The 72,089-nt window shown below is 32.9% G+C and overlaps 3 protein-coding genes across 4 annotated transcripts in view; 2 read left to right on the top strand and 1 right to left on the bottom strand.

Moving 5' to 3' along the window:
• The window catches only part of LOC132732461 (zinc finger and BTB domain-containing protein 24-like), a 14,691-nt gene extending 3,288 nt beyond the window's left edge, over positions 1-11,403 (bottom strand). Inside the window, exons 1-9 of the mRNA XM_060718878.1 lie at positions 11,318-11,403; positions 7,584-7,736; positions 5,559-6,164; positions 4,781-4,893; positions 3,893-4,226; positions 3,205-3,295; positions 2,465-2,603; positions 1,430-1,575; positions 705-890 (exon numbers count right to left, since the gene is read on the bottom strand). Coding sequence (XP_060574861.1) covers positions 705-890; positions 1,430-1,575; positions 2,465-2,603; positions 3,205-3,295; positions 3,893-4,226; positions 4,781-4,893; positions 5,559-6,164; positions 7,584-7,734 — 1,766 coding nt within the window. The 5' untranslated portion in view covers positions 7,735-7,736; positions 11,318-11,403. The remainder of the gene's footprint in view (positions 1-704; positions 891-1,429; positions 1,576-2,464; positions 2,604-3,204; positions 3,296-3,892; positions 4,227-4,780; positions 4,894-5,558; positions 6,165-7,583; positions 7,737-11,317) is intronic.
• A 2,345-nt stretch (positions 11,404-13,748) lies between these two features.
• Positions 13,749-23,479, top strand: LOC132732462 (heat shock 70 kDa protein 12B-like). Of its 2 annotated transcripts, none has more exons than XM_060718879.1 (5): positions 13,749-13,897; positions 14,635-14,940; positions 15,748-15,969; positions 16,211-16,367; positions 20,660-23,479. In XM_060718879.1, exons 1-5 carry the CDS (start codon positions 13,895-13,897, stop codon positions 21,709-21,711), a joined length of 1,740 nt encoding a protein of 579 aa, XP_060574862.1. In that variant the 5' UTR covers positions 13,749-13,894; the 3' UTR covers positions 21,712-23,479. The 2 variants fall into 2 exon arrangements, with proteins under 2 accessions (XP_060574862.1, XP_060574863.1); XM_060718880.1 differs by lacking the exon at positions 13,749-13,897 and adding an exon at positions 13,944-14,161.
• A 36,243-nt stretch (positions 23,480-59,722) lies between these two features.
• LOC132732459 (heat shock 70 kDa protein 12B-like) lies at positions 59,723-66,407 on the top strand. The gene is made up of 5 exons (XM_060718875.1): positions 59,723-60,022; positions 60,240-60,461; positions 60,818-60,974; positions 65,367-65,954; positions 66,169-66,407. The coding sequence occupies exons 1-5, from the start codon at positions 59,723-59,725 to the stop codon at positions 66,405-66,407; spliced, it is 1,506 nt and encodes a 501-aa protein (XP_060574858.1).
• The last annotated feature ends 5,682 nt before the right edge of the window (positions 66,408-72,089 follow it).

Below are 72,089 nucleotides of genomic sequence, written 5' to 3'. Positions count from 1 at the left end.
AAATATCTCAAGCAATAATTGAGATATTTGACTTTACAAAAAACTTTAACCAAAATTTCTAAGTTAAAAAGGGGCATAATTCTGTCAATATTGTAGGCAGAGTTATCCAACTTGTCAATCTGATGTACCTTGTTACTATAAATAAGTATTGTAAGTTTCAATTGAATATCTCAAGTAATGATTGAGATATTTGACTTTACAAAAAACTTTAACCAACGCAGACGCCGACGCGGACGCCGACGCCGGGGCGACTACAATAGCTCTCATATTCTTCGAATAGTCGAGCTAAAAATGCTCATAAATCAAAGCAAGGTAAATACTGGAATGATCATTATCATTCGTGATACTGGAGCACAAATTTACGTGGTTTTCGTGGGTAGGTCAATCCGCAAATTTAAGATCTGATGAAATTTAAAGTACAAAAAGCGTGGCTATTAATTGTAAGAATACTTTAAATTAAGTAACTTTTTTTTTAACAAGAAAATGAAAATTTACAAATTTAAGAACACAGGAAAATGCCTGTTTTGATAAAACCATGAAATTTCATGCCCATAAATATAAGTGAATTCACAGTATGTTACAAAAACTCAAGTTAACACTAATTCAGATTATAGGAACACTCATTCAGTAATCTTACCCAATACTGAAATAAAATACCATATATAAAACTGGCAATAAAACCAAACACATCATAAGATACATACTTGAATGGTTTATGCCCTGTGTGTATTCTAAGATGAAGAACTAACATGGCTTTCCTTGAACACTCATAACTACAGTAAGTACACTTGAAGTCTTTTTTCCCACCATGCACCACTTCCTTGTGTTTCTTCATACACTTTACGTTGACAAATCTTCGACCACAAATATTACACGTCTTTGGTGTATACCTGCAAATAAAGGCAAATAAAACTCAAGTACTTATGGCTGGTTATTGCTAACAATAGTGAATACATTGAATAGTATGGCAAACTGTCAAAAAAAGTGAAATGTCCCCCTGTAACAAATGTATCAATTAGCATTTTACTTAATACTGTCAGACTCTTTTCTTCTCATTTTTTTGTTAGCTTTCTTGTTACATAAACAATGTAAATGTCAGACAACAAGTGTGCAGCTTTTGTGATGACATTTTAGCTTAATGAAGGAAGACCTTCTTTGCTACTTTATGTGTTTATTTAGATATAAGCTGATATCTTAACAGGACCACTAACCTTCTATAAGCTAGCTGTAAAACATCCTAATACAGAATAATCCAAAGTTCCTGGTTTCAAACAAACAGAGCAGAGACGCAAGTGATGTAAGGTAAGCATCTCAAACCTCTTAGCCATGATGGCCGCCACTTCATCACATTTAACACTGGCATTGGGGAAATAAGCCTTAATTGAAGAAATATATCATGAATTGTGAAATATGACATTTTTATACAAACCATCTGTCTGACATTGACTTAGAGTTGACTATATCTTGTGGAAGATGACATGTTTCATGGTTCTTCATCTGAGCGAATTGTTTAAAAGTTTTACCACATACTGGACATGCATAGGCACGCTCGCTGCCATGTGTCTCTAGATGTATCTGAAATAAATCAAATTATATGTGTACATAACAAATCTATTAATTAATTTATGAGGCAAAATGTACAGAGCAAATGACAATTTATATGCTATAGATATGTATCTATGAATTTAACATTCACTGGCTGGGTAAGGAGCCCGCAAGCGCAGATTCTGGTGATTACAGGGCATTTCTATTAATGTTTAAGATCATTTTTTTTTCTTGTCAGATTATTTATAACAATCTTGGATGAAGATAATTTAATGTCAGAAAAGTAACAATAGATCAAATGTAGGTAAAAACCCATGTTTCAAATTATATTATACATGTTCTGATAATATTTTATTTTACCAATTACTCTGGTGGCAACTATTTAACTTTTACAAGGCTAAATATTTAAAATGGACCTGTTCACCTTTCAATATAGACTAAACCATAAATAAGGAAAAAAATCAAAATATATATTAACTGAATAGCAAACAGTGCAGGCCATATCAGTTCTTGGTCTGCACTGTTTGCATGGGTAAAATCTGTTGTCACCAGAAGGCTATGACAAACTCTGTGAAAATATTTTATACAGAACTATCAGAGTGCATTCATATACAGTCTAACTTGTGCTAATAGTCACTTCCGAGTAGCTGTAACTTGCCAACACTGGTCATGTTGATCCCTCCTCCCACGATGAAAATCCCTATATAAATGTATTGTATTGAATTTTTGTCTTATAGATCTACTTATATTTTAAAAACATAAGTAAACATGATAAAACAATACATGTTTATAGGGGAGTTAAAATAATTTTTTATCAAACATAATGATATTATCCCTCAAACAAAGACCAATTTTACATCTTCCCCTTGGTGACCTTTGTTGACAAGTATGACTGTACATGTACAAGAGTATGTCTTACCTTTAATTTAGATGGTGTATCAGTTTTATAGATTGGACAATGAGGACAGTTGAGGAGATCTATGGAGATCTTGTGCTCCTTCCACAGGTGATGTCTCACCAATCTCCATGTATCAAACTTTTCTTCACATGCTGTACATCTGTTAGATCATTTATTTAGTTGTGTTCAGAAAAATTGTTAATGCAAATTGTGAATAATTGATGGAAGACAGTGTTTCATGGAAAATGTGATCAAACTTGAAACATGCTTTATTTATAAAATGACATTCCCTTTAATTAATTTAGATGGTATATGTCACTCGAAAAGATTATTTTCCTTTAATTAATTCTGATGTATGTCACTTGAAAAGAAACTAATCTTAAAAAGATGCTAACGAATTAAAAACATTTTTCCCATAATAATGGACATTTATTAAAAATTCCATGGGGAAGTATTGTTAAAGTCATATGATGACCTCCGGATTATCATTAAAGTCATATAATGACCTTTAGGGTATGATCAAGGTCATACGATGACCTCATGGTTACAGTAATAGTTATATGACAACATCAAGGTAACAGTAATCATGGTCATATGATGATCTAAAGGTTATGTCATTGAGGCAAATTACAAATGAAGCAAGAGCTTTTTTCAGGCATGAGTTATCTTGTGAAAAGAAACAAACAATCATCTTTAAGCTAGTGGAATTAAGCTCATGAATAATCTATATGAACTAAATGAAATGTTTAATGATATTTTACCGGAATTGCGGCCCAGTTAAGTCTGCATCTTCAATGTGACACTGAACGTGTTGTCTCATGGTGTCCTCATCTTTAAATCCTAACCCACAACCTGTAACATATTAGTTGTCTCCATAGTTATATATCATTTATGAAACGAAAAGATAATATGACCTATTATGACTATTATCAAGAAGGACACATACACTCATCAGATGACATAGCACTCATAAGTCAATGTAATTCCATTGAAATGTTAACATTGACAATAACTTGACTATTCTACTAGTATAAATCTAGGCCAGCCTGCACATCCATGCTGTCACATTAGGCTCTATATAATGTCACAGCTCAACTTTGATATTGAAATCCTTTACAAATTCAAAGCTGCTGCTTTAAGCAGGACGAGTCAACTACACCAATTTAAAAGTGTAAGTGTTAAGCAGGTGAACTTTTATGTATTAAGATTGGTGAATAACTTGAAATTGCACACTTATTTTTTATCAAGTTTAAAAACATCATATGGCATCTACAATACATTCAATACAATACAATGATTATACAGCTAAGCCCTATTAGGTCTCTGCCAGATGGCATAGGTAAAAGCTATAATTCTAGAACTGGGACACTCTAGCTTATAGTACAATTTATTTACATGATTCAAATAATAATCTTTTTAACTAAGAAACAACACAAAAAGCAACATTACCAGGCTTTTCACATCTAACATTCTGTTCTTTTGGTTCCCTCTTTTTTTGTTCTTTTCTCTTGGTACGCCCAAGATAGTAATCATCCTTCAAGGCCTGTGGAGGTCTTCTTTTCCGTCTGCTGCGTGTTGAATATGACATCAACTGTTCGGCCCAATCTTCGTCAGATTCTGACATCACAATATCTTCCGGTTCTGTCTTCACTTGCTCGATGAGATCCGATTTCTTCTTACGACCCGGTTTCTTCTTCGGTTCCACTTGTGTTCCGGCATCTACTCGACAACTTGTCTGAAAATCTGTCACTTCGTGAATTTTGGTCATGTGATCCTTACAAGCCTAAAATTTAAATAAACATGATTTCTTTAAACTGTGTGTGTGGCATTCTAAATAATGAGTAGTTAAAAAAAACTTTGTAAAGGATGTGAAAAACTTAAATGGCAGGCTATGGCCTACATCACTTGATTAAGTATCAGTAACAAAATACACACAAGCACATACACAAAACATCAATACTTCAAACCCACTCTTAAATACTTGTTCAATATCCTTTTCCCTTACTTTTTTTTGTAAGTGTTTAGATTTTACATTGCATCAATACAGTAGTGGTCAAAAGGCAGCTTTCCAGCATTACTGGTAGAGAAAGACCTAAGATGACCCTCTGTGCATTATTTCAGGCAAAGCAGTATTATTTCAGGCCCTAGTTGGCACCTGAGTAGAACCAACAAAGTTCCTTAAGTTAGCACCACATGAATCAAAAGTCCCTGGTGGGATTGAACCCAGTGAAGATGGATAAGGATTTGAAGTCAATAACCTTAACCACTCATCCACGGAGGCCAAATTCCCTTACTTATAAATCAAGGTAAAGGTCAATGGTTTAAATGAATGCCTACCTGAATGGAAGCAAATCCCTCACTGCAGTTACCACAAAGATACAATTCTTTTGTAACAATGTCGTCCTGGGTGTCTGTTTGTCTTAGTTCTGCCAAGTTGTCTTCTCCTGTATCTGTTGTAGAAAATGTTCATGAAATATATCCAGTGTACATTAGTACATTATATGAAATATCAAATTTTATGTTTTTTATTTTGGAAAGTTTAGAGACCTTTAAAGAAGTATGGTAGACTGCTTAAAGTGTCTCTCCCTGAGTTATTCAGAAACAGGCGTGAACCTAATTAGAACCATTACTGTCCTGTAAGCTAGCTGGATAGCTTCCTCATATCAAAAAATTCACAGTCCCTGAAAGGCTGGCAGGATTTGAGCCCTACAGCAATACAGTGAAATTGGTTTGAGGTCAACATCGTTAACCAATCAACCACTGACACTTTTAAAATTAACTGGAAAAGTAACTTAACTCGCAAAGAAAATAAGGAATAAAAATAAATTGGTAGTTTCCTCTGGAAAAGTAGGGAATCTATTTTTAGTCTCAGTGGCATTTAACCAATTAACCTGAAACCCTCACAAAAACAGCAACTCTAAGCTTCATACAAACTTTGAAAGGATTTTAATAGTTTGTTTATTACAGACTTTATGAATAATTCATGGAAAAGCAAAATGGCACAGTCTGAATAAGTTGTGAACTACAGAAAACTGGCAATATTATTTTGGATCTCAAATCACCTTATAACTGCTAAAAATATGTAAAAACGGTCAGTAAAATATAATTTTCTTACTCAGTGTGTCAACATCTGTCTCTAGACTGGAAGGTTCGTTTAAACTTCCTGCCACCATATAACTTTCCTCATTATTTTCTGTCAAAGCATCCGTGGTGAGCGAAGGTTCGGCACCAGAATCTTGCACCAGAACATGCACCATCCCATTGGTACCAATCTGGACATTTTCCGAGTTTTGTAATATATATTGTCCGTCGGAATTCTGACAAATGAACTGGTAATCATTAGTCTGTTGTTCTGAACTGCTAACTTCTGGTACGATATTTGACTGAGTTTGTTCTAGTACTGTTTGCTGGTTATTATTCGATAAAGTTATAATCATATTTTTGTGTGTCGACAAGTTGCTAGTAGAAATAGGCAAACTGACTGGTGACAAATTAGTATATAAACTCTGCGAGGATTCACTTGTAGAATTTATATCAATACCATTGTTGTCATAGTTGACTTCTGAAGCTATCGACTCTAGGGCGTCTGTGCGTCTGTATGAAACATCAAGCTTTGATATTGTAGGATTACCACTTTGTAGTATAAGGTTATCTGATGGTTTGGCGTTGTTATCCATCGGCAGACTGGTCGGTGTAGCACTCGTTACAGGGGAGACAATTTCTACAATGTATTGATCAAACAATCAAAATCTGTTTCAACCATTGAAAAATACATGTTATTCTTACAAAATTCATATCAACTTATTTATCCTCCTTAAAATTGACTAAAATATACCGTATATAATAAAAAGAAAAGTTAAAATTATGATGTTATGCTATGATAGCATAACATCATAATTTTAACTTTTCTTTTTATTACAGTAACACCTAAGCCAATATGTAAAGTATGTCTCCTTAAAGCAAAATGCAACAGTTGACGCTTATGCCAATAAAGTAAATGAAAAAAGAAAGTCTTATTATACAATTTGTGGAAAGTAATGGTGTATCTTAAACAAGAGCGATCAGTGATCACATGTGTCGCCTCATGATGGCCAATTTCATGTTGGGACAAGTTTTGTGACAGACGGACAGTGCACAACTAGACTTGGTACAGATCATTCCTGTAAAGTTTGGATAAAATTGCACCAGTAGTTTATGAGGAGTAGTCCGGACAAGCTCTTGTGTATCTGGCAACACACAGGAAAAAACACCTTTTTATCAAAGAGCCATAACTCGGCCAAAAATCATTCAACCGGAAAAACCTATGCAATATGCGCAAGGACTTAAGCTACAGATCAATCCTGTAAAGTTTCATTGAAATTGCATTAGTGGTATAAGAGAAGTAGTCCGGACAAACTTTAAAAATAAATATTATTAAAGGGCCATAACTCTGACAAAAGTCATTGAACCGGAAAATGCTGACAATATGCACAACTAGACTTGGTACTGATCATTCCTGTAAAGTTTCGATGAAATTGCACCAGTAGTTTATGAGGAGTAGTCCAGACAAGCTTTTGTGTATCTGGCAACACACAGAAAAAAACACCTTTTTATCAAAGGGCCATAACTCGGCCAAAAATCATTCAACCGGAAAACCTGTGCAATATGCACAAGGACTTGAGCTACAGATCAATCCTGTAAAGTTTCATTGAAATTGAATTAGTGGTATAAGAGAAGTAGTCCGGACAAACTTTAAAAATAAAAATTATTAAAGGGCCATAACTCTAATAAAAATCATTGAACCGGAAAATGCTGACAATATGCACAACTAGACTTGGTACTGTTCATTCCTGTAAAGTTTGGATGAAATTGCACCAGTAGTTTATGAGGAGTAGTCCGGACAAGTTTTGTGACGGATGGACAGACGGACGGACAGATGACGGAGAAGTGATCCCTATATGTCGCCACTACTCTGTAGAGGCCACATAAAAATGAAATTAATAATTTATAAGAATTTTTTTTTTAAGTATTTGTTTTGAACAAAATTTTGAATAGTTATACCAATACCAGGACGACTAGCAAAGCCAAACTTTACTTGATTTAGTTATATATATATTAATGCTAAAAATGTTAAACTGTCTATATTACACAAATATTTTACCTGTAAATGTTGATTTCTTGATGTGTGTATGTTTAACATGCAGCGCCATCTCTCGAGGACTGGTTGCTGTAAAGATGCAGAATTTACACCTGTACATAGTGACCACCTCCATAAACTGATCAAGGTCATCTTCATCGCCTTCAACCTCCATAACTACAAAACAATTACATTTGTTTATACATGCATCATCACATTTTGACAATTATTTACAGGGAGTTTTGCAGAGGTTGGTACTAAATTTAAGCGACAAAATACAGTGTTTTGTAGAGCAGGAAGAACAAACTTAAGAATAGGAAGTCAAAGGGCTTTGGCTTGCCCGGCTATAGACTGCACGAGTATATTTAAAAGGAAATCAATTAAAAATTAATTAAAAAGTTAATATATAGATTTTTATACCTATCATCGAAATTTTCTGTATCATTTTTATATGGGCAGTGCATAAAATACCGAATGACACCTTTAAATTGAAAATATAAAATAACAAATGAACAGATTTTTTATCTGACTTCCCCGTTCATATAGGCTTTGCCTACTTTTATATAATAGGGTCAGTTCTTAGTGTTCGTGCAAAAAAATAGCATGATCTGTCTGCTCAACAACAGACTTCAAACTGTATTATATAGCATAAAATCGGCTATTTTTCCCTCTTTTGCCCATGTTATAACGGGGCCAAAACCATGCATTAACCCATTACTTCATGAGCATTTTGTGAAAAATGGCTGTTTTCATTGAAAAGTCTCCCGTTACAAGTTCAAATTGCTATAATACTATAAAAACTGCTTCAACACTAATCAAACTTGGCACAAATGTTGACTGGACCATTGCCCTTGCAACAACATGCTCAGGCTTAAATTTTCTGTTACCATGGCAACGAGGGGACATCTCAAAATTGCCAAAAATCACTATTTTGCGTTGATTTTTTCCATCAAAATTGATTTCAAAGTGCTGCAACTTCTCAATGGATTGAGATAGAGTCAAATGCTTTTCAGGGTTGGTTACACGTTACCTTATGATCAATCTGGGGTCATTTACAGCCTCTCACAAGTCTAAAATTTTCTTGGCGATGAGGGGGACTCTGCCCCCCTTCGAACCCCCAAACAGAAGGGGGCACATCCCCCTTCTGGCAACCCCCTGATGTATCTTTTGGTTGGGGGGCCGCGCCGAAAAAGAGGTCACTTTTTTTAACAACATTTCTCAAACAAAAACAAGTGTTTGGGGCTTAAATATTGCATATTTTCATCATTTGAGACAAAAAAAAAAGGGGGGGGGTGAAAAAGGCGTGTATATGAAGTAATGGGTTAACATAGTCACGTGCTCTTGTTACAGCCCGGTTTAACCTATGCACAATACATACAGGGCCAAGTAAACAAACAAAAAATGATGATTTGGCCTGTTTGCCAAAGTGTTATATTGAAATTATTGATTCGAGGGCCTCAATCCCATAACGGCGAGCAGCATTCAAGTAACTATGCCGGAAATACGGCGTATATAGACATCGCCGCTTATCATGGTTGTCCCCCTTTCTAAGAAACGGACAGTTGTAGTGATTATTCTAGACTTGAAAAAGGGGCAGGGAGGCATCAAAAAGGGGCAGGGTGGAACATGTGTCAATACAGATAGTTTATGACCGTTATGATAATCATGGTCAGATAACTCATATCTTATCAGTAGATTAATTACCTCCCTTTATCTCAACACTTTCTGGTTACTTGGTTCAGTGTGGTGTTTATTTTCTATATTAATGGTGATAGTGTCAATAGTGTGCATCAGCTTCTTATGATTCACAGAAATGATAAATACCTAGACATTGAGAGAACTGTTAAAAAGTGGCACAGCTTAAAACCAAGACAGATAAACTAAGAACTGTTTGTGACTGAAATAAAAGCTGCATGTACCTCAAGAAGGTGAATAGTTCTGTATGCCACCCTGGCAAAAAAGTGATTTTCTCATGACTGTCCTCTGTCCTATTTTTATAGATTTAAAGCTCATGGAAATTATATTTGAATGAAAGAATTGCACTGTCTGTATATATTTGTATCAATGACTTTATTGCAGGGCTACATTTACATTGTCACATTTTATGTAAATTTTAAGGTTTCATGTTAAAAACTTTCATAACTTGGAATTTGTTTCATTATTTGAATCTGTACTTTGAGCAGTGATAATTAATTGGTTCGTTACTTTAGGTCACTCTGTAATAATATAGAAAGACTGGTTAATTTTCTAATTAAATTTGGGTTATAAAACAATTTCAAGTTATTGAAATTACTTCAGTCATCTTTTATATTTCACAATAACAGTCACATTTAGCTAAAAAAAATTACCATGTACTGTACTCTGTACAGAGATGTTCAAAGAAAAACCAACGATTTTATCTTTATAAAGTAAATCTAATTTCGAATTGATTGAAATTGATTACAAATTGTCATTATCTTGCAATTTATAATTATATTTCACATATGATTTTACAGGTAACTAATAGATTCTAACTGTAGTTGTTACTGTACTATTTCATAAAAAAAAATCTCCCGACTTTCAACCGCAGAAAAACGGTTAATCTGTAGATTAATAATTCATTCAATTCATTAAAATGTCTTACAGCTAGAGACAAATATTCGCTTACTCATAATTGTCTTTGTTTATTTTCTGTAAAATTACCGTACGATTAGTCTAAATAGTCTATGTAACGAACGGCTTGCAGTACGGCAGTACAGGACCGTACTTTAGTCCAGGGCCGTACTGCTAGTGTAGTGGCTTCGTACACAAATTATTTCATTCACCTCCTTTTATATAAATGTTGAATTGCAAGGGAGAAACACATTTAAAATCGATTCTTGGTTAATGACCACGGATTATCAATCAGTCGGTAATGTTCCTTACAAATCATTTCAAACTGTTGCAAACATAGCTAATTTGATCGAAACCACTTCACACGGGGCCGCTTCACACGGCCCACTTCACATCGGTCAGTCAATTGTTATCGCCGTGGGGCACCAGGTTTGTATATTGGAACGTGACAACATCGTAATCTTATCTTATAGATAAGTGATTGACAGGTTTTTTATGTAGATCTATCTTATACTTATTGATTGGGTACAGGTAAAAGAGGGCAGCGGGGCGCATTTCAGTATACGGGCGGTGTTTTAGAGGCAAAAGGGCGGACCTAAAAAGGGGCAGGGCGGAGCGCCCTGTCATTCCGCGCTAGAATAATCACTACTAATCAGTAAGTTGTCAATGTAAACAATGACATTCCCTATATTCTAATGGTATATGTCCTACCGGGCTTGGGCACCAACCGTTCCTCGGGACTCTGCAGACGTTATAACACAAAAAATGTGTGTTAACCCTATATTTTGTCATTCATAAACTATACATAAAACCTTATGAAAGATTTTGCTTTGTACACACTCAAGGTAAATATTCTTTTTGTTACAATTTCAGTTTAATAGTCATATTATGATTTACAATATAAAATATTAATTTTTACAACATTTCAGATTATTGCAGACAAAAGATAGAATCTATATGTTGCTAGATTTTAAATATTGGTCATCGATGGCCCGTGTCGGGGACGAATTGACCGTTCAGCACCCTCAATACGGGCCTCAATTATCCTCGACGCCGTTTTTCTTGTAAATTTAAAGCAATGATCTTGTACTCAGTTGAGACTACGAGAAATATACTTAAAGCATCTGCTAACGTAGTAATATTATTGCCGATGTAAAAATTATTACCTTTCTTTATGGTAACAATGCAGGATAATTTAAGTTTATGGTCGCTCACTTTTCACCTCGACTTTTGTATAAGAAGGCAACGTCTATGATATTCAATAATATTAGTATTGAAGACCACTAAATTAATATTCGCGCGCTCTGTAAGGTCCAACGATACTAAATATCAAACATGAGAGAAGTGAGTATTCACGTACATTTGTTTCAGAGTAAAAGGAATATGTGTATCTTTTATCTCACAAAGAGCTTACAGCATAGTAAAATATTCAAGTTTAACAAGTAAGGCGCTTCAATTCCTTGATATTTCAACCCACAAGGATCTTTCAAATATAAAGATTGAAAATATCTGGCCCGGCCCGTTTCAACCAGGGATTTTAAGCCCATGCCTCGACTATTCTCCTGCATAAACTATACATAAAACCTTATGACAGATTTTGCTTTGCTTTGTCTATATCTCTTCCTTTTGACCTATCCAACCTCTTCTAACTTTCTATCATTTCTTGTATATTTCTTTTTCTTGACCTAGAACCACCCGTCGCGTTATAATCAGTGTGATTGCGCCGACGTACGATGTAGATGTACATTTTCATAGATTAGATATTCATGGATCAGAAATTTAATATTGGCTGGATAAACATCGTTTTGAAATAATGATTTGACCCATTTAGATCATTATTAAAACAAAATGCGATTTTCAAATTACCACGCGATTGATAGGTACGTAATATTAACTATAAGTATAAGCAGAGACATAGATAACATCTATGTCTCTGGTATAAGAGTGGCAGGAAATCAGAATCACGGCATTCTATTAAAGTTACAAGAATCTACACGATTTTTTACTATCATTTAAGTATCGTGAAGAAGAGCATATCCGCAACTTGGGTCGACTTCATGTCCGAAGTGAAATATGAAATGAGTTAGATTCTGAATAAAACTGTGTTATGTATTTCTCCACCAAATATGTATTTTCTTCTAAAATTATACATTAATAGTAATAGTCTACATCCCGATAACGATTCACTCTGCAATATCTGTTTAATTATTTTTTGTTGTAGGCCTATAAACATACGTAGCTACTTCTTGTCTTTAGGGAGAAGAAATGCACCTTATTTGTCTACTTTACATGTACCACTATCACAATGATTTAAATCTGTCAATTCCTTGTGACTGATAATTATATTATCCCTGCCAAGAAACAATGCATTTCCCCCGTGCTTTTCAGAATTATTAAGATATTTGTAATAACGCCATAAAACGGACAAAAACACGGTTTCGTTTATATTGAAGAAAAGTCTATGTCTACCATGAAATAATGCACACATTATTTGAGAAAATATTTTACCTTAGATCACTGGGATTTCTTTATTCAAGAAGACATATGGATACCTGTTGGGAAATATCTACAAAACAAACAATGCCTGTCTATTACAAAACACGTTGCTGAGACATCGTTCGTTCTTGTAACGGACAGCGGTCGTAATTTATTGACTGGGTACAAAAAAGTAATCTTAATTTGTCTTTGTCTGAAATATAATAAAGACTGGAAATGCTATAATAGATACCAACTAAGATAATAAGCATATTTAGTATAGTTCTAAGAATTTTACCCTTTTCTTTGTGAAAATTTAAAAACAAACTGGTCATACATGGGTAGATGGGAGAAATGTAGAGGTATTTTGATTATTTACTCTTCTGCCAAAATATCTGTTAACAGCATAGAAAATGTTTCTATTCATAAATTTACTTTAATGAAACAAATTCCCAAATGACTGCAGTGAATGTAAGTTATTTTCTAAACACTTTTATATCCAGTTACCTCGTCAGTACTATACGCCCTATACAAATTGAAACGCGTCTGATCCTTTGATGGAATTCCAAGTTGCTGTGGCGTTCTCTCTACAATTTCGGGATGTCGCTTAACAAACGCGTACGTACCACCGATCTTTGCTTTGTCTGTTATCGGTAAAGGGATTTTGCGATCATCATCATCCACTATCTTTTTAACCATGCCCAGCAATTCATTTGTGGTTCGTCCAAAGTCAACACTTTTTGGTTCCTCAGCTGCAGTAAAAATAGTTCTGGATGTTGGAGCTAACGGACTTCTATTGTTTACTTTGTCAAACAAGGCCGACCGTCTGACTTTATATGCTCTTGCTGCTTCCCGAAGTGACATTGAACTTGACTGGACTGCCACATCGCAAACTGAGCGAAGTATCGTTGTGTACGCTGCTAAGGTAGCGTATATTTACCCATGATTAGAAAGACATGAATATTGTAAACTTTATATCACAAGGTTAAATTAAAGTAGCAAAGAACTTTGTTTTGTTTATTACATATTCTCATATTTAATCAGTTTACTATTTACTTAAATCGGCAAATGTTATTATCTACAAATGCTACCTGATATTTGTGACCTTCAAAATCATAAGGTAAACGTACTGGCTGAGCACCAATTATCGATAGAAAAAAACAGTTTTGACGCGTAAATTCATGGAAATCGAATATGACATTTAGCTTCCTGGTTGATTTAAAGTGACTTTGGGAAGAGAAACTGCAAATATAAGAGGGTCATTTGTCATGGTATGTATTTTCTATTTTACAAACTATATCATAATTCTATCTTTGACTTATCAGTTGCTATTTACAAAATGATACATGGTAGTTATAATAACACGTAGATTCTGAAACTGTTTTTAAAAATGGGACTAAGTCGGTAAATCTTACGTACAAATTATACCTGATTGTTGGATTTATTCATGGAAAACGAATTTGACAATTATGTTCCTGGTTGTTTTAAAGTGACTTTGAGAAGAGAAACTGCGAATAAGAAGGTCATTTGACATGGTATGTATTTTATTACGAACTAAACATAATTATAATGTTTGATGAATTTTTGACTTTTTTTCTTATTTCGAATACGAACATTTATATCGGAATTAAACAATAACAATGATGTTCATGTCAGCAAGGTTTTATATTTTCTTGTATGAATTATCGTTTCATTTTCTGTTTATTCGTGATTGGTTTAAACATATTTATTTAAAGTAATTTGCGAAACAAATTTTTGCAACCAACCAGTACTGGTGTCATATGAAGAAACATATGATTGTCACCCGATTAGGGCTCGAACCTATGATCCCAGGGTTGAGAGGCAGACACCTTATCCACTAGGCCATCGCTCCCCTTCTTTGGGTCGGTGATTCTCTCCTATTTAGGTTTTTTTATGATTTCTACGGTATCTCAGCAATAATACATATTTCAACACAATATAATTCTGTTTAAAATCTGCTATGACCATTTCCACTTGTTTTTGTTAGGCTACAAGGGACTTGCTCGTCGGAGCAATAGACTTTGGCACAACTTATTCTGGCTGGGCTTTCTCCTTCCTGCATGATTTTCAGGCGGATCCTACTAAAGCGACTGTCAAGCAATGGTTCTCTAGTGGAACTCTAGTTACAGAAAAAGCACCCACGTGTTTGTTGATAAAGTCAGATGGAAAGACACTGGAAGCGTTTGGATATGATGCTGAAAACCAATACAGGGAGCTTGCAGATAATGAAATGCACGAGAAGTACTACTACTTTAGAAGATTTAAAATGGCACTCAACAAGAAGCTTGGTGAGGTAAGGATTAGCCGTGATTTCTTATAATAAAGGTCGTGCATTTGTCGTATATTTAATCACTCTGAATTACTGCCCTAGTGCATTATAAATCACGATCTACAAAAAATAAACATATCTTATTTATGCACTCAAATTATGTAGACACATTTAAAAACATGACCCTCAACATATACAAGTTGTCAGCATAAGACAAGCATAGCATAGGTTGTCTAGGTAATCTAACAAGTTCTTGTGATCAATTAAATAGTTTTATATAACTATGCAATATGCAATTCCTGAATTCCCCCTTCCATGTTGGTCTTGCAGGAATTATTTTTGTTAGCACTTGCATCTGCGTTATTTGATAAAAAAATACGTTACATACGTCACATCTGGAGCAGCGTAAATTCATAATACTTTTTACCGATGCTATTTTTTGAGATACATACTGGGTTCCATCCCCGTGCTAATGACTTAAGGCAAAGAAAATTCTAAGTAATTAGTACTTAAATTTGAACTAAGTTCAAACTAAATGGTGTACTCTTTACTGAACGATACTATGCTCTTTACAAATCTTTCAGTCACGTTGGTTGTAACTAAGCAATTACGGAGAGTAACTTTTTAAAGCACCTAGTGCCTTGTTTATCTTTATTCTCGTATTTTTCCCTGCATCAAGTATTCTTGAAATAATAACGATAGTTTAATTTATTGGAGATATTCGGGCGTTTGGACCTGTAAATATGTTATAATGTTGCGTGTTATGTTTTAACATGTGATTTTTGGACTAATTGTGGCAAATATAATGAAAGTATGCTTTTTATACACCAGAACCTGGACCGTAATATGACTATAGAAGATGAGATGGGAAAATCGATGAATGCACTAAACGTTTTTGCCATGGCAATAGACTTCTTAGTAGGAGATATGATGAAGAATGTAAAAGATAAACTAACCTCCGCTATTGGCAAGGATGAAGTTCACTGGGTACTGACTGTCCCAGCAATATGGACAGATGCTGCCAAACAATTCATGAGAGAAGCTGCTGTGCAGGTAATGTTTCTCTTCTGTATTGATATTTTTTATCATACTTACATTCTAAATAGCAAGAAAATGAATAATTGTTACGTTTCCTGATGAGTTACACTGTTTGATGTGTGATTATAGCCGATCTGTATTTTGATAAATTAAAATGTAAAGCCATATTTTAAATATACAGCAAGGGTCGAAAGGTTAAGTTGGCATTGTCATTTTCAATATAATTGAAATATCACACCATAAAATATCATTTAAGGCTGGACTTTTAACGAACAAATTGACGATTGCACTGGAGCCAGAAGCAGCATCGATATTCTGCCGCCATTTATCGGTGGACACAGCTATTTCTGGTGGAAATATTTCAATAGCGAAGATGCCTGTTGGTACTAGATACATGGTCCTTGATGCAGGAGGTATGGCACATAAATGTTAATATTGATAGACCCATCGGATCATGTACAATTACACTAAATGCTTTTTGTCCCCCGCCTTTTGAAGACAAGAGGGCCACGATGGCCCTGAAATCGCTCACCTATATATGCCCTTGGGGCGGGGCTAATTTTAACCCAGGGCTTTTTTTCCACCAACTTGGAAGACACCCATTATCATGTTTCATGATAAATATCTAAGCTCTAGCTCTTTGGGGTTATTAAAAGAAGATTTTTATAAGTTTTTACTATAGACATATAAGTAAAAGCAGACCTCCGGGCGGAGCAATTTAACCCGGGGGCTTTTATATGAACAAATTTGGTAGACACTCTCAAGAAGATGTTTCATGCTATATATCTAAGCACTAGCTCTATGGGTTATTTAAAATAAGTTTTTTTTAAAGTTTTTACTTTAGACATATATGGAAAAAAATCAGTACCTCCGGGGTGGGGTCAATTTTGATCCCAGGGCTTTTATTTGAACAAACTTTGTAGACACTCACCAGAAGATGTCTTTGGGTTTTTTAAAAGAAGATTTTTTTAAAGTTTTTTTTAGTTTTTACTATATACATATAAGGAAAAAACAATGGCCCCAGGGTAGGGGCTAATTTTGACCCTAGGGCTTTTATTTGAACAAACTTTATAGTCACTCACTAGAAGATGTTTTTTATGCCAAATATTTAAGCTCTAGCTCTTTCGGTTTTTTAAAAGTAGATTTTTTAAGTTTTTACTATATACATATAAGGAAAATCCCTGGCGGGGCCATTTTTGACCCCAGGGCTTTTATTTAAACAAACTTGATAGACACTCATCAGACAATGTTTCATGCCAAATATTTAAGCTCTAGCTATTTTTTTTTAAAAAAGATTTTTTACTTTTTGCTTTATACATGTAAGGAAAATCAATGACCCCCTGGGGCGGGCCATTTTTGTCTCCAGTGCTTTTATTTGAACAAACTTGATAGATACCCACTAGAAGATGTTTCATGCCAAATATCTAAGCTCTACCTCTTTTGAATTTTTAAAAGAAGATATTTTAAGTTTTTTCTCCCGGTTGCCATTGCAAGCAGAGTTCTGAATGGAATTAAATTCTTTGAACAATTGTTAAAGGTGAGCACAAAAGGACTATTCCTGTGAAGTTTGGATGAAATTGACTTAAAGGTATATGAGGAGATGTCGTTTAAAGTTAAAGTTTACCGACGACGGACGAACGGACGGACGCCGGACGAAATTGATCACAAAAGCTCACCATCTCACTTTGTGACAGGTGAGCTAAAAAGGGGGATATAGAAATGGTCTCCGTCCGTCTGTACATCAATCTGTCTGTTTGTCACAATTTCGTGTCCGGTCCAAGACCAAGTTATTCATAGCGTGGCACAAATGTTTGTTATAATAAGGCAATGTGTCATGCGCAACACCCAGAACCCTATTTCCAAGGTCAGTCACACTTGGTGATTAAAGGTCAACCTTTTCTGCTGGAGGATACTAGTATATGATGTGTCCGGTCCATAACTTTCTTATCCATCAAGGTATTTTGTAAATACTTGGCACTTGATCGATGAAAAAGTTACAGACCGGCGAGGAAACATACCTTGTAACAGACCATACCTTGTATTGATTTTGTCTTTGTCACATTTACATTTTATGGTTAAGAAATGGTGACTACAATTATTCAAATGTATTTCTGTTAACACATACAAATGATTTATTTATTCTATTATTTTAATGATTTTTATTGCATGTGCACATCTAGCATTGATCAAGATTTTGCACTGAAATTCCGGATAGATACCTCAATCTGGTGAAAGAGCCCATTTTGTGCTTCATGTAAAACTTCCCTTAGGTGGGGGGGGGGGCTTTGTTACCTCTGTTTCGAATTCTTGTTATCTTTGATTTTGCACTTAACTTTTATTCAGCATATATTTTTGTGAAATTCACATTGTTGTGGTACAATTATTATATTGTTTATTATAATTGTATTAATAATCATATTTATAATTTCAATCAATATTCTATTATTTTTTTCATGTATTATATAGAGATACAAAGTATTCAAACTTTTGATTTATTCTTTCATTACTGATACCAATTTAAAATACAATTGTATTTTACAAAGAATAATAGAATTGATATTATATTTTTTTGAATATAAATCAAATATTTATAATTGAGAGGCTTGGCATGAAAATATGATTACGATATCATTTCACAAACGGATAAAAACTTGTTAAAGAATATACAAGTTTTACATTATGTTACACCAAATCAATGAAGAAGAATAACTAGCTTACTAGACAAGAGGGGTTATTTGGCGAACAATACACACAATTTCCATAAATCCAAAACGTAAACGTTTTCACAGCGAATACAAAAAAGAAAGATAAAAGTTGAAATTTGACTCTAGGATAGTGGAAAATTTGGTTTTATTTTGAAATCTGTTTCATCAGGGTTGTACAAGCTATGTGTTTTGTAAGTGACCGCGTATTCTTCGTAAATCCTACACTTGCAAAAATGTCCAAGTACGACATTTTTTCATATTTCAAGAGGTTTGGAAAATTAAGCAGCGCGTTCGTGTTAATTCGTTTTTAGCTCGACATTTTTAAAAGAGTAGAGGTATTGTTATAGTCATGTCGGCGTTGCCGTTGACATTGCCGGCGCTTTAAACTCTTGGTGTATTGTTTTCATACTTGGCCACAACAACCATTGGGACAATACCTTTTAGTAGACTATTATTGATCTGCTAAATGACATTGGCCTTCAATGTTCTTATTTAAAGTCTAAAGTTTGCTTGTTTTTTAGGTGTTTTTTTGGTATTACTGGATATGATTTTGTTATTTTTGAATGTATTGTCTTTAAACTTAAACATAATATTTTTTCGGATAGACCTTTTAGATGACCAGACAGACATTGACCTTCACTCATTGATGACCGTGACTTTTAAAGGTCAAATCATTGATTTATTTTTTTGCTGTACTGCAACTGGCTATAACTTTGTTATTATTGAATATTGTAACAGAACGTTCTTTAGGATAAGAACTTAATGTATATCAAACTCACTTTGACTTTTGCTCTTTAATGACATTGACCTTGTAGTTTAAATAATTGATTTTTCACAGATTTTTGCTATAATTCTATTTGGTAATTAATAGATGGATTATCCTTATATTGTGATAAAACATAATTTTGGAAACACCTTCTATAAGATTTAACTGACATTGACCTTGAGCTTTAAATGGTCTTTACCATCAAGGTCAAATTATCAATTTTTTTTGTTAAATTGTCATTATATTGTTATTTATGTACGGATTTGATTTAAACTTCGACAAAGCAAGACTTTCTACCAAACAAACATATTTATTACCTTGACGCTTAATTGACCTTAACTGTCAAGGTCAAATTAATGAATTATTTTTTTGTTATGGATTAACTTCATATGGAGACACAAGATCTTCAAGGTCAGGATCTTCATGTATATCAAACTTAAGTTGACCTTAGATCATGTATGACCTTGACCATGAAGGTCAAATTATTCCATTTTCACTGATTATTGCTATAATTGGTTGTAACTTTGTAAGTTACCAATCGATTTTGTTTCATATTTGTACAAAACAACCTTATGGGCATTTTAATGGTTGAACTGACTTTGATCTAAAGCTCTAAATGACTTTGACTGTCAAGGTCTAAGTATTGAATTTTGGTGAAGTTGTCATTGTTTTGTTATTTATGTATGGATTTATATACAGAATTTATTTTAGTTCGATTGTGTAGGTAGCTATTAGCTTATAAGCACACTTTCGAATCCGTTCCTGGAACCAACCAGTACTGAGTATGGATTTGATTCATATGTTGACAAAACTACACTCTGGACCAAACAGACATATGGAATAATTCAGTTAGACTTTGACCTTAAAATGACCTTGGCCGTAAAATGATCGATTTTTTTTTAAATAGATTGATTATATTTTCTTAACATTGTCGTATATTTATGAAATTTAAAAAAAAACAAGTGTGACTAGACAGACCTATTAAACTTTTAAGAAAGGAAAAACTTTTTTTCTACTTTTTATTTTACAGATTTGTTTCAACCGTTTATTTGTTTGCTTTTAGAAAAAGTAAAAACGTCGAGCGTTGCCCCCGCTCAGCGGTGGTTCTTGTTTTAATTTAGGGCTATGAACTTTGTTTTCCGAGTTGGTAAAGCCATATTTAATAGAGTGTTTGATATTTCCAACAGGAATTACCAGTATTACCTTATTTATTTATCAATGCTCCACTTTTCAGGCGGTACAATAGATATAACGGTACACGAAGTTGTCAGCGAGAACAGCGTTAAAGAGATCCAGTCAGCAAGTGGTGGTGGATGGGGAGGCATGCTCGTTGACAAAGCCTTTGAAAACCTTATCATTGATCTGACTGGGCGAAAGGTTTATGACGTATTTAAACGAACGGAAACAGAGGATTGGCTTGACCTCTGGCGTGATTTTGAAGTAAAAAAAAGAGGTGTTGCACCGGAAAAAACGGCTCGTGTAAATATGAAATTTCCTCTCTCGTTAAGTAACACATTTGAAAAAGTTACTAAAGGAAAACTAATGGATGCCATTGAGGCTTCTAAATATACAAAGGATATTCAGTTTGGTGGAGACAAGATAAAAATTTCCGCCAGTCTCTTCAAGAGTCTTTTTGAACATTCAATAGGAAAAACTATCGGTCACGTTTCAGCCCTTCTCCGAGATGAAAACACAAGGAAGATAAAAAGTATTTTAATGGTAGGTGGTTATTCTGAATCCCCTTTGCTTCAACACGCAATCAAAGAAGCGTTCCCAGACGTAGACGTTGTAATACCAATCGGTGCATCATCTACTATTGTCAGAGGAGCTCTGGTGTATGGACACAGCCCTATATCTATACGTGAAAGAGTCTTGAAATATACATACGGCGTGGGAACTACTCAACCGTTTAAAGAAGGTATTGATCCTGAGCATCTCAAACTTCAAGCTGCAACTGGCTTGAGATGTAAAACGTTCAGTAAGCACGTGGAGAAAGGTCAAGTTGTAAGATGTCATGAACCTCAAGTCGAAAGAGGTTACAGAACAAATCAAACATTTCAACGTCGAATAAAGTTTCCAATTTATGCCACTGAACTGACTAAAGCAAGGTATACAGATGACTGTACATACATTGGGGAAATCAGACTAGATCTAGAAAACCCAGATGAGTTACCAGGAAGACGTGTTGTAGTATCCATGACATTTAGTGGAACAGAAATTGTCGTCAAAGCTGTTGATGAGAAAACCGGGAGGGACACACATGTTTTTGTCAACTTCCTTGGATAAAGAAAACGCACCCTCGTCGTGAGAAACGTGACATCTTTCCTTGGGAACTCAATTAATGCCTTACGTATGTTTTTAAGCACCTAAATTTGGACTTTTATTATAATCATCATATTTACGTTTTATGATATTCTTTTTGATGTATTATAAATCATTGTGATAAATGTTGGACTTTTATCATTGCTGATGTAAACTCACAATCAATTGACATGCGATACTAGTTGATTCTTTAGAATAAACTGTATTATTTACTTATAATTGCTTATCCTGTATGTATACTGTTAAGTCAATTTACATTTGTCGTTTTGTTAATGACTCATAACCAATGTATAAAACGCGTTCCGTCAATACCAATTAGTACTAGGATTGATATAATCCAGAGCTGTATCAGTATTCAACCTATGTCCAATATGATAGATCAACGAACCTGTTATTTGGCCATTTCTGCCTTTAAGACACTTATTTTCGAATAAAAGAAGTTTTTGTCATTTATACATATTTCAAAAAATCAAGAGATTCTTACCAGATATCTATTACATGAACTTAAGAAAATATAACCTTACAAGATTCCTTATAATAATCTTTTATCGTAAAGGAGTAATACAAAATCTCCGTACCTGGAAAAGAATAGTCAAAACGGCAATCAATAGAGTTTGATTGGAAAAACCTTGCACTGTGCGATGAAAGTTTGAATCAACGCCTTCTTGTACATCCTGTTTTTGAACCATGTATTCTTTGGCATTTCAGTCGCAAAAGAAATTACCAATTTAAAACAAATTTCTAGGAAATATGATATGAGCTGCAAAAAATTGTAACATAGTAACAAATGCTATTTATTTCATTGTCGAGACCAGAGTGTTTGTTTCAATTGTCTTCATGCATCGGTAAACAAATACACGCTGTCAGTCTTACTTTGATGTATGAAACACGCTCATTCAAACTCACACATACACAGACTCGTACTTACACAAACAAACACAAACTCTCCCACGCTCGCGCGCACGCACGCACACACGCACGCACGCACACACACACACGCATGCACTGTTGTTCCTAATTATTTCATTTTCATTATTTTTTAATTTTATATACATAGCTCTATGTAATTGTTTAAATTGGGTCATAAATCTTATCCAGTGTTGCAGGTACATGTAGATATTAAATTTGTATAATCCTTCAAGATACTTTTTTCGTTTCGCCCAGAGGATATTGCTGAATACAATATTTCAAAATTTTGTTAGTTTTCATATACAAGTACGTATGGTTTCTATGTTGAATAAATATTAACCTTATCTGTGTTATGCATCCATTCTGTATTTATTTGGTATTTGTTACATTTATATAATTATATTCACATGTTTGTTTGTCAGTCATACATTTATGTACTGTGTGTACTTTTCAAAACTGGAGGAAATAAGAAGTATATATGCATAAAAAATACATTACATGTTTATAGCACATGAACAAGATATATTTTTGCAGAGGACATAGATTTTTTAAAGAGCATAAAAGTACGGTGTGAAAGATATGAATTCATAATAAAACTTGTTTGAAGTTCTGCATAACTGCTTTCTGATTTAATTTGTATAAAAAATAGATATTTAGAAAGATCTCTTATAATTATTTTAGATTCAGACAACACTAAATTAGTAAATTTCTGCCATGTATTATAGTAGCGTCTATGAAATTTTGGCGAAGGTCAGCATATTGTGAACATTTGAACAAAAAGTGAAACTCGTTTTCAATTTGCCTTGAAGAAAAATAAATGCATATTCTTAAATGTCTAGGTTATTTTGTATATCTTCCCATCTCAATATTCATGCCGTGTGACGACATGCGAAATTTTTCAAGCGCAACTCGAAATCTTTTGTCAAGATAGCTTTCAAATTAAAATTTGTAGTACTGTAGGTATCTAGGCGTCAATAATTTTTTTGTTCTTTATGATTGTTTACATGAAAAATTAAAATTTTAGTAGGGGTCTTTAAAAAAAACAAACAAATATTTTGTTTTGCGGGTTTTTTTGGGAAAAAAGCCCATCGGGTTTTGATAAAAAAGTTTTGGCCCGTGTATTCCGGTAGTCAAAAACCCCATAATGTCTTATTTAAATATAATCACCTCTAAAATAATGAAATTTGTCCCCTGGCTCCAATTTGTTTTTTTTCCCTTAAAAATAAACTTCCTTTTTTGGTTTCAAAAAAAACCTTAAAAATGTTTCAAAGTCTACCACAACTTCAGTTTAGTTTCGGAAAAATGTAGAAGTCAAGGACCAAGTCCAGAGGATAGGGGGAAATGGGGAAATTTCAAACCCGCAGTCAGTTGCAGCAGCCATCTCAACTTGAAATTGTGGGTGGGCATTGGTCTGCAAAAGCGAACGCCTTTAATAATTTGCCCCCCCTTTACGGGGCGTTTCTTTTATAAGTTAATTGTCTGCATAGTGTAAAAGTTTATTTTAAAAGACCCCGAATTTTTTCAGGGGGGGACCTCCATTTCCCCCATATAAAGGTAGGGAATCAGTGATTTTTTTCGGTTACGGTAAGGGCAAATGGCGGCCCAAAAAATCGCTTCATATGGTTTTTTTAGGAATTCTTTTATTTTAATCCCCTTTTCTTACATACGAGACCCGTTCAAACCTACCGAAAAAAGAATTGTTTTTCCGCTATACTATTTTTCCCCCCTGTGCCATAGCTTTTTTCAACACTCAAAAAACAACAAAATTTTCAATGTGAACAATTTTATTTGGGTAAATTCACCAAAATTTTTTTTTTTTTGAATTTTATTAAACTACGTCGAGTTGAAAGAGAAAATTTCATAGTTTTTCTTTTTTTTTTAAAAATGTTAATATTAGGTATTTTAAAAATTTTTGAAGGCATTTCTATTCCAAAATGAGAAAAAAATTTTTTTGGGTAACTCCCACGCATATTTTATTTTTTGATAACCCCCAAAATTTTTATGGGCAAAAATATTAGGGGGTTAAGCCAAAATATTGTTTTGAAAAAAATCTGTTTTGATGTTTTTACCCTTTAAAAGTTCAAAAAAATTTTTAAATAATATTTAAATACGCCAAAAGGTCCGGGGTTAAATTAAAGCCTCTTGGATACAGAATACATTCAGGTAATTTAAATGAATTTTCGAATAGATAATTAATCCAGAAATTTAAATATAAGAAGGAGGTCGATTTCATTTAGCACAATTACAGTTGTCATTTTTTCATAGTTTTGCAGTTAATGGGACGGTTCCAGCTCGGATATTGGTTTTGTGGATAATGTTTGGAACAACATTTGACTTAATGACCACATAAACTGGGCTACTTCGGCACTGGACCTTGTAAATGTTGTGGCAATCGAAACGTGACAGGTATGGCATTTTTATGTTATTCGTTATAATTACGATTTTAAAGACATTCAAGTCATTTTTCACTAAAGTCTTTTCTTTTATGTAAAACGCAATTTTCAAATAAGTGTCTGTATTTAAACATTATTATGTTGTGATTTTATGCCCCCGCGGCATATAGTGATTGAACCGTCCGTCCGTCCGTCTGTTCCGTACGAGGTTAATCTGAACGGCAAGTTTTGGATTTTTTCTAAAGTTCTACCGTTACAATGGCTTCTAAATTTTACACACTTTACTAATCAACACAAGTTACATGATTCTGGGCAAGTAACATAACCCTGGCTTTCATATTTTACCAAGTTATTGCCCTTTTTTTAGCACTTAGAAAATGAATAATGGTTAACCTAAAATGGCAAGTTCTATGCTATACTAATGGCTTTTTATAATTTACACACTTACTTATCAATACAAAGTACATGATATTGCCAAGTTAATATAACTGTGTCATCCATATTTCCCCCAGTTTATTTACTTTTTTTCACTTTTGAAATAGGGCCTTTGTTGCATTAACCTATTTCGGCAAGTTGGATTTATCTTAAATTTCTTCTAATTGATTTAATTTCTTTAAAAGATACCTTTCATATTAGTAGTGGATACCCCTTGATGGTCCTCTAATTTTTTGTGGAGTCGCGCTCTCTGTTAGGAATCAAGGTCACTGGTTTTAATTAAATAAATTATAAACATTTTTGCTCATACAGCCTTTTATAAATTTATAATGTGATTTGTCTTAGTTATAATACAAAACAGCCAATGGGGGTCCCCCTTCTTTGGTGTAGAAAGGGGCCCCATTGGGTCAAAGGTAATTTTTTCCCCAATGTCAAGGGGCCACAATTTTTAAAAAAGTTTTTTTACATTTTACAGGTGTTTTTGCCTTATTTTTGAAGATGTTTTTTAAAAATTTTGATAAAAAACTAAACTTTGATGGAGTTTGGGTAAGGTCCCGGCAAAAAATAGATTTTTACACATTTGCTTATCCCCCTTTATTAAGTAAAAATATTTTTATTTTTGGTGGAAGATAACTTCGGGATTCCTGGGGGGATAGGGGGTCGGTACTTGTCCCCAAAAATAGTTTTTACATTTTTTCCCCCAAAGTTTTTTTATTGACAGTTTGTATTTCATTTTTGGTAGGAAGATAAACTTACATGGAAAATTTCTTTTTTTTAGTTTTAAGGAGATGGGGGTTTCCATTTTTTGGGTTAAAGGGGTCCCCATTTTAAAAATATTTTTTTTACATTTTGGGCCCAAAAGGCCTTTTTTTCTGACAAAAATTTTTTTTCCCCAAATTTTTTTTGGTTTTGAAAAAATTTAATTTTTTTTTTCCAACTTCAAAAATAAAAGAAATGATTTGGCCCCAAAATTTAATAATTTTAAAACAAAAATGCCAGGGGATTTTTGGGGCCCAAGTATATAACTTTTTTGGTAAATTTTTTTCTGTCCATTAAAAAAGTAAAAGGGGTTTTAAATTTTTTTTTTTGAAATTTTCCCTACGACAAAATTTCCTTGACCCCGGGGGCATTTTGTTTTTTAAAACAAACGGGGGTTTTTTTTTTTTACTTTTAAACAAAAAAAACCAAAAAAAATTTAATTAAAGGGGGTTTTTTTTCCTTCAGTTTTTTTGTTATTTTTTTTCTGGTCCTTTCCGGAATTTTTGGAACCCCAACACAAATAAAGTTTTTTGAAAATTGGTCCCCGGCCTCAAGCCGGTGCTGGGGGGGGCGTAAAGGGGAATGTTAAACTTATCCATTACCCCTAAATTGTACGGATTTAATAAAACCAAAGCCCCCCTTGGAAAAATTTTTATTTTTTATTTTTTTTTGTTTTAATGCTTCCAAAGGGGATAAATTTGGGTTTCCAGAATTTTTTTTTTAAAACTTTGTAAAAAAATCTAAAAAGGATTATTTTTTTAATTTGTTATTTTAATTTTTAAAACAGAAAAACCGTAATTTTCCCGATTTGGGGGGGATAAAAATTTTTTTACCAAAAATTTTTATAAGGTTTTTCCCGTGTAAACTTTTTTCATGTTTTTTTAAATTTTGGAGCCCTTTAACCCGTAAAATAAAATTTTTTTTCCCCCCATTTTTATAAAAAAACAAAAACCCCCAGAAAAGTAAGCCCGGGGGGGACCTTTTTTTGGTGAAAAAAAGGGGTCCATGGATAAATGTTAAAACCCCAAATGTAAGCAAATTTTTTAAAATTTTTAAAAAAAAAAAATTGGGGCCCTTTTCAAATCATGGGTACTTTTTTTGAAAAAAATCCAAGAGGCCGCCAAGATTGGCCCCCCAAATTTTTAAAAAAGGGCCCTAAATCGCCTTTTTTTTATATAAAAAAATTTAGTTTTTTTTTTGTTTAAATTTTGGTACAGGTGTTTTTAAAATTAAAAATTTTTAATTAACAATATAAAAAAGGGTTTCCCTTTCCCCTTTTTTTAAATACATATATTTTCCTTTTTTTCAAGAAAAATTTTTTTGGGCTAAAAAACCAAAAAAAAAGTATAAAAAACCTTTAAAGGGGGTTTTTCCCTTTTTTTTTCCTTTATCGAGGCAAATTTGTTAAAATGAATATTTTTTTAATTAAAAAATTAAATTAAAATAAATTTGGGTCCCTTTAAATTTTATTTTTTTTTGGGGAAAAGAAATTAAAATTCTGACTTTCCCTAAATTGGGGGGGGGGTTTAACAACAAAAATTTTTAAATTTTCCCCAATTTTTTTAGTAAACCCGATTTAAAAATTAAATTAAAAGACAAGGGAATAACCAGAAGTTTCTTTTTTGGGAAATTTTCCCTTAAGGGTTTTTAAAAATTTTTTAAAGGTAGTTTTTTCCCATGCTACCCAAAAAACTTTAAATTTTTGGTTTCCTTTTTGCCAGGGAAAAACAAAGGGGGTAAAAGAAAAAAAACCCCGAAAAGAAAATGGGGCTTTCATTTTTTAATTTTTCAAAGCATGTTGTGGATTAAAAGAAAAAATTTTTTAATGAAATTAAAATTTTTCCCCGGGTTTTTGGGGATCTTTTTGAAAAAAAAAAACCCTTTTTAAATTTTAAACTACTTTTTTTTCCCCTTTAAAAAAAACCCAAAAAATTTTTAAAAATTTTAAAAAAAACATCGGTAAAAATTTTGTTGGAAACTTTTACTGAAAAACAAAAAAAACCTTTTAAATTTTTAGAGGAAAAAAAATAAAAAGGGAAATCAAACCCCAAAAGTATAATGAAAAAAAATTTTTTTAATGTTTTTGATTTTTTGGCCCGTTTTTGGAGAAAAAATTTTTCAACTTTCCTTCTTTATTGGTAAATTTAAAAAAATAAAAATAATAAAGAAAAAAAAAAATTCCCTTTAGACAAAATTGTAAATAAGAAGAAGAGAAAAAATATGTCAAAAATTTTTTTGATGAAGAATGCCCTTCAAAAATAAGGGCCCCCCATGGGATGAAATTTTTGGAAAAACCCTTTTTAATGTTTGTTTTTTTAAATCTAAAAATTCCCCAATTTAAAACCCCATTTTAAATTAAATATTTTAAAATTTTTAAAGGAAAACATTTTTATAAAATCCCCTTTTTTTTGTGTTAAAAAAAATTGAAAACTTTTTTTTCCCTATTCTAAAAAAAAAGACAGCAAAATTAAAACCCCTTTTAATAAAAATGTTTTGGGGTAAAAAACAAAAAAGGCCTTACCCCCCTTTTTCCTAAAAATTTTTTAAAATTTTTTTGGGATTACAGGTCGACCCCCCTAATCCCCTTTTTGTTTAAGGGTTTAAATTTTTTTTTTTAAAATCACCCAATCAAAAAACCCCCGGCTGTTTTTTTCAAATGGAAATTTTGTCTTATTCAAAAAAACCCCACCATTTAAACACAAAAAAACGTTGAAATAGAATCTCCTTTTTTTCTATTAAAAATCGAATACGTGGGGAAAAACTCCAGTATACTTTTAAGAAAAGAAAAACAGATGTCAAAAAAAATTTTTAAAAAGTCTCAAAAAAAATTTATAAAATATAATTAAAAATATTTTTAAATAAAAATTTTAGTTTTTGGTTTACTGCACCTCATTTCGTTTTTAAAAGAAAAAAAATATAAAAAATTTTAAAAGTAATGGGGGGTTTTTTTCTTTAATTTTTTATAAAAAATTACTTAAAAAAAATTTTGATGGGGTATTTTTTTACATCCCAAAATAGATTTTAAAAATGGGTCTATTAGTTTTTGGTTATAATTTTTTTTGTTTTTTTTTAATTTTCATCATAAAAAAAATTTATAAAATAAAAAAAGGTGGAGAACCCGCCTAAAAGGGTTCCCAAAATTTAAATATGTTTTTTTTTAAATAAAGGCCCAATTAAAAAACGGGGCAGTTTTAAAACCAAAATTTCCCAATGAAATTTGGGAAAATTTTAAAGGAAAAAAAGCATTTTTTAAAAATTTTCCCCGGGAGCATGAAAATGCAAAAAATGAAAATTTAAGTGTTTTTTAAATTTAAAAAAAATTTTAAAAGGCCCCCCCAAGGGAGGGAAAATTAAAATTTTGGGAACAGGATGAACATTGACTTTTGATTTTTTTATTTTAAAAATTTTTTTTAATTTTTTTCTTTTTTTTAAAATAACCCAATTTTCACTTTCTTAAAAAAATTTGTAAATTTTTTTGCCTTAAAAGATGAAAAATTTTAATATTATGAAAAAATTAACGGGGGGAAAACCAATTATTAAGGAAATGAAAATTAAATAAAAAAAGGAAAGGGGCGTTTTTTTTAAACGCCCCCCCCTTTTTTGGAACCCAGCAAAAAAGAAAAAGGGGGAAAATGGGGGGGGGGAAACCCAAAAAAAAAGGGAACGGTTTCCACAAGCCCCAGCACGGACGGGTTTTAATAAATTAAAATTGAAAATTTTTTGAAAAACGGGATTTGGGAATTAAAAGAAAAAAAAAATAAAATTGAAATGGGCCCCAAAAGTGAAAGGGAAAGGGGGAAAGGGGAAAAGGAAAAACCGGGGAAAGGGGGGGGGGGGGTTTTTAATAAAGAAAAAAAACTAGGGGAAAAAAAGGGGGAAAATATTTTCCCGTAAAACGAGAAAAAAAAAAAAGGGACGTAACCCCAAAAAGAAAGAAAAAAATAGCCCCATACATTTTAAGGAAAACAGAGGGGGCCCCCGGGGAAAAGTCCAGCAGCATTCCCTCGTAAAGCGGAAATTTTCCCCAAAAAAATTTTTTTAAAAAGGTGTTTAAATTGTGACGTAAAAAGGCTATTTTTTAAATAAATTTTTGACAGAATTTTTTTTTTTTTTTTTTTTTTTTTTTTTGGCCAAAAATTTCAGTTTTTTTTTGTAAATCAAAAGTCAAAAAAGTTAAAAAAAAGAAAAATGGGAAAGGGGCCCCCCGGGTCTGTCAGTTTGTCCCGTCCTTTAAACTTCGTTCCCCCCCCAAAATTTTTTTAACCCCCTAAAAAAAATTTTGAAAAAATTTTTGGGAAAAAAGTTAAACCCCATAAGAAGACAATATCGAGGCAAAAATTTTGGGTTTGCTACCCCAAAGGGTTTTCAAGGTACATTTAAGATCAAAAAGGGTCAAATGAAAAAAATTTCCACTTTCCCCGCGTCGCTCCCAAACTTTTTTAAAACCCCTTAAAATTTTTTTAAAAAAATATCTTGGCACAATTGAAAAAAACCAAAGGTTAAAAAATGTTTTAAAGAAAAATTTGGGGCCTTCCCCTTTTAACCAAAAAAAGGGTAAAGGGGTAAAATTTAAAAAAATTACATTTCGTTCCCCCCCCATAAATTTTAAAACCCAAATTAAAATTTTTGTTTAAAATAGTTTTGGCAAATTTTTAAATTCCCCATTATGAGCCATTGTAAAAAACCCAAAAAAAATTTTAAAAATTTTGGTACCCAAGGGCCCCGGGGTTTAACTTCCCGGCCCAATTTTTTTAAAAAGTCCCTTTTTCCCGTGTTTTTCTCAAAACCTTTTTAAATTTTTGGGGGAAAAATTTTTTTTTTAAAAAATTAAATTTGGCAAAATGATAAATTTTAAATTAAACCGACACAAAACCCAAAGTCAAACCCGGGGAAGGTGGGTCTACCCCAAGGGGTTTCCAAAAAAAAAAAACTTTTTTTTTTCATGATTTTTTTCTAAAATTTTGACAACCCAAATTTTTTTAAAAAATATTTAAACCCACAAATGACCCCCAACCACAAAACCCCAATCTACAGCCCCTAAAAACATCCTTTTTTTTGGTTTTGGAAACCAAGGGTAAAAGGTTTTTTTATTTTCCATTTTTTTTAATTTTAAAAGGGGAAGTTTACACAGTGTAAATATAGCGAAAAAAACATGAAAATATTCTTCTCCATAACTGCAGGACCTAGTATTAGAATACTATTAAAATTTTTATTTGCTTAAATTTACGACCTTGCTGCGTCAATTGGATTATGCCAGGGGTCACTTCATTTTACATATAGGGAAAGCTATAAAAAAAACTTCTCCCAATCCAATTCCTATTAGCTAATTATTTCTGTTGTAGCCTTGTATAGACCAGAACAAAAGTTTATTCAAATAAAAATTTAACTCACTCCTAGGGTCAAACTTATTTCATATGGAGACACATAGGAAAACTTTTTTAAAAATCATATTTGTTTCCAAAAACCAAATGCCCAGATTTTAAGTTTTTGGGTTTTTAAAAGCATTGGTCAAAAAGAAAAATTTAAATTTTTTAAAATTTTGGGCCCAAATCTGAGGGGAAAAATTTTGACCAAACCCCGGGAAAGTTCAATTTTATTTTTAAAAAGCAAAGGCTTTAAAAACTTCTTCACCTAAAAAAATGTTTGATTTTTAAAAGTTTTTAAAGCATTTCTTTCTATGCCCAAATTTAAAATTTATTGGGAATAATTCCACAACTACAACCCTTTTGGTTAATTTTCATACCCTTTTTAAATTAAAATCACCCCCCCAAAGGATAAATTTAAATTTAAAGCCCTAACTTAAATAAAAACCCTTTTTAAAATTTTTCCCCCTTTTTTAAAAAAGAAAGGGAAAAAAATTTTTTTCCCCTTAAAAGATTTTTAAAAATGTTTTCCTTAAAATCCCCAAATGGGCCGGGGCCAGGGGGTTTAAAACCCCCCCAATTTTTCCAAACATTTTTTTTGATAGTTTTAAAGGGGCCCGGTTTTAAATTTAATCCTAATTTTAAAATGGAAAAAAAACCAAAAAGGGAAGAAATGCAAAATGCTACTAGTTTAAGTTTAACGTTTTTAAACAGAAAATAAACCGAAAAATTAAATTTGCCCGAGATAATTTTTTTTTAGATAGAAACAAGAGACCCCTAAAAAAACTTCATTGTCACTTTTCCGTAATTTGCTTTTTTTTCAGGATCAAATGATCATAGTTGGTTAAAAAAAACCCGGGTTTTTAAACCCGGGGGTAAATCCCCCCCAAATTGGTTTTTGGCAACCCCCGGGACTTTTTTGCCGCCCCAAAATTTTTTTTTCGGGGGGGCAAAAAAAGGCCCCTCCCTAAAAAATGTCGTTTTTAAAAATATAAAAAAACTCTTAAAATGTCAAAAACCAAATGAAGCCCTTTTGGGTTTTGGGAAAAATTGCTTGTTTTCTTTTTTGGGAATTGTTTAAAAATAAAGGCCCCCCTGGTTATGAGATGTTTTAAATTTAAAGACTTTTAAACCTCCCTTTCCTTTTTTTTTTGGGAAGTTAAAAAAATTTGGGATAACAGACAAAAAATGAAAAACCCAGTTTAAACCTTTAAATTTCTGTTTTTTAAACTCTTTGTATTTGGGGATTGAAAAATCTAAATTTGCAAATTTTTTTACATTTGGGAAAAAAATCAGTTGCCCCTAAAATTTTAAATTTAAATTGAAATTTAAAAATTTTAAATTAACTCCCCCCCAAAAATTTTGAACCCCAAAAAAAAATTTTTTAAAATGATTTGGGTTTTAAAATTTGGGAATTTAAACCCATTTTGGATTTACTTTTTATTTTTTTCCCAGTTAAAAAAGTTTTTTAAAATTTTCCCTATGTCTTCAAAAAAAATTTGGAAAAAAAAATTTTTTTAAAATAAAAAAATTTCCCCAAACCTTAAAGACTCCCCTTTTAAATTTTTTTTTTAATCCCCTTTTAATTATTTTTCCCAAACATAAAAACCCATGCCCCTTTGGGAAACGGGAATTTTGCTATGTATACAGTTTAAAAAAACCCAAAATGCATAAATGCAAATTTTTTGAAAAAAAATTCTTTAACCTTTTTTTCAAAATGAAAAGGGCCTGTTTTTTTTTTTTTTTTTTTTTTATTGTTTTTTGTTTTAAATTTGCTAGAATTAAAATGTGACTTTTTTTAATGTTAAAATTTTTTTTAAATTTTGGGTTTAAAGGCATTGTGAAACAAAAAAATTTATTTATTTTTAAGTTTTTTTTTATTTTTTATAACATGTTAAAAATGTTAAATTTTTAAATTTGTAATACTTTCAGGGTGTCCTCTTTTTATTTCCTTTTTCCCAAATGGAAAGAAAATTTTTAAATATTGAAAAAAAATTTTTGTTAAGTTTTTTTTAAATTTAATTTAAAATTTAATTATCCCAAATTTGAAAATTTTTGTTGATTTTTTCATATTTTTTTAATTATATAAAAAACCATTTTAAAACAAAAACTGAGATTTAAATTTTCGTTCCCCCCCCCTTTAGAATAAAAATCCAACCCTTTTTACAAAAAAAGAATAAAAAAAAAAGGGTTTTTAAATTAATAGAATAAATCTTTAAGTCTTTTTTAGTAAAAGGGGAAAAAATTTAAAATTTTAACCCCCGCTATCCTTAACCGGGGTAAAAAAAATTTCCCAACCCCCAAATAAAATTTTTTGGTTTAATTTTTTTTTTAAATGTTTTTTTAAGAATTTATCTATAAAATTTCAGAAATAATGATAAAAAAATAAAAATCCCTCCTTTTTAATTTCCAAAAAAAAATGTAAAATTCTTACTTTCTTTTTATAAAAAAAAAAATTTACAAAAAAAAAATTTTAAGAAAAAAACCCGTAAAGCCATTTTTCCCAAAAATTGGGGGCCCACTTGGGGGCCACCCCTTTGGAAAATTTCTAAAACCCGAAACCAATGTTTTTAAAAGGGTCTCCCCAAATTTTTTTTTGTAAACTTCAAACTTTTTAGTTTACTTTGGGTAACCCTTTTTACCAGGGAAATTTTTTTTTGGCCCCAAAAAAAGGTCCCCCCGGGAACTGAAAACAAGGGAATTGAAACCTTTTACCCGGGAAAAAAATTAAAAAGGGAAACATAAAAAAGAAATAAAAAACCCCCCTTCAAATTTTTTTAGCCCCTTTGTTAAAAACCCGCGCCCAAATTGAATGTTTGGGGTTTTTTGGAAACCCTTAAAACGGGGAAGTTTTTTTGATGCCCTTGGGGAAATTTATTTTTTAAAACCCCCATCCCTTTTTTGGGAAATTTTTTTATCATATATTGAAACCTTAAGCAAAAATAAAAGCGTTTTTTTTTCCCCCCTAAAATTTAAAACCCCCCCCAAGTTTCCGTCAATTTTAACCTTTTTTTAAATTTTTTTATTTAGTAAATAGTAAAATTAAATGTAAATTATTTTTTAAAAAATACTTTAAATCCATTGCATTTTTCAAAAAAAAATTTGTTTAAAATTGTTTAAAGGTTTAAAAATAAAGAGGGGTTTTTAATTTTAAATTTTTTAATTGCCGGAATTTATAATTTTTTAAATTTTTTTATCTAGATCAGGGTTTCCTTTGGCTAAAAATTAAAAAGTTTAAAGCGTGTTTTCCTTTCCCTTTAAAATTTTAAAAAAAAAGGGGGAAAAGGACAGTTCTTGGGGAAAATGCTGACGTAAACTGATGGGAGCAGTTTTTCCCTTACCAATCATAGGTCAGACTTAAATAGCTTCTTTTTAAAAAATTTTTGTTGTCTTGTTGTACGATAATTTACTTGTCAATAATGAAACTTTCACTGTATCTTGATTTTCCCTATGCTTTTTTATTATGTAAATCTTAGAAGTGATAAGCATTTTTTAAGATTAAAACAAATTTCACTAAGTTCGATTAATGTATATCATATAATTTTTTGAGCATTTGATCAAGTCACATTTTAAAAACTAGTAACTTTCTTATTTTTATTTTGCAGAAGCAGTAAGAATATTCATAAAACACCCATCATGAAACACTTTAAAAGACATAACTAGAGAGATCTAGAAGAAGTACTAGTGGTAGATTGGAACAGATTGTAGCTTAGATTGTTAAACTAAAAGGACTTCTTAAATCGTTTGAATTTTGAAGCTACATTTGAACTGTAGTTTTGAAATAAAATAGCTGAAGTATTTAATAGTGTCTTGATTTTTTTGTTAACCTCTGTTACAGTACTTTGCTTTATATTAGAATTAAAGTATGTTGAAATGACATTGAAACTTCAACGTTGTGCCAACGTTGAACTTCAACTTTTTTTAAACTTTCAAATTCGAACATAAATCTAACGTTATCTGACCATACGTCAACGTTGTTCACCGTTGATGTGCCTGCTGGGTTACTTCTATCAAGGACCTATTGGCGGTATTTTTAAAATTATTCAAAATTCTATGAAAGTTTGATGCTAAATGCATCAATCATGTTTTTTTTCAATCAATATCTAGGCTATAACCTGCATAGATATTGCCTGCACATTAAATATTGCGTGGGAGTTATCAACAATAAAAGTATGCGTGAGAGTTACCCAAATCATTTTTCTCTCGTGTAATGGAAAAGAAATGACTGGCCTAATACTTACATTTTCAAATAAAGAAATTCTATGAATATTTTCTCTTTGCTAACTCGACGTAGTTTAATCAAATTCATAAAAAATACAAATTTTGCGTGAATGTTACCCGAAATATAATTGTTCATATTGAAAATTTCTGTTGAATTTTTTAGTGTTTGTAAAAGCTATGAGCACAGGGGTGGGAAATAAGGTATAGGCGGCAACAATTCTTTATTCCGCGTAGGCTGCAACAGGTCTCGTATGTAAGTAAAAGGGATATAATAAAGAATTACCTGAAAAACACATGTGAAGCGAGGTTTTTAGGCCGCCATATTGTCTGTACGCGTAACCGTAAAAGTCACGTGATTCCCTACCGTGTATATAAATGCTTAAATATCTTGTTGCGCACCCAATAAAGGTACATCGATCGATAACTAACCGGCGCTAAGCGTAAATGCCCGTTCGCAACGGATATTTATTTTACGAAATACCATATAGACCCTTTTATTTAAGCGATAACAGTCAAGGAAGAGTTACTTCCCTTACCGGATGTGACGTAAATGGGGGATAAAATTATGCAGGCCGCAAAGAATGTTAGCTTATGCGTAAATACTGATCGTTCAATTATGATTATAACGTGTAAAATTTTACGCATGCAAACATAAATCCAATATCAAGAAAATAGAAAAAAAAAATCAAAAACAAAGATTGAAATTTATTCTAGCTACGGAGTGAAACAACTAAATTTCAAAGTGAATATATTTATTAGCTCTAGATTTTCTCTAATTTCAGGATAAAAAGCTAGCAACTTAATCAAATTTTAATATTTTATAAATACCCATACACACTGAAATTGCCTATTATAAATTTAAATGACCATTTTCTTGTTTTCTGTGTTATTTTCTGTCATTTAGAAAATTCCGGCGTATTTGTAACAAACATGAAAATAAGATTGCCAATGTCTTTTAATGATTGTTTTTCAACCTTTAATAGAACAATAGCAGAATGAATTCTGTCATTACTTACTGATTCTGTTTCATTAGGCTATGCCGTATAAAAAATATTTCAAAGAACCAGTGAGGGATATAATTTTATAAATATTCCGGAAAGAACGAAAACCATGTGGAATTGACTTTTATAATTTTAGATTCGCAACAGACGATAATTAGATAATTTTGATGTTAAAAATCTATTCTTATGGTTATAAAAATAAAGACCTTTTCCCAGTAACTTATTTCATAGATAAATAGATGTGTATATATAAGAGCCACTGGGCCGTAACATATTAATTAACAGGGTGCATATGTTGTATCTGATTACGCCACTTTTGTTAGTTGTCAAAATATTTATGGTCCGAATTTTGTTATGGATCATCCTAGGGACATTATTGGTCATGCCTTACTGATTTGATACTCGATCCAGAGTCCTACCAACTGGCACAGTCAAAAATACGTAAAATTATAATTCAGTTAATAACGACTTCCTGTGAACGTGTTTCACAACTTGTTTTTTGTGATTTTTTTTTAATATTTGATGATCAGAGTATGAATTAAGTATCAAGTTGAAAATATTACTTTACCAGCTTAAATATATTGGTGTCATCAGAGACATAGATATCATGTTATCTATGTCTCTGGTGTCATGTACGATTTTTGAGAGTGCATTTTTTGTCGACACAAATAGTATACAGTCATGTACATTCATAAGAAACAGTCATGTACATTCATAAGAATTTTTACTTTTATGCCTTTACATTTTTTTTGGAAATAACATAGATTAATATTGTTGTTTTTCTTTGTCTTAGTAATGCTTAGTATTGCTTAAATCAAAATGATTTTTAATAAACCTGTATCTTGCAGCCGTTTTTCGAAACTACAGAATACTTACATTTCCCAAATCTTTTGGGAATTGTATATTAGCAGAGACATAAATTCTTTATTTATATCTCTGGTATTAGCAAGTTAGTACGATTTAACTGCCTGGTAAAATTTTCATTATTTAGAATCTAACGAAAATGGTAATCATGATCAGTTACCCAGCAATATGGTCTACTATTAAAACCAATCGTTTACCTTATTATAGTAAACATTTTTATTCATTTCACCATCCTCTTTATGTTATATCTTATTCAATTACACACAATTTTGGCAATTTCAATCTGCCAATCTTACAAGAGAAAGGATTAAGATCTTTATTGCCCGCTATTAATGTACTTAATCGTATCGGCATTGTCCACCGTATCCCCCAATAACGTCATCCAAGAGCGACAAAAGCAGGTACTTGAAATTGATTATTACGGTAACATCATAAGTTCAATATAAGCCGATGTAAGTTACTCACAGATGATCAAAGATGCAATATCTAAATTTATATGGTTATTTAGTCAAATTTATTGACGCACAATTGTTTTACGGATAATATATTACGGGCTTTACAACTCGCTCAACACGTGAAGTAAATTTATTCATTTTTTAGTACAAAATATTCCTGAGATTATGAATATTGGCATTTTCATAGACTATTTAAATTTCATTCATTCATTATTATTATTATTATAATTATTATTATTATTATTGTTGTTGTTGTTGTTGTTGTTGTAAATCTGTTTTCAAATGTCGGTGCAGTGAAATAGACAATCATCGTAATAGTTAAGTACTCTCGTGTGGCTGTCTCGATTCCGGCCTTTTAAATGTCTCTAGTATATTTTAGTTATTCTTTTAATTTGAATGCCTGTAGAAAGATATTTCTGACATTTTTTAATGTAACGCTAGAAAACAATAAAAATATTTACAGTTTGAGTCAGTATAATGCGAAATAAAAGAAAATGTTGATTATTTTTTACACATTGCTAAAAACTCTTTGAAGTTTAATTACTTTTGAATGGAATTAACTTCCAGGTAACAAGTGTTAATTGAAACACTTTATTTTCAAACTATTATTTCGAGGTTACATGTGATAATTGCAACACTCAATCTTCAAAAAAAAAAGAGAATTAGAATATATGTTTTGTATGTGCGCGGTCTTTCACTTCAATCCATGGTATGTGTAATCAAGAAATGATTCTGAAGAGGATATATATAAATACAATATAAATCTATTTTCTTTATAAACATTCGCCCATGAACAGGCTCAATCAAACCAAGCCTGCAACATTTTCAATTTTGCCGCGTTGAGCTTCCTTTAGGGATTCTGTTTTTCTCTATTTTATTAATGAAATTGAAAATAACTAAATTTGTACAGTCCTTTCTTTGACAAAATAATGAAAATGACAAAAAATCATTTGACGTGAATTGTGAAGGATAACTATGAAAAAAATATGTTTCAAAATAAAAAAAAAATATTATGAAACAGCTGTTCTGTATGCCAATAAAATTTTCTTCCTTGCAAATCTAATGAATTCATCTATAAATGAATGCTTGTCTTGAATGATCTGAAAATAAACTTAATAGACAAATTAATAGAATATTTACTGTATTAATACCAATATTCAGGTAATCGAATAAAAAATGTACAAATCATTTGGAAATAATTCACAGAAATAAAGACAAATTTCAAACACGAATTTCTTTTTAAATTTTTTAAGCAATCAAGAAATATTCTTTTTGACATGCGACCATTAAACCATGTAAAAATAATTATCTTAATCTTAATCGCGGTAATAAATTGTGCTTGAAGTGAAAGGGGGTCAAAGTGTAGAGAGTATTCATAAACAAAGTCGAAGATTTTCTTTAATTAGGTATTTTTTAACTCGTTCTATCGGCATATTTTCATATATTAATGCTTTATCGGCACAAAATAATACTGTATCAAAACTCAGAACATTCATATGCGTATAATGTTTCAAAAAGCTGCAATAAAACCACATACGCTTGTGAAGATCTGCCATATTTTGCTCTCCGCGCGTTCCGCAATCTTTCATTATTTCAACCTTCATCCGATGTGCGATTCCGCACATGCGCGCAACGCGGTTTTAAGCCAACGAAAGTTTCCGATTCTTGTAATATAAATCCGTGGTACGACCTTGCTCAAGATAGTCAATTATGATTTTACCTATCCCAAAAAATTGAAGCCATCATCTTCCCTGCTAATGGCACCCTCTTGAATTTCTACGGAGGGAGTGAGCCAGGGTACTTCCACTGCATGCGTTTTTCTGATTCTGGATCGAAGTGATGGACCCATGTTTTATCCTGAGTTACGATCCGGTTGATAAAAATCAGGTTCATCCTCGTAAGGAGACAAAAGATATCTTGAAATGTTGTTATGTTGTATGGATGATAACAAGATTCAAACTATTCTACTATTTATTATACCATTTAATACATGTTGTTAAGACCAGAGCTCAAGTGAGAATGACCCAAAAATCAGAGAGGCATGATCATATATATAACATAGCATCAATGAATATCAAGTAAGGGGGATTAATCCCATTAACTGTATAACTAAACATGTAAAGATTTTTCTGATCTTGATATCATAACATCTCCCTTTGTTTGAAATCTGAGAAGCTCATAAACATTTGTCCGTTATAAATGTCAATTTATTCTGAGAAAGCATTAAGCAATAAAATAATGTCCATGTCAAGACTGACATCAATTAATGAATTTGAGATAAACACATTTAATTATTATGATAAATTTGTCCTAAATAATGCTTTCATATTGTCAATATTATCAGGTCAGAGTATCACTCTTGACACAGACATGCTGTGAGGTTAACTGGTATGAAAGTTTATCATGGAAATATGCTATGTTTTGATTACTACAAATGGCCTGTGTAATTTGATCGTTATCAGTGTTTAATGGAGGGTCATTATCTTGACAGGTATAATCTTTCATTAGATGTTGCCTGTTTCTGATATATTGACCACCATCAGGTGTTTCTACAGAATAGGAGCGATTGTCTAACTTTGCTTCAATGACAGCGGTATTCCAAGATTTTCCCTGCTGAATTCTAACATTTTCTCCTATGGTTTAAGAGGTCTTGAATGTTTATCATAGTTTTTCTTTTGAATGCACTTTTGTTTTTCAATGAGTGACCTTATCCTCTTAAATTCTGTTAATTTGGTTGTTAAGTTCTTTTCAGACATAGGTATAGATGTCCTTATTTTTCTTCCCATTAAGATTTCAATGGGAGAATAACCTATGCTTAGCGGGGTAGCACATAATTCTTAAATTGCTATCAAAGGGTCTGTCCCAACTTGCTTGCATTTTTAAGCAATGTTTTTACTTTTTTCACGCATGAGTCACTAAGGCCATTACTTTGGGGATATTGAGGTTTATGTCCCATTTAGTTGTGAATTCTTTACATTCTTGTGATGTGTAATAACTAGCTACATCTGAAACTATTTTCTGGGGAATACCATGTCCTGAAAACCAAGTTCTCATTAACTTAATAATAGTGCTACTGTTTGTATTTTTATATCATGTCAACTTCAAAATAGTTGCTCATGTAGTCGCATACTAACAAGTAGTCTTGGTTATCTAATGTAAATACATCAGTACCTATTACCTGCCATGGGTACTTAGGGTTTTCATGTGAAACCAAGGGTTCCTTTTAATTTGACCTTTGATGCTCTGCACATACAGAACACTTTTGCACTTTCTGCACTATGTATTTGCTAATGCTAGGCCAAAACATAGAATTTTGTGCCCTACGGAAGCTACGTTCCTGACCTGGGTGACCTTTATGTAGCAAAATTAACATTTCAGATCTTAGACACTTAGGAATGATCAATCTTTGACCTTTGTAGATGATATTGTCTACAATAGTGAGTTCATCTCTATAATTCCAGTATTCTAGAACTTGAGAATTGCAGTCTTTGCGTTTTTCAGGCCAGCCTGGAAGAATGATTTATTTCAAGGTCATGAGTGTTGGATCTGACTCAGTTTTTGACCTTACTTCACAAAGTTTTGGATCTGTGTATGGCAAGTTTTTTGTTGTGAAGTGAACATGCATATTGGTATTTTCGGAAATTTCTGGATAAGTATCTGGCAAATATTTCCGAGACAATGTGCCAGCAACGGGTATTTGAGTGCCTGCTTTGTGCTGCAACTTAAAATCATAACCATGTAAAGCTTAAAGAGCCTTTGTAATCTTGCTGGGGCACAGTACAGGGATTTCTTAACAACACTGATCAAGGGTAAGTGATCTGTTTCTACAGTTATGTGCCTACCGTAAATATATTGTCTGAACTTTGTCATGCCAAATACTATGGCAAGAAATTCTTTCTCAATCATGGCCCATGACCTTTCTGAGTTGGTCAAGGATTTGCTTGCAAAGGCTATAGGTTTTCCATCTTGCATAAAAGTAGCAGAACAGCCATGCTGCGATCTGTCAGACTGAAGTACTAGTGCCTTATTTGGATCAAAATAAAAAAAATCACTGGGCCTGGACACTCGGTAAGTATGTCTTTGACTTTCTGAAATGCTCGAGCTTGAGGAGCATCCCAGTGAAAAATGACATCTTTCTTTAATATTTCTGAAAGTGGATGAATGATCTCGGACAAGTTTGGGGCATATCTAGATAGATAAGTTATCATGCCATGTATTGTCTTAAGCTCAGACTTGTCTTTAGGCGCTTCCATCTCTTTGATAACCCTACATTTTTCGGGGTCTGGTTTCAATCCATCAGCTGAGAGGATGTGACCAAAATACTTAATCTCCGAGACACAAACAACAAGTTTGTCTTCGTTTAACCTAATGCCCTTTTGGCGGCACCTTTCCAGTAAGTTTCTAAGATTTATGTCATGCTCTTCTCGAGATGAACCATAAACAAGAATGTCATCTACAATGACACAACAACCAAGTAAGCCTTCTAAGCACTCATCCATCTTTTGCTGGAAGAGATCGTGGCTGCATTTCAGTCCCATGGGACATCTTAGATACCAATAACGATCTTGAGGGGTGTTGAATGTGGTTAGATATGATGATTCATCATCTAAAACAACGGAGCAGTTACCTGATTTGCAGTCAAGTTTTGTGAAATATTTTGCAGATTTTAATTGCGGCAAAATATCATCTAAGGTTTTTGTAGGATAATGTGGCCTATGGATTGCCTTATTAAAGTCTTTAGTGTCAATTACAATTCTAATTTTATCAGAATGTGGCTTATTGACTACGACCATACTATTCACCCAATTTGTTGGTGTGGTGACCTTGGCTATGATTCGAGCCTTTTCCATAGCATCAAGTTCCATTTTAACCTTGCTCTGAATTTTTACTCATTTGCTCATTCTGGTCTACGGACATAACAATATGAATTAAATTGAAGTCAAGGCATGATTGTAAACCTATGATGGAGGGTTTGTTTGTTCTCACGACATGAAATTCTACAAGTTTTGTGCATTTCTTCTTGTAGCTGCATGAGAGATATACTACTCCTAGAACCTTAATTTCAGTGCCTGAGTAAGCAGTGATTTTGACAGTTGGCTTCGTTAAGAGGGTATTGACCTTGAGGGATTTGAAATCTGCCTCAGACAGGATGTTAAAGCATGCCTCTGTGTCTCTTTTAAACTGTTTAAAATTACCTTTAGAGCCCACCTGTAAATCAACAAATACCTGTCCCTTTGAATGTGAATCAACTGCACCAATGCAAAATTCACTGTTACTGTCACTGTTACTGTTTCCAGTTTCAATTTCATGCACATTTTTGTTTGACCTACACACAACTGCATAATGATTCCATTTATGGCATGGCAGTTCTTGCATTGTTTTCCTCTAGCTAAACAGAGATCTTTGCTGTGATATGACTGTCCACAATTTCCACATTTTGTTATATGCTGGTTTTGTCTTGAATAGTGATTGTGTTTCTTTCCAGTCTCGTTTTGGCGTTTTGACGTGGAATGTCGTTTATGATTAATGTCATCAATGCTATTGAAATTAGTCATATCACGTAATTGTGCCTGTGCATATCCTGACTGCTTTTTCAATAGTCAATGCTTCACCTTCTGTGATAAGTTTTTCACGAACTTTTTCCGACGTAATTCCAATCACTATTTGATCTCGTATGACATCATCTCTGTACCCTGCATGAAAAGCACAATCATTTGCTAATGTTTTCAGATGTATGATGAATTGTTCTATTGTACTGTTTCTCTGTTTTTCATTGTAAAATTTGCGTCTGCTAAATACAGGATTTCATTTTTGTTGTAGATGTTTTTGAATTGCATCCGAAATTGCCTTTATTGATTTTCTTTGGAGGTCAGTTAATGTCAGAGTATTATATATCTGGCAGCCTCTGTCACCAATCCAAAGGAGTAGGGAGGTAACTTGCACTTCTTCTTCTTTTTCTTTTAAGGCGCCACTAAATATAAGTTTTGCATGTTGCCTGAACATTTTGAACTCGTCCATAGGGTTCTGACTGTCCCAGTTCATTGTTGGTATGGGTACACCATTTAAATCCATTGTAGAGCTGTAGAATTAATTTATTCCTCTGAAGAAAGTTAAATGTTTGTGATGCGCAAAATTTAATTTCCTTCCAGAATACTTGTTAAATCCGATTCCAAATAAATTTTAATTAAATTCCTTTTATTACAATATTGTTCCTTTAGTTTACTTCTGACACCATGTTATGTTGTATGGATGATAACAAGATTCAAACTATTCTACTATTTATTATAACTATTTAATACATGTTAAGACCAGAGCTCAAGTGAGAATGACCCAGGTATCAGAGAGGCATGATCATATATATACCAAAGCATTAATGAATATCAAGTAAAGGGAAGAAATCCCATTAACTGTACAACTAAACATGTAAAGAGTTATCTGATCTTGATATAATAACAAATGTCAAGCCTGGTCAGTTTCTGGTCGTCAGTCAACAGTCTGTGGAACCATCTAGCGGAAACCTTTGACATAGTGTATCCATGAAGACTTCATTAATACCCTTGGGGACATCCCTTTCTTACAGGGGTATTTAATGACGGCTCTGATTGCAACTTTCTTCATTTGGTCTAAATGACACACCCATCTACTGATCAAAGTGTGTTTTATGTTGCTTAATCTGTGTAAAAACCGCGTGTAACTCGATCAGTTATCTCCAATAAGATATCTGTATCGACGTATCGTGTGTAAATGTCAGTGTAGTGGCTAGAAGTATATCGGGCCGAGAAATCTTTGATCATTCCACTTTTATATTGCTATTATATTTTTTTATGTCGTTCAACATTGAACTGTAGGGATTTTAGATCGTGAGCACATACAATTGCGTCATCGGCAAAAAATAATAAAAATAATTATACGTTGCCAATGTTCAATATTCCGTTAACATCTTTATTTACATTATTGCTCACACAGGCGCGGAGCTATTTGTGTACAACATTCTCGAAACACTTTGTGTATGCAACATTATGTTACATTATATTATTTCACAAGGATAAATGTTAACATATTTTCGCTTTGAGGTAACCAGGCCTGGAACTTTTATTTTGACCAAAAACTGCATTTTGATTTTTAATTCAGAGAAATCAGCAACTAAGTATTTATTATATATACAATTTCAATCAAAGTGCTTGTGATTGTGTCTGTTGTCGCTTTGTTACATAAAATATTGAAATGAGTAAATAGTAAATAGTGATTCAAATTCCTCATTTAATTTTTACTTTGATTTTGTTTTACACTGTGATTTTCTTTTTTTTTCTAAAATTGTTTCGGTTACGATTTTAATAATTATGCGATACATTCTCCTTCATTTCGCTCAAATAAGCGTTTACATTTTTCATTATATTTTTATATAACATCGTTTTTTTATTTAAAAACACATTTTTCATTTTCAACATACTTATTTGTAAAATATGTCTTGCATTATTTAGCAACTTGTGCACGTCATAACATTCTTTATTATTAGTTTTGATCTAAACATAGCAAAACGTGTGTTGCATTACAACATGATAAATATATGAAATAGATAAAATGATAATATTTAAGAAATAACAAACTCCATATTTTCATTATTTTCTGCAGCGCTTTCAATGCTTTCTTAGCATGTCTTCAGCTGAAATTTTAATAAACAAGTAAACAAATAACGTTACGTCATGAAGAAATGCGGGGGGGGGGGGGCGTTAAATGATAATGTTTCTCTAGGTAAACACAATATTGGTAGTTTATACCATAAATATGATATGATGGACATTTAGAAATATACGTACATTTTTTTTCGTATCAAATGTGCATTAAATTTTTACATAGAATGTAGAATCACGCCAAAATTCTCCTTTCTGCATGTTTTTTTTGACGGGTCCGACATAATTCGACAAGAGCGTCAGTGTAAAATAAAAATGGTACTCTGGGTCTAGATTCGAGTAATAGAAAAATCATCTGTTGATAAAGTCAGATCGAAAGACCCTCAAAGTGGTTGGATATGATGCTTAAAACCAATAGCTTGCAGACAACGAAATGCTAGAGAAGTATTATTACTATAGAAGATTTAAAAAGGAGCTGGACAAAATGTTAGGAGAAGTATGAAATAGTAACTGGTTACTTTTCTAATGTTACCTTCCTACATTCCTTAATGCTTAAAGTTTCCACAAATTTTCATTCTGGAATTTATATGTACATGTAGTAAAAAGGGAATTAACTTTCAAGTGAAGATGTTTTTAAAAGAATTTACTTGCACATTTCCAATCTCTATCTTTTGTGTATCATGATCAGAATTTAGATTAACAAATGTCAGGAAAATAAACGACACGATGAAGAGTGTAAAAGATAAACTAAAACTTAAAGGGTACTTACCGTTTCAGCAATATGGATAGATGTTGCCAAACAATTTATGTCATTTGTCAAAACATTCATTCTATATAATGATTCTGAGTAGGACGACAATTTGTCATTTTGTTCTTCATTATTCACCTATTCAATTTCATAAACCTGAGCCCTTTCAAGCGTACGTTTCCGGCATACTGCTATGAAGTGGTTTTTCTTGTGTCAATAATTACACGCCGATCCATGTGGATATTTGAAAACCAAAGTGTTTAGATTGTAACGGCTGTTGACGTTAAGCATGTGCTTTACGTTGATTACAGTAATTTGTATGTCGCAATTTTTGGGCATCGCGATGTGGCTTTAATTTTATTTATCTCGCTGCGTGGCCTCATTGCTTGTGCTTGTCTTTCCTCAATCTCCATTGTTCATGCCATTGTCAAAATATCTTTTAGAGGCTTGTCTTCTTCCAGACATTTAAGTCAGTCGTAGCCTTTTTGACGCGCAGCCTTTTTTTTAATGTTTTTCAAACTTCTGCTTTTTGGAGGAGACGTGTTGCAAATTGATCTATATATTCAACTTGTTGTTTAAGGTTCCTGAACTCGAATCGTTCGAACTCTCTGTTTTTTCCTCGGATGGAAATAATGTGCTAAGCCTTTTTTGACGTCATCGTAGTTTGAATGATTGTCTCCGAGATTCAATGTTTATATCTGCCAACACTTCATCTCCTGCATAGTGAAACAATGGCGCTTTCCTTTGCTTTTTGGAGTCAATGATTAGTCCTGTGAACAATTTTGTCACATATTTTGTCCATCTGGTACCAAGAAATTTCTCTTCCTCGAACACGTCAAATTTCGGAAATGGCGCTCATCCAGTCATTTTACTATAATTCAGACATTGATGTATGTACATGTATATGTTAATCCACTAACACGTTTTAAATACTAAATCCTTATCGCCAATGTAATGTTGTCAGTGTTCTTAAAGTATAACAGACCCAAAACGGAATGGCTAAATATAGTTTTATTGCATTCATAAAAGATACGCTCACAATCAAAGACTCAACAAAAACTGAAGTGTAAACATATATGTAGAGGCTAGCCAGAGGTGGGCTTATCGGTACGTAGAGGCAGACTTATCAATACTGGGCATTAATAGGCCACTACAGATTTGACAACCATAATGGTCTATTAGACACTAAAAAAGTAGTTCCATTGCTTTCTGGAGAGGCTATTCTAACAATACATGGTTCCAGGATGTCATTCAGACTCAACATTAACTACGATCCTGTTTGGGTGTCATTCGTTTAATGTTTTTTTTTATGAAATTAGTTTAGTAATTCTGTGTTACAGTTTCAATTTTTGAACCTAACTTTAAAGAATAATTTGCAAGCACTTCATTACCACAATATACCTTGTTCTGCCTCATGCTTCAGGTTTCCTTTCATTATTTTCATACCATCACCATACTCATACTGTAAAATGACTATAAATATTTGTTGCCTACTTTCATGGGTTTTTTACTGAGACTGAGAAAATCTACAAATATAATTGAGGTTTCGTTAGTTTCTCGTTTAGGGCACATGCATTTTTATAATTTGGGCCCATACGGCGCTTTTCACGCCGGAATGGCACGAAAGTGTCACATTAAAGGTTCGATGTAAACTGCCATATGAACGCACCTCCGGATGTTTCTAAATTCAAAATGTTACGATTTTTATGTTTAAATGTTACATTCTGCGTAAACAGGTGCTAGGGGGCGTGGGTGGTAACTTACACTTCTAATTACAGTTCATGAATAGGCTCAGTCAAACCAAGCCTGCAACATTTTCAAATTTGCCCTGTTGGACGTTCTTTAAGGATTTTTTTTCTCTTTTCTACTGTATCTTTACGAACACAATTTAAAATTAATATTTCTACAATTTCCCAGAAAATTTCTGGCTTTAGTGCAAGCAAGATCGCTAAGTGCCAGTCTTTCTTTGAATATTTAATTAAGATTTCTAATGCATTTTCGGTTGTGCACGTTTCTCCATTATCAAGAAGATATCAGACGTGCAATGGTGTTCAATACTAACCTTTCACAGAACTTTCATGTACTTATTATGCTCCCTGAATACATTACAGGTAATAAAGTGAACAGTAGTGGAACGCAGGAGAGTACATACTCAATGGGGGTAATACGATACCTGCGCATCCTCAAAGTTCTGATACCGCAAACACTTTATCAACCGGTATTTTGAAGAAAAACAACGACTTAAGTAAAAAAAAAACAAGCATGAATTAGAATTTAATTTAATTTGCAAAAAAGTCGCCCCGTACATTCGACCAGGGATGTTATATTTCCGATCCTTAAAGATCGTTCAGCACGACATATTATTGTTGTGATTGTGTTATTTTAGTTCTTTCTATTAGGCATCTTTCTTGTTGGGTTGTTCCAGTATTCCTAACTTAAATACTGTTGAATCGCCCTTAGGATATGTGGCCTGCTTTTTAATTTGTCTTTTGACGTCATATCTGTGATATGCAGGCTTCATAGCCTCAGATCCCCTTTCAAAATTCCATTTTATTTAGTTCCGCCCTTTTTTTCTCGTTTAGGGCACATGCATTTTTTTTACTTGGGGACCATATGCCGCTTTTCATGGAATGGCACTAACGTGTCACATTGAGGGTTCCATGATAATCACCATATGAACACATCTGCGGATGTTTCAAAATTCTAAATTTTACCAGTTCATGTTAAATGTTGAATTCTGCTTAAGCCGGTGCTAGGGGCGTGGACGGTATATTGCACTTGACAATACCGTCCATGAACAGGCTCAATCAAACCGAGCCTGCAACATTTTCAATTTTGCCGTGTTGGGCTTTCTTTAGGGATTCTTATTTCTCTCTATTTTTTCCTTACTTCTAGTTTTCATATTCCAAATGTCTTGATACAACTCTTCCCTCTCTTATCAGTATTTCGCGTTGAATGCGATTTGGATTCTGGATTCTGCGTACGTTCGGCGTTGAAATGTTACAAAAAGTGAGAAATTGCGATTAAACTGGCAGTTTTAGACGGCTAGAAGTTTATTTATTGTAGAATTTATTTCAGAAATATATTTTCGACCTTTGTCGTTTCTAATTTGTACGTAAAATGTCTTAAAACGCACACTATTTAGAAAATATAAATTGCGAATATGCTTGTTTTCATTTAACTGCAAAAACCTTCTCTGAAGCAGTCTGTACTTCATTATTGGCATGGGCGAACCAAAAAGAAATCAAATTGGAAATTGTTTACAATGAACATCCTAGAAAAAGAGAAAAGATAAAGATCGGAATTGTATATTTTTCATACCTGTTTATACATTTTTGCAACATTTGTTGACTTTCTGTCTATACTGGTAATGGATTGTTTTACTTTTCATTGTAAAATAAATTACTTATATCTATCTAAAACTAGAAAATGAACATACGCCGATTCGGCTGTGAGTTCTTCACCAAGACAAAATGAGGGACAACATCAGCATGATGTGATGACCATTGAGAACCTATGCAACAAAGTGGCACAAAAACAAAATATGTTAAACAACATCAATAAGAAGAGGCGGCGTTCAAGGATCGCAACACTCAAACGACCAAGCAACAAGAAGCGGGAGGGCACCAAACAAAAACAGAAAAGGGCACACGGCAGAGCACGGACTGGATAATCACTTTAATAATATAAAAAAGGAAAAATGTAACCGACAAGGAAATCAAAAACAATTAATTAATAGGCCCACAAAGTAAAAGGGCACGGGGGAACGGGACTTGAAGTACGGGGAAGGGGAGTGGCAAAATTAAAATAAAACTAGGGGCAAAAGGGAAGATACTTACCGTAGACGAGATAAACAACAAGAAGGGACACAAAAGTGTCACCATAATAGCATTAAACATCAAATACATACATCAGAGAAATCCAGAGGGGCGCCGTCTTGGAATGGCCAGCAGCATAAGTACTGCTTGGGATCAAATGATTTGTATAGACTTATATAGGCGTTTTTGTTTCCGCTTTGTTTCTTTTTAACTGATTGTAGGAAATTAAATCTTTTTGGCAGAAATAATTATATTACTGAGATGATGTACAGATCGCAGTTTTGGAATAAATTGGGTCACACTGACTCGTTCAAAAGTTTAGTGTATATATTACAAAGAGAGAGTAAAATGTATACTTCATTAATAATATGTTATTTTTTATATCAAACTATATATTTTTAGAATGTTTTTCTATTTAGATTATGATAATTGAGGAGGTTACTGTTAATATGATTTTATTAGTTTGAAATAAAACAATCATATTAATTGAAACTAATGTTACTAAAAATATGTAAATTAACTAAATAACAATAAGTTGTAAATGATGCATATAAAATGTTTATTTTTAAGGCAATTTTACAAAACTTTGGACATGAATGATGTCTGAAGTATCTTACTGACAGTTTTGTAGACAGTCTTTCTCAAACTGAAATACTGATATGGATTGAAGGCTAATTGTAAAGTGGCTGTATCTATTTTATTACATATTTAAACAATATATATGTTCAAAGGAAGACAGCAATATAATAAGTTGCAGAAAGTTTGCATTTTTGAATTGCTGAATTTTAAAAGCGTTAAATCAAGGGAGATAATAAGAACACATTTTCATTTGCCAAAAATATTATAAATTGTTTGTGTTAAAGCTTGGATATTTTTCATGATATATAAATCATGCTCAAGGAGTCAATATTGCCCCTGCCCCAGGGGTCACATAGATATTTTCATGTATGTATTTTTATGTAAAGTTACAAAGATCATAGCAATTTGGGATGTATCATAACAAAGAAGAACCCTGCAAACTTCCATAAATCATTTCACTGATATTAAAAGATGGCTGTGCCCAATGGGTTGGTTGGGAATGGGTAGGTTTTGCACAGTTTACATGTATACAGATTTATATAGTAAACATGCTTTGAAAGTCTTTTACTCCAACCTTCAACATGTAGAGTATAGATTTTTAGCATGTATCATCACTTTGTAAAAAGAGAATTATCAGTTTTGTACAAATAATGAACATAAGATGGATGTTTGTGTGAGTATTGATGTAACTAATGTAAAGGGGAAGGTAATAAAAAAGAAAATTATTTGTAAGCATAGCATTTTGATTTATATTTTGTGCTTCTGATTTTTTTTTTGGTTAAATTCTGATTATTTAAAAACCTATAAAAACAAACATTATTATTGTTTTCAGTCAGTATATATACTCTATGACAACTGCATGGACATGTACTCTGTGCTTCGAAATAAGCTTCTTCTAAGGATACGTCTGGTGACATGTTCCACAGCGAAAGTTGTGGCACTAAGTATTCCTATAACAAGAGCATAGCTTTGGTATGTATCAATAAAGACATTACTATTGATAATTGAAATAAAACATGTTGCCTGCAAATGTTATAAATGGGAATTCTCTCTTTTAATATTATTTTTTATTTCTTTCAATTTTATTTTCTTAAAACAAATAAATTTGCATTCGGGCGTATATTGCCACGCTTATGCTTTATCCTCTTGCTTCAAGGCTTTTTGAGAGTGAACGCAGTATCATAATGTCTATTTTCTGTAAAAGTGCGTTAAAGACATTGTTTGTACAAGTGAAAATGAACAATTGTTGAAAAAGATATTTTTGAAATAGATTGTACAATTAATAAACTTCAAGTCTTAACTAACTTTCAGTTTAATCAGCCGGGGGTACGCCAAAAAAGAAGATCGGGAAACGAGTAGTCCGCTTTACAAATTCAAATATAGAGAGCGGTATTAGAGTAATCGATGGGTTTTCATGGTTTTGCTATTGTTGATTTAATCGATGGCAAATTTCATTTACAACCTAAATGATTTTAATTTGACATATGATATATGAAACGAAAATAAACATATTTAACATTTAGAAAAGCTGATGACCGCTTTAAAATTTGGAGAAAATTTCTTGTTACCTTTGTAAAAATGCAAAAATAAAGAAATAAAATGTTAACTGTAGTAGGATTTTAATAGAAGAGGCCCATAATGCTCCCTGTTATAGAAAGGAAAAGCCCCTTCAATATACAAGTATGACATAAACCCTAAAAATAAAAAGATGTTAAAAATGCTTATTGGTTAAAAAATTAAATCACTTATGCTTCCGTATTTCGTATTTTATCAAACAGTTTTAACATTTCAACACTTGTTGTAAATTGAGTACGTGCTATGGGGACGTGAGTGATATTGCACTTTTTCATTGTCCCTCATGTTGTGATTAATGCTTCCGAGGGATCACACTTTTCCCAGATATTTAAAGTAATTTGGGCATTAGCAAAATATTTGTGCGGCTAAAGCATCATCATCACATTCAAGCAGGATATTTCTAATTTATCAGTAGATATACCCAGAGTCTTATAAAGCCGCTATTCAATTGGTACGCGATCAATGATCAGCGTTCGTGGTGCGCGTCTGGGGCATGTTATAGTATAGCAGGGAACATTTATTTATAGAACATGATATAATGTCCTCTTAATACCAAAAAAAAACAACAAACAAACAAACAAAAAAAAACAAAAAAAACAACAACAAAAACAACAACAAAAAACAAGAATAAGGTAGAAAGATAAAGGAAGAAACACTAATACCGGTTGGTTTGTGATTTTCATCTCTTTTGCAACGGAAGACCAAATGTACCACCAGCGTGTCTTTGTAATCTCTCAGCAATGCATCATGTTGTGTGTTTTCCCGCACTATTTCAATGAGCTTTTCAGTACCCTTTTCTCAATCAATCAGCTTTTTAATTTTCGTTGGGGGCATTTTGTCTTTGCCCAAAGTTCCTATCCGTTTTATGCCCTGCGTCCGTTCACCCTGCAAAAACGTCACATGCGGTTATAAATGAACAAAAAGGAAACAGTTGCGATTTTTTGGGCCCTTTTTTCCGTCAGCCCTTGGGTTTAAGGTTTTAAATTTTTTTTAAAGAAAATTTAAAGAAAATTTTATAGTTTCTGAATTACCCCAGAACATAATTCACATACTTATTATTATGGTTTTATAGAAACGGAAAGTAAACAATTTTGTCTCGCTGTTCTCCTGTTTGACATTAAATCGGGATTTGTTTAATAATTGTCATCGGCCATTTTTTTAAAATAGACCGTATCTATCCATAATCATAATTTTATCGAAATGGACTTTATTTTGCAACGGATGTCAAATGTGTACATTCGTTATACATTATCAAAGATTGCAATCTCTATTCTTGTTTACATCCATCTAAAACTACGTGGCAAAACTACTTATTAGTAGTAGTATTATGGTATTAAGTTTTTAAGAATGATAGCCGAATTGTTCCGATTGCTATAGAAAAATAATCAACATTTTCTTTGTCTAGCGATGTCGTCGCGGATCACGGATCACGTTCCTATAGAATAACGCCCTGATTTACTCAGTATTATGCAGACTTGAATTTTACCAGAAGTAAATCTACTGAAAGAGCCTTCACGACACTAAACATGATGGCGGCAAATTGCCTGCTAGTGGGGCGGGAAATAAGGTCTCTGCTGTCAAAATAGTGCAAATTGTGATACAAGCATGAAACTTTCAGGAAATTATCTTTAGACCATGGAGATTTCAAAAGTGAAGTGGGCCCAAAAATATCTCTGCTCATTCAAGATGGCCGCCATTTTCAAGATGGCCGCCATATAAATTTGATGTACATAATGGATCATTCATTCCAATTTTTTGTACAGACCTGAAACTTACACCAAAGCATGCATATAGTTTCCCCTTTTCAAAAACTTAAATCTTTAAGCATTTTTTTTGCATATTTCTTCAGAATCCAAGATGGCGTCCAATATGGCTGCCAATTTTAATGAAAACTTATGTATCTCTTTTGTAGTATAATATTTTGCACACGGTATGCGTATTTCCATATAAAATTGTGAAATATATTAGAAAAAATATCAAATTTTAGGTTAACCACATTGTTAGTCATGTTTTTAGTTTTTTGTACAAAAAAATCTTTAAAACAATCAAAGAAAAAGTGCCATTTTTTTCATTTTTCTCTAACATGGTTTTCTAGGTATATGAACAAAATTCCAAAAGTTACATAGTTTTTTAAAGTGTATTTGATATTCAAATCATCACTATGTTTTATTGTATAATTGTAACAAAAACAAACAAAAATGTGAAGGTTTTATACTTATTAAAAGTGGGTGGGGTAAATTTATCAGACAATTGTAGTACAAACGTTTTTTAAGAATTCTTATGCAAATATTCACTGTAAAAGTATTTTATTGTATTAAGGTATTTTTGTTTTCCTTCAGGTCTAGAGGGTGTACTAAAATATCAATAAATGCAGATACAATCATATGTATACATTCAGTTATAAAATGTGTTTGCATGATATAAGTTGTTTCAATAGTCATAATATAACTTGATAATTGTACAGAAAGAAGACTGAATATTCATCAACGAACCATATGTTAGATAAAATCATGCCTGGACCTTAGTGAAATGTTGTCTATTTATGAATACAATTATTTCCTGCACAATTTAGTCTTGCTAAAAGCTTGTAACAGAATGATTCAAAGTTATATTTACTTGCACATCATTGTAACCAAGTATAATTGAATAAGTACCGTCCATGTCTAATAACTTATGTAGACATGATATTGTAGACATGATATTTTCAAAAGAAACAAAAATTTAGGCGACTGATACATCATATTATCTAATGACTAGGTGTGCTAAAATAGGTATCAATAAAACCGCTTGACCCACATAACAAACATAGCTTATACTTTGGAATATAAACTAAATGTGTTCCTACTTTATTTTTCCCATAAAACAAGAGAGCATTGTTGACCCTAGATCACACGCCTAAGACCCACTGCTGGAAAAGGTATATAATTCTTTTATACTGAAGAATGCTAAAATCATATAAGGAGTATCTTTTTTTCACCAGTCATGATTTAAAGAATCATGTCCAATAACTAGGCTCTCAGAACTACAAGAAGACTCATATAACTATATTCGAATAAGAGTCCATGTAAACTAAGTGATTTTGACCCTATGCCAATAGTTTATAATCTTTATATAGCATCACAATGTTATGATATACGATATTTTCTCTTCTCTGTGCACATAGTTTCGGAGAAGAATTTTAATATATAAGTCAATGTAAACTAAGTGACAGAGAAAGCCATTTTGGACTGCAGGAACATGATTTAAAGGCCCTCACTAGGAACACAGTTTTAAAAGACTTGTGTAGGGAATCTCATTGAAGTTGTTTTGTTGTTGATGTCATTAAAAAAAATCAACAAACAAACAAACTGTAATGCCTAGAGCTTAGATAGTCAAAATATAACCTTGCCAAGTAAAGAAGACCTCTTTAAAAGTTACATAAAACACTTTTGTATCATTAAGTGTACATGCAATTAAAAAATATTCTCAAAAATCAAAATGCGTAGAGCACTGGTACTAAACTGGCATGTAGCACCACCTTGGGTCTTTATTAACACATTTAATGAATCATGCTCATAGAGCCACCTGGGTTCACATACTTGTATAGGAAAACACTTTAAAAACATCTAGTGTTAAACTTCATTGACTTGAAATAAGATATTTGGGATGCATAAATTTGTATGATGCTACTGCAGTCTAAAATGGTTTTGCAATGGTATCACTTAATTTACAAAGACTACTGTAATAAATCTGTTTTCTCTTAACCTACACTATCCGACGCATATACATTAATCATGTATCATCATAATTATGTTATAATAATGATATATCATGGGCAACATGGTCCAGATTTACCAAACACAAAAGGTCACTAAGTTTATATGGACTCGTATATAGATATGGTTATTAAAGTTCTCTCGTGTGAAATTAAAAATTGAAAGCAGATATTGAGCATGTTCAAATCATGTGTGTTATGACATAATTGACACTCCCAAAATGATCTTGTTCCAACAATGATCTTAGGTGAGTGACCCAGGGTCATCATTACCCTCTTATTGAAAGGGAAAAAAAAGATATGATTACTTTAGGAAATACTAATACACTTAGTTTGTATCTTAACTTTTCAAAAAGTTGCATGCAGGCCAGGCCATATCCTTGATATATATGTTTTACATCACATACATTTTGTTGGCTTTTTAGCCATGTTGATATTATAATATATAAAATTGTGGAGGAGTCAAATATATGCGTTTATAGACTACCTTTATACCTTACATTCAAGTACATGTTTGCTATTTTAAGCACGTTTAGTTGATTTATTGTCTTCTTATATGTCTTTACGATTAACAATTAATATATGATATCAAATGTATTGAAACAAAAATTATCATGCAACCAAATTTAATAACTGAATGTATACACATGTTTGTATGTGCATTTCTTGCTCACCCACCAAATGGCCCGAAGGAAGACAAAAATACTTTCATCCAATAAAAGTACTTTTTAAGTTGGAACATTTGCATAAGAATTCATAGAAAAGTAAAAAGGCAAAGAAATAGAATGAACTTAGCTATGTAGATTTTCTGTTGTTTTTTCTTTCACATTATCATATAAAATTTCCCCACCCACTTTCACAAAATATAAAACCTACAGATTTAATGTTTTTCTTACATTCTTTACAATAAACACATGATATTAATGGAATGTCAAATACAGTTTAAGATATAAAGTAACTTTTTTTAACTTTGTACATTACTTTAGAAAATCAAATTTGAAAAATATGAAAAAAATGGAATATAATAGAATAAAAAAGAAGATATTTTTAGACAAAAACTTTTTAAATGTTTACTTTTATTGAGATTTAGATATAATTTGATTATATCTGATATGTTTAAACACTTTTTTATCATAATAAACATAATTTGTGCAACAAATTATACTATAAAAATGATATAACAGTTTTGCACAAAATCGATGGCCATAATGGACGCCATCTTGGATTTGGAAGAAGTATGAAAGAGAAATTTTGTGAGATTTAAATTTTTGAAAAGGAGAAATTATATGCATGCTTTTGGTGTGAGTAAAAGGTCTGTACAAAAAATTGGAATGAATGAGCAAGAATGTACTCAAATTTATATGCGGCCATTTTGAAAAAGGCGGCCATCTTGAATGAGCAGAGATATTTTTGGGCCCACTTCACTTTTGAAATCTACATGGTCTAAAAATGATTTCCTGAAAGTTTCATGCTTGTATCACAATTTGCACTATTTTCTCAATTTCCCGCCCCACTATGCATAGTTTTGACTGAAATAATTTTATGATAGGAAGCTCAGCAGTAGTCCAGGCTCCAATTAACAGGGATTTAGTGACGTATATTTATCTTTAGCCAGTATATGCTGATATTTTACCCTTATGTGACTAAGTCCAGGGTGTCCGGGGGAAGATGGATACTTCAGTCCCTTTTGCCTTTACTCTAGATTTCTGGAAGGGCGGATTGACCCCCAAGGCACACACGCATGCACGCGTGTAAGGACGCACACACGCGCGCTTACGCACGCACACACGCACGCATATGGGATTTTCAGAACTTAAACCACCAGAAGTTTAATATGTAAAAATAATATAACAAGGTAAAACAACGTAGCATAAAAGTTGTTAGATATGTTTCCCACTTTTTATGCTCCTCAAAGGATGAGCAAATAGTCGCCGCTTAGTCCGTCCGCTCGTCCGTCACTCCGTCTGTCCTTCCGCTTTTCTTGACTCGGACATAACTTTGAAAAAGCAATCAACATGAAACTTTGTAGGAAGACAGATCTTATTAAGTAGATTTGCATTGCCTAATTTTGGAATTATTGTCCTTTGTTAATTTTTAATACTATGAACTTTGTCGGGGATATAACTCTAAAACTTTAATAGATATCAACATACATAAAACTTTGTAGGTAGATAGATCTCAAAAGGTTGAAGTGTAGTGCAAAAGAACCATAAGTCTATTTGCCTAATTTTGAAGTTTTTGCCCTTTGATCAATTTAACATTTTGAACATTGTTCGGGACACAACTCTGAAACCATGAGGTATGAGCAAGAAACTCTGTAGGTAGATAGATCTCATTAAATAGAAGTGCTATGCAAAATAACCATAACTCTACCTTGTTTAATTTTTGAGTTATTGCCCTTTATTCATTTCTACACTTTGAACATTTTCCAGGATATAGTTCTAAAAATATAATAGATATGAACAAGACACTTTGTAGGTACATAGATCTCATAAGGTAGATAAGCAGTAACTCTGTCTTGCCTCAGTTTTGAATCATTGTACTTCAAACTTTGTCAGGGACATAACTCTGAAACTACAAGAGGTATACATTTCTGTGTTCAAAACCTATTCGGGGAGCACAAACCGGCTCAGCCGGCTTTTGCTTAGAAATAGTTTTTGTACAACATGATACAATGTAGTAACAATATGTGAGAGGGAGGGCGACACTCAATGAACGCATGCTCCCAACAAAAACAAGCAACACAAGACCACAGCATGTAGGTTTCAGCTGATAACAAATCTGATTGTGGTATTTAATACTTGTAAAGATTAAACTTTACACTGTACACCATGACTTGATAACGTGCGAGAACTTTTCTCATGGAAAATTGTTATTATAATTATCATCCTGGTCCGACCGTTCAGATTTTAAAGTTAGATTTAAAAGCGGCTTTGAGAAGTGAAACTGCGAATTAGTAGTCCATTTGTCATGGTATGTGTTTTAACAAACTATATCATAATTCTAATGTTTGATTAATTCTTCGATTGTTTTTTACTTCATGTTTTCATATTATATTTATTCTGCTTAAGCCAGTGCTAGAGGGCGTCGACTGCAGCTTGCACTTTCCACTACCGTCCATGAACTGGCTGAATCAAACAGAGCCTGCAACATATCAATTTTGCCGTTTTGGCGTTCTTTAGGGATTACGTATTTTTAATATTGAAATTAAAACAATATACATTGTTGTTCATGTCATACACTTTCTTCCATGAATAAGTGTTTCATTTTCTGGTTCTCCGGGATCATTGATTCTCTCGAATGTTCTCCACTTTTCTTGAGTAATTAAGTTGTTTAATGAGTTTTACATCTAACTCAGCTAATTTACATTAGTATCACGCCGTAAAGTATCTTAACATGAATACATATTTCAACACATTTATATTTCGTATGTCCTCATTTCGCCCTTTAATTGTTTTATTAAGGCTACAATGAGCTTGCTCGTCGAGGCGATAGACTTTGGCACAACATATTCTGGCTGGGCTTTCTCCTTCCTGAATGATTTTTTATTGGATCCTACTAAAGCGTCTGTCAAGCAATGGTACTCTAGTGGAACTCTAGTTACAGAAAAAGCACCAACGTGTTTGTTGATAAAGTCAGATGGAAAGACTTTTGAAGAGTTTGGATATGATGCTGAAAACCAATTCAGGGAACTTGCAGACAATAAAATGCATGAAGAGTTTTATTACTTCATAAGATTTAAAATGGCACTTAATAAAAAGCTTGGTGAGGTAGGTACGTGTAATTTTTGATTGATTGTTCTAATGTGACTATCTTTTGTGTATCATGATCAGAATTTCGATTTACAAATGTCAGGAAAAGGAATGGACATCATTTGTTTATCTCCTTAAAAAAGTATATATAGATAACAATATACATGCACTAATGGACATATGATATAAGAATTGTTGGTTGGTATTTCAAAAAAGAATGACTTTTAAACTACAGAAACTGGACCGCGGCACGACAATAGAAGATGAGATGGGAAAGTCGATGATTGCGTTAAACGTGTTTGCCATGGCAATCGAATATCTAGTAGGAGATATGATGAAGAGTGTAAATGATAAACTTACAAATCCTTTAAAAAAAGATGATGTTCATTGGGTACTTACTGTTCCGGCAATATGGACAGATGCTGCAAAACAATTTATGAGAGAGGCCGCGGTACAGGTTATACTAGTTTTCTCTTTTTCATGTAGGAGTTTAATCTAATTTATTTGAATAATAACTTCATTTGTATTTCAAACATTTAAAACATTGATAAATATGATAAACAAGATCAAAACTTGTAAACGTGTGTGTGTTGTCAATTAGATTTCAAATAATGTAAATCACCTTTTTTTGCTATTGTGGGAAATTGGAATAGAAATATGTGCACATGTACTAGTCACCGTACGGTTTGCTTTTATAAACGTATGATGATAAGTGTTTTTTCCTCTCTGAATACATATTTTCGTCAATTATGTTTAAAAAATAAGATTTTAATATAAATGTAATTATGCATATCATTTTTTGTTTGTTTCAAGGCTGGACTGTTAACAAACAAATTGACGATTGCACTGGAACCAGAAGCGGCATCGATATTTTGCCGCCATTTATCGGTGGATACAGCTATTTCTGGTGGAAGTCTTTCAATAGCGAAGATGCCTGTCGGTACCAGATACATGGTTCTCGATGCAGGAGGTATGGAACAATTCTTTTTTTAACGAAAGATCAAATCTCATATGTCTCTCTATAGGACGGTGATTTGTTTATCTTAGGTTTTTATTTAGTCAAATATCTTGTTATTCTTAGTTTGATGTTATATACAAAATACAGTGAAATAAGAATCCCCAAAGAAAGTCCAACACAAAATTGAAAATGTTGCAGGCTCGGTTTGATTGAGCCTTTTCATGGACGGTTTGTTCAAAGTTACAAACTTGCTATAAATGGTGTATAAATGAAGGCTGCCGCAACATTTTCAAAAGGTGCATTTATTTGTGCTTTCATAAATGTCTATATAGGAGAGAGGTGGTTAAATAGTTCTCGAATCTCAACACAGAAGACATGGGTCCTAGTCAACGGCCATAATACAAACGAGTAATGGCGACTTCTGAGCATCGGTAAGTTCATCATTTTTTTTATAAATTTAGGTGAGAAACGTTTCCTTAATCCATACAAATATGGTTTTCGAGAACATTGTTTCAATTTTTTGAAAATTACAAATGCAGCTATAGTAATCCACACGAGACGGTATAATTTTGTACCAAAATGAATGAAAATTTTCATTAAAAACACAAAATCAACGATAATATTGACATCTTTTATCGTAGAAGGTTCACCAGAAAGTACATGACCCGACCGCATAGACATGTGACACCTCTAATATCAGCATTTACACAATAAAACAATTTGAATACTACGCGGCTATGCAAGGCGGGGGGGGGGGGGCTACAGGTCTATGCACAGTTACTCTCCCATTTGGGCATAACCGCGTGATCTTCAAGTTGTTTCTTCCGGTGAATGTTCATGTTGCAGGTAACTCTTGTTTATGCTTGCCGACCCATGTAAAGTCCTGGTGAACCAGCAAGTCGGCCTCAATGGCGAATTTGCTTCCACAATTGCAGACAAACTGATTTTCTTTCTTGTGTTTATGACACCTGCAACATGACAAAATAGATAGAGCTATGAAACTTATTTTAGAATCATTTTAAATAATCAGTGGCATTTGACTGTTATTACCCAAAGACAAAACAAGTCTATTCTATACATGTACTGTCGTTTTGTCAAAATAAGTTTATGCCTCTTAAAGGAGCAAGTTTACTGTTATGTCGATGGTTATAAATGCAGCAAATCATACGATATAAACCATTCATTTTTTCAATATACCGGTATGTCTAAGTTACCAAACGAATATCTGTCCCTGGCTTTGTTGGCTTTGCTGTAAAACAGTTTCCCGCAGCACTTGCATTAGGCATAACCAATGTGGCTTCTCTCATACCATAACCCGGAATGACTGTTTGACCCTTTTTCACATACTTTGCACAAATATTAGAAAACAATATCAAATATGTTAACTTTATTGTAGAAACTAAATTCAATTACAACCCCGTCAACTTCAACAAGATACAGAAATAGAACACAAAATGCCTTCATTGAATGTTATTTGTCAAGTAAGCAAACCAGCTACCTAAGTCACTTCTGGTCATTCGGTTTCATTTCATTTCTGCGTATTTTTATCGTGATCAATCCATCCAAAGGACAACCCTTTTTCAAGATTTAACACACGTTTCTGCTAAACTATTTTTACTTCTGAAGAAATCGAAAATAAAATCTACTTGTTATAAGTTATTAATATAGAGCTTATGGACTAAGAAAAATTGACAATGACGTCCTTAAACATGTACCAAGAATCACATATGTTATATAAACAACCGATTAAGCATTCCTTATTTCGAAACAAAAGAAAATATTTGATCATGAATTAAATTAAATCTTTAACTCTTTGCGAATACATATCTATTTCATTTAAGAATTCTAACACTCACGTGATTTTGTCACTATAGACAAAGAAGGAAAAAAACTGGTGTTAAACTGCCAATAAACACCGGATAGGGACTACTTATATATGCGCTGTTATGTTTTCACCCTCGATTGTATTGTTTACAAAGCATTTTAAAGCAACAATAAAAAGCATTTTTATTTATATTTTCAGTTCGTATAATGCTTTCGTTTCATACAATACCGAAATAATATCTCACATACACTCATGCCACGTATTAGTTCCATATCAGTTAATAAATATTTTGACAAAACGGCGCGAATCCGTATAAGCAGCGTAATGACGTCATCCTAAGTATAAACAAGCTGATGCTATTTCATACATACAAGAATGATAAATGGGGCACTGACGTAAACACAAAACGACGTTTTTATTGTTGAAAACTTGATTAAACAACGTTTTTTTTTTCTTATTATTTCTTTTGTTTAATAATTTCTATATCTTCGCAACAGTAGGGTGCGAAAATCGAACAGCGTTTTACGAAAATCGGCACCGGAAGTTATTTCCGCTTGAAAAATAACATTAGTGATCTTCCTTATTTTATCGTGTTAGAATCGAAATAACATCGGCCTGAGAGGTGTATATCGGCTATTTAACACCGGTTTTGTCGTTTTGATACGAAAAAATTAACCACTCAGGCCTACGGCCTTCGTGGTCGATTCCTACGCATCAAAACTCCAAACCGGTGTTAAATAGCCGTTTATGAATGAATTGTTTACTTACGATGACGTCATTACGCTGCTTACGGATTGGCGCCGTTTTGTCAAAATATTTATTAACTGATATGGATCAAATATGTGGCGTTAGTGTATGTGAGATATAATTTCGGTATTGTATGAAAAGAAAACATTATAAGAACTGAAAATATAAATAAAAATGCTTTTTACTGTTGCTTTAAAAGGCTTTGTAAACTATATAATCGAGGGTGAAAACATAAAAGCCGCATATACAAGTAGTCCCTAACGAGTGTTTATTGGCAGTTTAACACCGGTTTTTTCCTTCTTTGTCTATAGTGACAAAATCACGTGGAGTGATAGAATTCAATATATATGTAAATATTAGAAACCATGTGTGAAACTTACTATTTTGTTTTCGTTTGACTTACTATCCAGAAATTGCTTGTTTTACTACCTATCAATCTGCAAAGATTCTCTTTACTCTACATATCCTCTAGCAACAATTTATATCGCCTCCTACGCTAAAAGATGTCAATATTATCGTTGATATTGTGTTTTAATGAAGGAGGAAAGCTTATTTTTATTCATATTGGTACCCAATTATACAGTATCGTGTGGGTTACTTTTAAGCTCTATTTGCAATTTTAACACAATTCAACACAATGTTCTCGAAAACCATAAAACATAGGACAATGCCCTTGTATAGATATAAGAAGAAAATTACCGTGTATATGATAGGTCAGGTCTAATTTGAATTAAGGGAAGGTTTATCACCTAAATTTATAAAAATAATGAACTTACCGAGGCTCAGAAGTCGCCATTACTCGTTGGTATTACTAAACAAAGTCACGTGATTGCCCCCGCGTTTTTACTTTCGAGCAAATACGTATATAGTAAAACTTTAATTTAACAAATGACGTTGCACATGCACTGCGTCACAGTCTCCAAGTCCATTGTTTCCAATATCATTTTGGTGTATCGTGTATTTATGGCTATGCATACTTTTGAAAGGAATCAATTCATAGAACGTTGCTCACTCTTGCCAGTCTTAACAAACATGGTACATAAAATGCCTCTTTTTTCGGCAAAATAATAAAATTCTATTTCTACTTATTACATCATACTTTTATGATGATTTCCTAAGTTCTTAACAAGAGGCATCTTTCCTATATATCCGGTTAAACCGCTATGGGACTAAACACATTTATGTCAATACCACAGACGCTTGGGGGTCAGATCCTGCCCCCCCCCCCCAACGTGATACGCCCCTGTAAATACTCTATCAAAACTATTTTAATATTTAAACACGAATGTGACATTTATTACAACGATAAAATGGTTTTCAAACAATTTTTACATATATAAAAAATACCGTATACCATCAATTCTCAATAAAGTATACGGTATTTTTAACTTTATGAAAATATTCTAAAACATCACTGCATTCACTCGATACATTGGACCTAGTAAATCTGTCAGCTCTAACATGTTTTTTTCTATGAAATAGTGACAAAAAAATGACTTGTTAGAAATCGCTTCTTATGACAAATGAGTGTTTTCAGAACTCTGCGCCTTATCTGATCAAAATCGGTTGAGTAATAAATAAGTTATGAATAAAAAACCAACCTGAGCCGGGTGATCCATACCCTAAAAGTCACGTGGTATGGTCACATTGTCTTTAATACATTTTTCTTCTTCTGATGTGCTTCACTTTAGAATAAAAGGTCGAGCGTGCCCCTCAGACGGTGGCTATATTGTTTTATTGAAAAAGCTGCTTAATTTATTGACAAACCGTTGTTTAATCAAAGTCTTTATGTTTAAACTTTTCATGTAATTTTGTATTTATGTTTTGTTCAGGCGGAACAATAGATATAACGGTACACGAGGTTGTCAGCGAGCACAGCGTCAAAGAAATCCAGTCAGCAAGTGGTGGTGGGTGGGGAGGTATATTAGTTGACAAAGCTTTTGAAAACCTGCTTATTGATCTGGCTGGACCCGATGTTTATGATGCCTTTAAACGAACTGAGACAGAAGACTGGCTTGACCTCTGGCGTGATTTTGAAGTAAAAAAGCGAGCTGTTGCACCGGATAAAAATGCTCGTGTTGGTATGAGATTTCCTCTTTCGTTCAGCAAAACCTTTAAAAGAATCACTAAAGGAAAGCTGTTGGGTGCCATAGAAGCTTCAAAGTATGCAAGTGATATTGAGTTTAGCGGAGACAAGATAAAATTTTCCGCAATTCTCTTTAAAAGCATGTTTGAACATTCCGTCGGAAAAACCATCAAGCATGTGACAAGTCTACTTCGAGATGAAAACATTAGGAAGATAAAAACAATTTTAATGGTAGGTGGATACTCCGAGTCTTCTATGCTGCAGCACGCAATTAAAAAAGCGTTAACAGGACAAGATGTTGTTATACCAATTAGTGCATCTTGTACCATTCTTAGTTTATGGACATAGTCCGGTATCCATACGGGAAAGAGTCTTGAAGTACACATATGGTGTTGAAACAACTGAACCATTCAAAGAAGGAACTGACCCAGAACAGTTGAAGGTTATAACAGAAGAAGGTGTACGATGTAAAGTTTTCAGTAAACATGTTGAAAAAGGACAAGTCGTCAAATGTAATGAACCGCAAGTTGAAAATACTTACTTTACAGTTTATGAATTCCAAAGTAAAGTAGTTTTTGAAATTTTCGCCACAGAGCAATGCAATCCAAGATATACGACAGAATGTTCGCTTATTGGAAAATTGGAAATTGATCTTCCGGAACCAGAGAAGCAGCCTGGAAGAGGAATCATCGTGTCTATGACTTTTAGTGGTACAGAGATTATCGTGAAAGCAGTGGATAAGAAAACAGGCAAGGACTCGAGCGTTTTCATCAACTTCCTTGGATAAATTTTGATGCGTGTCTGCCAATAGTTATATGTATAGTGCATTAAGTATTTTTCTGTTGGCTGTAATTAAAAAACTAACTTTGATAACAAAGAAAATAAAATAATTTTAAGAAATAAGGATACACCAAAATTACACCAGAAGAAAGATTGTGATCCATTTATGAGGAATTGTCAAAATACAATCCGACCCCGGTTATTCGACAACCCTTTATTCGAATACCCGGCATTATTCGAAGTAGATGGGCGGTCCCGTTTTTATCTCTATATAAATCAATATAGATACGAGCTTATTTTTCGAAATGCATTATCCGAATACCTCCTATTTTTCGAAGTAAAATTTCGATCCCGATCATACAATTATGAAAGAATTTCACACCTATTATTCGAAGCCAGCCTAATTGGTGCAGATCCACTCGCTGACCGGTCGACTTGTGAAAAAATAACAACAGTCATGCCTGTATTAAGACAATCATCATAATTTCTCTTTGTGTGTTCTTTAATCAACTTTAATTACCGAAAATGAAAAGCTATGCACCGTGTTCGATTTTGTTACTGTTATTGCTTGAAGATGACAGCAATAATTTTCATACAAACCGTATATGCGAATTATGTCAAATCATCGAACATTTATATTTTTTATATTAATTGTAACGCTACATGCTTATCGAAATCACCTGTTTAGCTGTAAATACACCGCCATTATCAAGGTTTTGCGCGAAACGAAACGATACATAATGTAGAATAAAATGCAAGTATTTATGTCTTCAATGCCAATTAAATAATTATTACGCAACTTTTCTTTAATATTTATTTTTCTCAATTGAATGCAGAAAGTAAGTGTGTTATTAACGGTAGTTTTGCTATGATTGGTCAAAGAGGAGTAGTTTCCGTCTATCGCAATATTCCGATTACGATTATTCGAACCCATCGATTATTCGAAGTAAATATTCAGTCTCAGGCACTTCGAATAAACGGGGTTGGACTGTACACACATTTGTAAAGTAATCTTTGTAATTTAATGTAACAAGGCTTAATTATAATAAAGTTAAAATATAAAGTTAAAATGTTACTAAAATGTCGCTTATTTGTTAGAAATAATTGTTATTAATAACTTATACTAATATAAGGGCGAATCACTACCTTCGAATTTCAAGATATTGCAAGACTAATTAGCAATTTCACAAAACATAAGGGATAAATGAAAACGATGTGCTATAAGATGAGTTATAAATCACAGATATAGAAAAGTTCACTCGGAACGGAAAACCAGATAGAATTTGACCGGTGGAGCATTCCCAAATGCTTAAAAATCAAGTTAACACCCAAAATATTTGTTTGAGAAAGATATAGTGCTTTTAATAAGATTAACAAACACATCATTTGTATTGTTTTTAAGTATATAGGTTTCAAAAATCGCAGTAAAAAACTCGAACAGAATTCAATGTGTCAAATGTCAAGAAAATAAACATGCAGCCAGCAGATATGCAGATTGGTATTCTGAGGGTCCCGGGTTAGAGTTGTGGTCAGACCTAACATTTTTCTCATCCTACGTAACAAGCAAGTTTATATTTTCAATAACTTTGTCATAAGCCCGTCTCACACAAAACACGGTTGGGCACACGGTTCCCATACGGTATACTCGGTTATACACGGGTTAACTGGTACGAGTATTCAGCTCCAACCGTGCCTGGGGATTAGTTGGCACGCACGAGTAAGACTTAAATGTAGCACGAGCATGGACGGATATACTCGGACAAGCAAGGTTTGAAAACGATTTGCATACGAATACATACGATTGTTGCACGTTTCAAAGTACGGTCTAGTACAGCCTGGTACGATTAAACACGAGTTTTACTCAATTTACTTGACTTTCACAGGATCCCGCCGACTTTTGTTCGAGTTATGCTCATATTATCACATATTCGTGTATGTTTTGATATAAATTGACCCATTATGATGTCTTCATCGAACGCCGCCTTTCCTTTTTGATCTTGTTTATCGTATTTTGCGCTTAATAAATTTTCAACTTTCAACGTAGAACACCTATATATGTGAATATTGGTTATATAAAACAATGCCAGATGCAACAGATGACAGGATAAGGGAATGAGATATTATGGTAAGACTGATAGACATTGATGTCCCCCCTGCTCATCAGGCTTGGCAGGTCAGAAGGTTGGAGTGGTCGGCGGGCCTGGATGGCCCTTCTTGCATTCCTTCTATGCGTGGGAACCTTCTTCTTTGGATAATTCTAGTATGGTGCAGCAAGTACTCGGGCTAGATCTAGCAATTGAGGGTGGCAGCAGGTGGTTTTGGTTTTCGTTGTACAGTTCATTCTGATGTAGAGGTCGTGTAAGACCGTACGAGACCATGTATACCCGTACTATACCGTGTCTTCTATGTATGATTCGTACTTGAATCGTATTGGTCGTACAGCGATCGTATGAAACCGTGTTGGCACTCGAGTGAATCGTACCGTGATCGTGTGACATTCGGATGTTAATCGGGTGTTGGATGTAGGACTTTGGGACGGTCTCGAACAATTCCATACGATTTATATACGATTTTGGCACGGTTGGGCTCACTCGTGGAGTAGACTTCAAGTACGGTTGTATATACGGTCTCATAGGTCTTGTACGGTCGTTTATACGATCATACACGAACATTACACCGTACCAGTGTTTTAAAAATCATACACGGCTTGCACGGATACACTCGAGTGTAACTCGGTAAAACTCAAGGTTAGCTCGGTTGTATGTACGGTTTACACGGGTGGCCAACCGTAAACGCCGTGTGTTATGTGTAAGATGGTCTATATCCGGGTGATGTCACAGACATGCAATTAATTATTGAATTGACATATTGACTTTCTCCCATGCTACTTGTCAAAATCAAACGCACGCGAACTTATTTGGCGGCAAATAACAAAATATCAATAACAATCATTATACATTCTTTCCTCTTTAAACTCCATATACCATGTTTTGATTAAGTAGCCAACTCCATATACCAGGTTTTGATTAAGTAGCAATTCTCAATAATTGCTACACAGCTTCATAATTCTCATTTATTAACTGTTTATCGAATAACACTCGTGTATTATTTATTCAGAGATTGTTTCCAAAATTTTATGTTATGATTAATTTTATACATATTGACTATAATAAATTAATAAATCACAGCGATATAAGATTTTGTGTTATGTTGTATCAACTGTTTATCGTTTAAACATGACGGAAGCTCGTCAGTACTTTCAGTCACAAGTAGCTAAAATATGGATATCCAGTCTATCCGGAACACGTCGGCTCTTCTCGTATTGTCCCGTAAGTAGGACGCGAACACACAAGGCAATATACGTTCTCATACAACTTTTGCAAACTTACTACTTAGTCTAAGCGATTTTTACGGTTACACCATTAAAGGTAGCTAAATCTTATTTTACCAGTTTCCTTCTATTGTTATACGGCACTTATAGTTTGACAAATGTCTTAGGTATATAGACTACGAAAAGGTTATGTTTTAAATGTGTTAAATGTACATATTTATTTGACGAAACACAAAAGTAACATTCAAAACTATAATCAGATTGTCTTTCTCACGAATGATCAAGAAAAGTTAACATATTTCTGCTAATAAAAATGTAATTCTGGTTGAAGTATAATGTCGTAGCAGCCGTATGCGCTAATTCATTTCTAGAATAAACTATTTTGGTTCGTTTACTTACTGTTTTATTCGTTTTGGCAATAGCGTTGCACAGATTCGGCGTTACTTTTACGTTATTTGCACATTCCACCATTACTGGATATGCACGGTGTGGTATTTTAACCCACCAGGATCTTTCAAATATAAAGGCATTGAAAAACTATGGCCCGGCCCGTTTCACTTAGATTTCAACCACGGATTTTAAGTCCGTGACACAACTATTCTCCATTGTTTATTTTCATAGAATAGATATTCATAGATCAGAAAATTAAAATTAACTGGATAAATAACGTTTTGAAATGTTATGTTTATGACCCATTTAGACCATTATTGAACACAATACGATTGATAGGTAATATAAACTAAGTATAAGAGTTTCAGGGAATCAGAATCATGGAATTCTATTAAAGTTACAAGAATCTACACGATTTTTTACTTCATGTTCTTGTCCGAAGTGAAATTCAGCAATGAGTTAGATTCTGAATAAAACTACATGTATTTCTCCACCAAATATGTATTTTCTCGTAAAATAATGCATCAATAATATAATAAATTATAATTGTCTTTATCCCGATAACGATTCACTCTGTAATATCTGTTTAATTATTTTTTGCTGTAGGCCTATAAACATACGTACATTGTAGCTACTTCTTGTATTTAGGGAGAAGAAATGCACCTTATTTTGTCTGCTTTACATGTACCACTATCACAATAATTTAAATCATTCAATTCCTTGTCACTGATCATTATATTATCCCTGCCAAGAAACAATGCATTTCCCCCGTGCTTTTCAGGATTATTAAGATACATGTATTTGTAATGACATCATGAAACGGACAGAAACAACGTGACTGTTGCTTCGCTTAATTTAATTGACTAAATTTCATTTATGAACCGTATATTTTAATTTGTCAATATTTCGCAAATTATTTAGCATATATACTCTGTCAAATTGTTGCGATAATTTTTGATTACAAGTGAAATTCAAATTCTGGTTTTTAATAGGTGAAATGAAATACATATCACTCACAGTATATCAATCATAGTGTGGGTAATGCAAAATGTATAGCTTTGCAGAATTTCTTGTAGACTAAGTATTAATTTATGATTGAATTTCCGTAAATTTCTAAATTTACATAAAAATATATAGTTGCTTTTTGTTCCTCATGGCATATTTCTCGATTCAAGTTTATTAATCTTCTTGTATTAAAATATCAAAAAGTTACACTGATAACTCTCAGCTGTATTTGTTTGCGCAGCGTATATGTTGCCGTTGAACGCCTGACGTCATTTTCTTTACATGCGTCTGTTCACGATTCTTTAAGAAGTTATTAATCATGCTTAAAAACGAGAAAAAAAAATGTTTGTTTTTCGTACATTTTTTTCAGCAAACATAAACGTCACAAAATGGAAATGCGATAATATTGCGACCAAGCCCATGATAGTTAATTAGACAATTTTTGTTACATATATAGCAAGTTTCGTACACTGCTGGCAGTTCCTTTTTGCTCAAGTAACACGTTATATTGAAATGTACCTGCATTTAAACTTTACTAGCCTGGGTTCCAGTCTTTGCTTCAATTAAAAAAATCGACTATATATCAATCAGAAATTGTGACGTGCTCGTAGGAAATGACGCGTATTTTAAGCTAATAAGCAACATATCAACGCCTAAATTTAAAGCGAATAAGCAATATATCAACGACTAAATCCCAGGCTAAAATTTTAAATATAAATATGCTTTTTCATCGTGAGGTCTCATTTTTAAATTTTAAGAATTTGCAATGGAACATTGTTGTTTTATATGTATAAGTAAAACTCTAGAACAATTCTCCTGATAAGCTGAACATTATTGCCGCACTTTGAACTCTCAAACGTATCTGCATACGTCGAATTTCGTTACAAAATTACTCACGGGTGGGGGAAATAAAATCACGTGTACCGAAAAATTTGAGTCGGTGACCCCCTATTTTTTAGTTAT

This window comes from Ruditapes philippinarum, unplaced genomic scaffold (genome assembly GCF_026571515.1).
Source record: "Ruditapes philippinarum isolate M1 unplaced genomic scaffold, ASM2657151v2 ctg3230_1_1_1_1, whole genome shotgun sequence".
Taxonomy (NCBI): domain Eukaryota; kingdom Metazoa; phylum Mollusca; class Bivalvia; order Venerida; family Veneridae; genus Ruditapes; species Ruditapes philippinarum.
The sequence above is the reverse complement of the archived record's forward strand: the minus strand, read 5'-3'. Positions and strand labels throughout refer to the sequence as shown.

Bases quoted from the DNA above. Each gene is read 5' to 3' on its own strand.
- LOC132732462 (XM_060718879.1), top strand. The intron at 15,970-16,210 runs GTAATGTTTCTC...ATATCATTTAAG, and splicing joins TGAGAGAAGCTGCTGTGCAG to GCTGGACTTTTAACGAACAA. The intron at 16,368-20,659 runs GTATGGCACATA...TCCACTTTTCAG, and splicing joins CATGGTCCTTGATGCAGGAG to GCGGTACAATAGATATAACG.
- LOC132732459 (XM_060718875.1), top strand. From the start codon at position 59,723: ATGAGCTTGCTCGTCGAGGCGATAGACTTTGGCACAACATATTCTGGC. The intron at 60,023-60,239 runs GTAGGTACGTGT...TTTAAACTACAG, and splicing joins TTAATAAAAAGCTTGGTGAG to AAACTGGACCGCGGCACGAC. The intron at 65,955-66,168 runs GTTTATGGACAT...CTTACTTTACAG, and splicing joins TGCATCTTGTACCATTCTTA to TTTATGAATTCCAAAGTAAA.